The 58,408-nt window shown below is 43.8% G+C and overlaps 3 protein-coding genes across 6 annotated transcripts; 1 reads left to right on the top strand and 2 right to left on the bottom strand.

The window, feature by feature from the left end:
• Positions 1-7,734: 7,734 nt before the first annotated feature.
• Positions 7,735-10,926, bottom strand: LOC308577141 (olfactory receptor 1f45-like). 2 transcript variants are annotated; one of them, XM_081177158.1, is made up of 2 exons: positions 9,912-10,926; positions 7,735-7,989 (listed from the first exon to the last, which is right to left on the bottom strand). In XM_081177158.1, the coding sequence occupies exon 1, from the start codon at positions 10,858-10,860 to the stop codon at positions 9,925-9,927; it is 936 nt and encodes a 311-aa protein (XP_081033284.1). In that variant the 5' UTR covers positions 10,861-10,926; the 3' UTR covers positions 7,735-7,989; positions 9,912-9,924. The 2 variants fall into 2 exon arrangements, with proteins under 2 accessions (XP_081033284.1, XP_081033283.1); XM_081177157.1 differs by having other exon boundaries at positions 7,735-7,967.
• A 22,350-nt stretch (positions 10,927-33,276) lies between these two features.
• LOC308577140 (olfactory receptor 1K1-like) lies at positions 33,277-34,215 on the top strand (the record flags this gene model as incomplete). The annotated part of the gene is made up of 1 exon (XM_081177156.1): positions 33,277-34,215. One exon carries the CDS (start codon positions 33,277-33,279, stop codon positions 34,213-34,215), a length of 939 nt encoding a protein of 312 aa, XP_081033282.1.
• A 6,409-nt stretch (positions 34,216-40,624) lies between these two features.
• LOC308577331 (olfactory receptor 1B1-like) lies at positions 40,625-54,173 on the bottom strand. 3 transcript variants are annotated; one of them, XM_081177442.1, is made up of 2 exons: positions 54,014-54,173; positions 40,625-41,945 (listed from the first exon to the last, which is right to left on the bottom strand). In XM_081177442.1, exon 2 carries the CDS (start codon positions 41,938-41,940, stop codon positions 40,996-40,998), a length of 945 nt encoding a protein of 314 aa, XP_081033568.1. In that variant the 5' UTR covers positions 41,941-41,945; positions 54,014-54,173; the 3' UTR covers positions 40,625-40,995. The 3 variants fall into 3 exon arrangements, with proteins under 3 accessions (XP_081033568.1, XP_081033569.1, XP_081033570.1); XM_081177443.1 differs by lacking the exon at positions 54,014-54,173 and adding an exon at positions 45,785-45,873; XM_081177444.1 differs by lacking the exon at positions 54,014-54,173 and adding an exon at positions 42,153-42,336.
• Between the last annotated feature and the right edge of the window lie 4,235 nt (positions 54,174-58,408).

Below are 58,408 nucleotides of genomic sequence, written 5' to 3'. Positions count from 1 at the left end.
CAAGTTCTTGCAGGTTAACTCTGTGTCCAGGGTGGCTGTCTACCAGCTCCATCTGGTACACAGGCTGACACCCTACCTGCCTGTGCACTGTCTCACCAGAGTGGTTCTTGCTCTAGTTATTTCCCGCTTGGACCACTTCAATGAGCTCTATGTGGGGCTACCTTTGAAGGTGACTCAGAAACTACAACTAATTCAGAATGTGATAGCTGGGAGTGGCCACCGAAACCATATAACTCTGTTCCCAAATTTTGGTGCCAGGGCCATGCACACTGCCTGGCACCCATGGCCCCAGGCATCCACGGGTAGAGAGCCAAGCTGGCACTCCTGACTAGTCCTAAAGGATCCACACTGGCTCCTGGTACGTTTCTGAGCACAATTCAAAGTGTTGGTACTGGCCTTTAAAGCCATAAATGACCTTGGCCCAGTATAACTGAAGGAGCGTCTTTGCCCCCTCATCCAGCTCTGGTCCAGAGGTCCAGCTCTGAGGGCCTTCTGGCAGTTCCCTTGCTGCAGGAAGTGAGGGTACAGGGAACCAGGCAGAGGGCCTTCTTGGTAGTGGCACCTGCCCTGTGGAATGCTCTCCTACCAGATGTCAAGGAGACAAACAATTATACAACTGTAATTCTATTACAAAAATGGGAGGAGTTGTGGAAAAGAAACCCAAAATTCATGTTGTGTTATTTAATTAAAGAAAATTTCATGAAAATGCAGTTTTGATGGTATTTAACCCCTTCAAAATTGGCTAAAATAAAAGTTACAACCGCCTTCATGGATCACTGCCTTGCCATGGTGAAGGGGCTTGAATAACTCAGAGAAGCTATGAGCTATGCCGTGTAGGGCCACCCAAGATGGACATGTCATAGTGGAGAGTTTTGACCAAACGTGATCCTCCTGGAGCAGGAACTGGCTCCCTGCCAAGAAAACTCCATGGACCAAGACAACAGGCATATAAAAATTATGACGCTGGAAGATGAGCCCCTCAGGTCGGAAGGCGTCCAACATACTACTGAGGAAGAGCTGAGGACAAGTACAAGTAGATTCAGAGCTGATGAAGCGGCTGGGCCAAAGCCGAAAGGACACTCAGTTGCGGATATGCCTGGAAGCGAAAGGAATTAGAGAACTGGGCAAAAACAAACAAGATGAATTTTAACAGGGGGAAATGTAAAGTATTGCACTTGGGCAAAAAAAATGAGAGGCACAAATACAAGATGGGTGACACCTGGCTTGAGAGCAGTACATGTGAAAAGGATCTAGGAGTCTTGGTTGACCACAAACTTGACATGAGCCAACAGTGTGACGCGGCAGCTAAAAAAGCCAATGCAATTCTGGGCTGCATCAATAGGAGTATAGCATCTAGATCAAGGGAAGTAATGGTGCCACTGTATTCTGCTCTGGTCAGACCTCACCTGGAGTACTGTGTCCAGTTCTGGGCACCACAATTCAAGAAGGACACTGACAAACTGGAACGTGTCCAGAGGAGGGCAACCAAAATGGTCAAAGGCCTGGAAACGATGCCTTATGAGGAACGGCTAAGGGAGCTGGGCATGTTTAGCCTGGAGAAGAGGAGGTTAAGGCGTGATATGATAGCCATGTTCAAATATATAAAAGTATGTCACATAGAGGAGGGAGAAAGGTTGTTTTCTGCTGCTCCAGAGAAGCAGACACAGAGCAATGGATCCAAACTACAAGAAAGAAGATTCCACCTAAACATTAGGAAGAACTTCCTGACAGTAAGAGCTGTTTGACAGTGGAATTTGCTGCCAAGGAGTGTGGTGGAGTCTCCTACTTTGGAGGTCTTTAAGCAGAGGCTTGACAACCATATGTCAGGAGTGCTCTGATGGTGTTTCCTGCTTGGCAGGGGATTGGACTCGATGGCCCTTGTGGTCTCTTCCAACTCTATGATTCTATGATTCTATGAAAGTCCAATGCTGTAAAGAAAAATATTGCATAGGAACGTGGAATGTAAGAACTATGAACCTTGGTAAGTTGGATGTGGTAAAAAATGAGATGGCAAGAATAAATATTGACATCCTCGGCATCAGTGAACTAAAATGGACAGAAATGGGCGAATTCAGTTCGGATGACCATCATATCTACTACTGTGGGCAAGAATCCCATAAAAGAAATGGAGTGGCCCTCATAGTCAACAAAAGAGTGGCGGGAGCTGTACTGGGATGCAGTCTCAAAAATGATAGAATGATCTCGATACGAGTCCATGGCAGACCTTTTAACATCACAGTAATCCAAGTTTATGCACCAACTACTGGTGCTGAAGAAACTGAAATTGACCAATTCTATGAAGACTTACAACACCTTATAGAAATGACACCAAAGAAGGATGTTCTTCTCATTACAGGGGATTGGAATGCTAAAGTAGGGAATCAAGAGATAAAAGGAACAACTGGCAAGTTTGGCCTTGGAGTTCAAAATGAAGCAGGGCAAAGACTAATAGAGTTCTGCCAAGAGAACAAGCTGGTCATCACAAACACAAACATCCAACAACACAAGAGACGACTCTACATATGGACATCACCAGATGGGCAGCATCAAAATCAGTTTGATTATATTCTCTGCAGCCAAAGATGGAGAAGCTCTATACAGTCAGCAAAAACAAGACCTGGAGCTGACTGTGGCTCAGATCATCAGCTACTTATAGCAAAATTCCAGCTTAAACTGAAGAAAGTAGGAAAAACCACTGGACCGGTAAGATACAATCTAAGTCAAATCCCTTATGAATACACAGTGGTAGTGAGGAATAGGTTTAAGGATTTAGATTTGGTGGACAGAGTGCCTGAAGAACTATGGATGGAGGCTCGTAACATTATACAGGAGGCAGCAATGAAAACCATCCCAATGAAAAGGAAATACAAGAAAGCAAAGTGGCTGTCCAACAAGGCCTTACAAATAGCGGGGGAGAGAAGGCAAGCAAAATGCGAAGGAGATACAGGAAATTGAATGCAGATTTCCAAAAAATAGCAAGGTGAGACAAGAATGCCTTCTTAAATGAGCAATGCAAAGAAATAGAGGAAAACAACAGAATGGGGAGAACCAGAGATCTGTTCAAGAAAATTGGAGATATGAAAGGAACATTTCATACAAAGATTACCATAATAAAGGACAAAAGTGGTAAGGACCTAACAGAAGCAGAAGACATCAAGAAGAGGTGGCAAGAATACACAGAGGAATTATACCAGAAAGAGATGAATGTCTCGTACACCCCAGGTAGTGTGGTTGCTGACCTTGAGCCAGACATCCTGGAGAGTGAAGTCAAATGGGCCTTAGAAAGCACTGCAAATAACAAGGCCAGTGGAAGTGATGGTATTCCAGCTGAACTATTTAAAATTTTAAAAGATGATGCTGTTAAGGTGCTACACTCAATATGCCAGCAAGTTTGGAAAACTCAGCAGTGGCCAGAGGATTGGAGAAGATCAGTCTACATCCCAGTCCCAAAGAAGGGCAGTGCCAAAGAATGCTCCAACTACCACACAATTGCACTCATTTCACACGCTAGCAAGGTTATGTTTAAATTCTACAAGGTAGGCTCAAGCAGTATGTGGACCGACAACTCCCAGAAGTGCAAGCTGGATTTAGAAGAGGCAGAGGAACTAGAGACCAAATTGCAAACATGCGCTGGATTATAGAGAAAGCTAGAGAGTTCCAGAAAGACATCTACTTCTGCTTCATTGACTATGCAAAAGCCTTTGACTGTGTCGACCACAGCAAACTATGGCAAGTTCTTAAAGAAATGGGAGTGCCTGATCACTTCATCTGACTCCTGAGAAATCTCTATGTGGGACAAGTAGTTACAGTTAGAACTGGATATGGAACAACTGGTTGGTTCAAAATTGGGAAAGGAGTACGACAAGGCTGTATATTGTCTCTCTGCTTATTTAACTTATATGCAGAATTCATCATGCGAAAGGCTGGGCTGGATGAATCCCAAGCCGGAATTAAGATTGCCAGAAGAAATATCAACAACCTCAGATATGCAGATGACACAACCTTGATGTCAGAAAGTGAGGAGGAATTCAAGAACCTTTTAATGAGGGTGAAAGAGGAGAGTACAAAATATGGTCTGAAGCTCAACATCAAAAAAACAAAGATCATGGCCACTGGGCCCATCACCTCCTGGCAAATAGAAGGGGAAGAAATGGAGGCAGTGAAAGATTTTACTTTCTGGGGCTCCATCAACATTGCAGATGGTGACAGCAGTCACGAAATTAAAAGATGCCTGCTCCTTGGGAGAAAGGCGATGGCAAACCTAGACAGCATCTTAAAAAGCAGAGACATCACCTTGCCAACAAAGGTCTGTATAGTTAAAGCTATGGTTTTCCCAGTAGTGTTGTATGGAAGTGAGAGCTGGACCATAAAGAAGGCTGATTCCCGAAGAATTGATGCTTTTGAATTATGGTGCTGGAGGAGACTCTTGAGAGTCCCATGGACCTGCAAGAAGATCAAACCTCTCCATTCTTAAGGAAATCAGCCCTGAGTGCTCACTGGAAGGACAGATCCTGAAGCTGAGGCTCCAATACTTTGGCCACCTCATGAGAAGAGGAGACTCCCTGGAAAAGACCCTGATGTTGGGAAAGATTGAGGGCACAAGGAGAAGGGGACGACAGAGGGCAAGATGGTTGGATAGTGTTCTCGAAGCTACCAGCATGAGTTTGACCAAACTGCGGGAGGCAGTGGAAGACAGAAGTGCCTGGCGTGCTCTGGTCCATGGGGTCACAAAGAGTCGGACACGACTAAATGACTAAACAACAACAAAAAGTTACAACAATAAATGTTGGAGATGCAAATCTGATGAAGGAACTTTCTTCCACATGTGGTAGACGTGCCTAGAAATTAAAAAATCTGGGACACGGTCTTCGAAGAGTTAAAAAAATATTAAAATTAACATTCAATAAAAACTCGGAAGCATTCCTACTAGGGATTCTAACAAATAACATTCCATATGAAAGAAGAAGAATATTTCTCTATGCAGCAACCACAGCTAGAGTATTAGTGGCAAAGTACTGGAAGAGCGAGACTATCCTTTCAAGAGAGGAATGGCAACTAAAACTTTGCGAGTACTTGGGACTTGCAAAAATGACAGAATCAATAAGAAGTAAGTCAGCAGATAATCTTTAAAAAGAGTGTGAATGCTTCAGTAATTACTTAAGGAAACAAGGTTCCACCTCTGAGATTTGGTTGTTTTTGGAATAACTCCGTAAATAGGGATACATCGCTCCCTCATACCAAGGTGAGGAGAAAACATTAAATGCAGGGGAGGGATTAGTAAGATGAAAGTCCACCACATCAGAATAATTAAAATAGGTAAAGAGATTCAATCCATATGGAAAGGTATCATATATGAGAAATGCTATGATAGGACTGAATCGTATTGAATTGTATCTAACAAAAGATACTTATTGAATCTTTTTAATTTTTTTGTTATTGTCTTTGTTTTTTCTCGTTTCTTCTTTCTTTCTTTTTTATATATGTTGAGATGTAAGGTTTCAAAGTCTGATATTATTTGATTTATATAGAAGTTAGCAATGTATGTATTTGTTATCTATGTATTTACTTGTATATTTTAAAAAGCTGAACAAAAACAAACAAACAAAACCCAAAATTATACGACTGTTGACTTCCTGCTTGAGCCACCATGGTCAACAGCAGTTCCCATGATAGCAGAAGCTGGGCGTTCAGCCAATTAAGGATAATCTGAGAGTAATTATCCTTGCAAGCCCCCCTCCCCAGGTTGGGGGGCTAAGCTCACACTCGTAGATCGTCCGATACCTGCTTTTCACTTCTACAATGCGGGGGCAGAGGATGCCGAATGCATAGCACTGCACGTATCGGTAACTCTCCAACGCAGTCACTATGAGCAGCAGTTCCTCTGTTTTTTAAGATAGATATGAATTTGGACTTAAGAAACAGACATGTTCTGGAAGGAGATAAGATAACCTGCTAAATGAATCAGCCACTGAGTGCCAAGGTCTCGATCTGGAGAGGACTACCATTGCACAGTGGTACCACCCGTTACAAACGCTTTGGGTTACAAACGCTTCAGGTTACAGACTCCGCTAACCCGGAAGTAGTACCTCAGGTTAAGAACTCTGCTTCAGGATGAGAACAGATATCGTGCAGTGATGGCGCAGCGGCACCAGGAGGCCCCATTAGGTTAAGAACAGTTTCAGGTTAAGAACGGACCTCCAGAATGAATTAAGTTCTTAACCCGAGGTACCACTGTAACTGGATTGGAAGGTGGGTGGAGGGAAGCCTTTGTTTCATTCATGTGTTTTTATGATTTGGTAACCCTTCACAGAAGAAAGGAAAATAATTTCTAATGGAATATAATTGGATTGCAACTATTAATGGTATGCGAGAGGGAATCAACAAAAACATAATTTGTACGGACTAATTGAAAGAGTGGAACTGTGTGGAATATGGGATGTTTTGTATACCCCCCTAATGAGGACCCTGACTTTGATTTATTACGGCTCGGAAGAGATACCAGCTTGTTAAAGGACAGTAAGAGATAGAAGAGAAATGCTGGAAGTCTGCCTGGAGCAAAGGCTAGATGTCAAAGAAAGATGGCGGAGAAGATTGCACAGTAAGAAATAAGTTCTCGGAGAGGTGGTGGTGGTGGGATGCCAGCAACAGGAAAGGAAAGACAAACATTAAAATGTATTCCACACAGAAAGTTACAAGATATAAACCCCTCTGGCAAACTAACAGATATGGAACAGTTAAACATGAATGAAAGTCATTATGTCAATGGCTGCTAAGATAAAGGATTAACATTGGAACTGTATTACTTGGATTAAATAAGAATGGAAGCAGGAAAAAGGAATAACAACAGCATCTCCCCAAAATCAGAACACGGGAAGTCACCCAAAAATGTTTAATTTCATATGGAATAATTTGCTCTTTTAATTGTATTATGATTTGGTATTGTATTTGTGGCTCATAGCGAGATGAGCGCCGCAACCCCAGAGTCAGCCACGACTGGACCTAATGGTCAGGGGTCCCTTTACCTTTACCTTTATTGGATTATTATTAATGAAAAATTAATAAAAATTATTATAAAAAGCAAAACAATTATACAACCGTCTGTAGACACCTGAAGTCCGCCCTGTATTCAGGGGGTGTGGTAGGTGGGTGCGGTAGGTGCAGGCCGCCCTGGGTGTCACCACTGAGGGGGGTGACAAAATGACGGGTGGCACTCTCCACCTGCAGCCACGCATCTCTCCTGGAAGTGAGGCGGTGGCTTGGGCGCGTGCAGGCTCCATGCTGCCCAGATAGTCCGCCCACTGCCTCACCCCCCCCCAGCTGTAGGACGGCTGAGTGGGAGGAGGCAGGCAGACTCTGGAGGCCCCATGGTGTGCCCCGCCCCGTGGATGGCTTGTCCTGCCCTCACCCCAACCCTATGGGTGGCTCGCCCCACCCCCGCCCCGCCCCAGGCACTCAAGCGGCTTCCTCCACCAGTGCCTGTATTGGGAAGCTTTCAATGTCTGATGTATTGTGTGTTCTTTAATTCTCTGCTGGAAGCCACCCAGAGCCAAGTACTACTACTATTATTAGCAGTAGCAGTAGCAGTAGTAGTAGTAGTAGTAGTAGTAGTAGTAGTATTTTAGTACCCAGACAAACATTTGGAGGAAGTAGTACAGTGGTCACTCAAGGGTCGCGAAAAAAGAGGACACACACAGAGAGATTTGCATAAAAATTGTATATTCTGTATATGCAAATTTAGAAAAGATTACCATAATTTAAACAGAAGTACAGTGCATCTCACCCAAGTGGGGAAAATGTTGACAAATGAACTGTGTGCCTTCCCAATCAGTTGTTCAGGTTCTCATTGCTGAAGGACAACTTCAATACCTCTGTCCTCTTTTCTCAGTCTTTGTCTTCAAAGCAGACTTAAGGAAGACAGGGCTTCAAACAGGGAACACCTTCAGACTGATGGCTGTTTTCTTATAGCCCTTCAAAATAGAAGACTGTCCTCTGTAAAGTAAGATGCATGGTCACCATAGGAGGAAGTTAAGTTTTGCAAAAACCTGGCTTGGCATTCAGACATGCATCTTTTTATATATATTTAGATGGCAATCCAGTCAGATGGGCAGGGATAATAATAATAATAATAATAATAATAATAATAATAATAATAATAATAATAATAATAATAATAATAATAATAGGAATTAACTATGACTGACTGCTTGACTAGCTTCTCTGAATTGCCCAATGCCAGTTTCCACTCTGGCAAGGTGGAAGAAGCCTTTAATCACTGACAGCCTCTCATCTAAAGGGGAAAAAATAGAGGAAAGTAATTGAAACAACCCCCATTCAATGGAAAGAGAACCCAGCATTAGGGTGATTTAGAGAATTACGGTATCTGAGGGGCAAATTGGAGGCTATCCAGCACTCCCTGTACACACCAGCAGGAAACAACAGAACAGGCTTTCAAACTTGCAGACTTGCAAACAGAAGCCTTTCATCTGGTGTTAGAAACCTTTGCTGAATGAAATGTACTTGTGACCTTATTGAAGGATCCTGCCTATGGGGAAGCAGATCCCTTCATAATATTGCAGTTTAGTCTTGTGTGGAACCTATTTTGACTGTATGCAATGCTTCAGTGGTTCTGACCTTGAGTCAAATCTGTTTTATATGTAGGGTGGTTACTTAAACATTGCAAAAATGAAGATGCAATACAGCCTAGATTTGCATAAAATTTGCTGGCACATATTAAATTTGCATAATTCTTACAATTCAAATAAAAATGCAATACATTTCACCATACTGGGGAAGACAGTGTTTGTTTGTTTGTTTGTTTGTTTGTTTGTTTGTTTGTTATTATGGCAAAACAGCCAGCATATTAGAGGGAAGACAGTGAGCAGATACCCAGTGTGCCTCTTCAGTCTGCTGTCCTGATGTTCCTAAGTGCAGATAGACAAAGCTCTCCATTATTATGGTCTTGTAATATTAATATGGACTTGGACAGGACACCCCTTCAAATAGAGGACTGTGCTCTGCAAAGTAGGAGACATGGCCAGCCTCCTGATAGGAGAGCTTCATGTGTGAATGTGCCACTGCATTATTCTTACAATTATAATCAATATGCCATAGTTATGCACTGAATGCCTGGACAGTCAGCCATTCAGTATGTCAGCCTAAGAAGTGGCATCTCTTGGCATGGAAAATTCAAAAGACAACAAAGGGCTGACCCATAGAAGAGGGAGCAAGCTTGTTTTCTCCTGCTCCGGAGGGTAAGACATGAACCGATGGCTTCAAGGTACAAGAAAGGAGATTCCAACTAAACACCAGGAAGAACTTTCTGACAGTAAGAGCTGTTTGACAGTGGAATGGTCTCCCTTGGGAGATGGTGGACTCTCCTTCCTTGGAGGTTTCTAAGCAGAGGTTGGATGGTCTTCTGTCATGGATGCTTTAGAAAGAAGATTCCACCTAAACATTAGGAAGAACTTCCTGACAGTAAGAGCTGTTCGACAGTGGAATTTGCTGCCAAGGAGTGTGGTGGAGTCTCCTTCTTTGGAGGTCTTTAAGCAGAGGCTTGACAACCATATGTCAGGAGTGCTCTGATGGTGTTTCCTGCTTGGCAGGGGGTTGGACTCGATGGCCCTTGTGGTCTCTTCCAACTCTATGATTCTATGATTCTATGAGTTGAGATTCCTGCATTGCAGGGAGTCAGACTAGATGACCCTTGGGGGCCCTTCCAACTCTACGATTCTGTAATTCTGTGACATAGAAACCCTTGGATCAACATGAAAACCATTATCTCTCTTTTCACCAGTTATTCTCATCAACACTTCCTGTGTGAAATGCTGTGATCATAAGGATTCTACATTGATACCACACGAAGGAAGAAACCATCCCCATTCATCAGAGGCATTCACAAAATACAGGCTTACATCCTTTAGGAGTTTAGTTGACTTTGCTTCCAAAAAGCTTCCTCAGGGCTTCCTTCATCTTGTCATTTCTCAGAGTGTAGATGAAGGGGTTCAGCATGGGTGTAACCACAGTGTACATGATGGCAGCCAGTGTATCCTTCTCAGCTGAGAAGCTGGATGAGGGCTGGAAGTAGACCCAGATGACAGTGCCATAAAATAGGGTCACCACAGCCAGGTGGGACCCACAGGTAGAGAAAGCCTTCCACTTTCCCTCCTTAGATGGAACCCTCAACACAGCCATCAGGATGCGTGTATATGACAGGACAATGAATGCTAGAGCTCCATTAACAATCAGAGCTCCTTCTGTGTGCACTATCAGAGTGTTCAGATAGGTGTTGGAGCAAGAGATCTTCAGCAATGGGAAGACATCACAAAAGAAGTGAGGCACTTGATTGGAGGCACAGAAAGAGAGGTGGGATGTTAGGAGGGTGTGCAGGAGAGCATGGAGGTGAGAGGTCAGCCAGGAGGCAGCCACCATTAGTAGGCATGTCCTGTTGCTCATCACTGTGGCATAATGCAGAGGCCGACAGATGGCCACATAGCGGTCCAGTGCCATGGATGCCAAAAGAAAGCTGTCACTGATGCCAAAAGCAATGAAGAAGTACATCTGTGCCAGGCACCCACCATATGAGATCTTCCTCACTCCCGAGACTGTATTGGCCAACATCTGGGGCACGATGGTTGTTGTGAAGCAGATGTCCACAAAGGAGAGGTTGCTGAGGAAGAAGTACATGGGAGTATGGAGGAGGTGGCTATCCAACCTTATGGCCAGTACAATAGTCAGGTTTCCCAGCACTGTGATGATGTATATAATCAGGAAGGTAGTGAAGAACAGCATGTTCCAGTCTTGCTGGCTCGTGATGCCTAGGAGGATGAATTCAGAGACAGTGGTCCTGTTGTCTATCTCCATCCTGTTAGAAGACTCTATCCTGCACTGCAGAGGGCTGGACTAGATGACTCTTGGGGTCCTTTCCAACTCTGCAATTCTATGATCCTATGTAGGGAAGTAGAAGAGAAAGTGTAAGACAATGAACACAAGGCAAAGAATGCTGGAGATACACAGTCATTGCAGAAAAACCTATCAGAGATTAAAAAAAAAATTGTGAGTACCATTATTCTGCAAGAGAAACAGGAGATACAACATACTTTGAATCATGAATCTTTCCCATCCCTGCTATTTTTCAATCTCCCTTTGAAAAACAACCCAACCCCCCATAACCACAAAGAAAGTTTGTGAGACAGCTTGTAAAAAAGATCATGTTGGAGGAATTGCAAGCCCACATTAAAACAGTTGATTTAATTCAAAGAAGTATATAACTCTGGTAGGGGAACATCCCTCCAGCTGTAGGTTGTGGCGCCCCAGCCAAGCATGGGGAGGAAATAACTCCCTCCTCTCTAGGTGAATCTCGCGTATGAGCCCAGAAAATGCACTCAGCCCCACAGTCAAATGTTTACCTAAAATGTGCATCCCACTCCCAAAAGGCAGACCTCTCAGGCCCACCAGGCATGAGCACGAGCAAAGTCCTGAACCCAAAGTTGTCACATTTCCCCACCTCTTTTCTCACTCACATTTTCCTTCTTACCTGCTCATACTCAGTTCACACTATGGGCTATGAGACCATGCCACTCCCAGAGGGCTGAAATCTATAAACCACTTGATTGTAAACAAACAAACAAGATCCCTGAAGCAGTTAACAAAAACATAAAACTTTAAAATGGTCGATAAAAATATTTTAAAATATGCAAATGGTGCTTAAAATCAATGGTAGTGAAAAGGAAATCAAATACATTTACCGGTAACTTCTGAATAAAAATGTTTTAAGCAATTACTGAAAAGAGCACAGTGTGGAACAAGAATTACATGGCACTTTTAACTTCTTCGTGCTATCAGATCTGCTTGTTTTTTTTCTTCTAAACTGAAGGTGGAAATGGACATTGACTAAAAGAAGTAGTAAATGGGGATTTTCCTCCTATCTTTTTTCTTCTTTGGGCTGTATTTTTAAGGAGCCAGATCGTCGGGCTGCCAGAGAGGGAGACTGTGTCAAACTGCGGAAACAGTTGCAAAAACTTTGCTGGAACGTAACTGTTACATTTGAGCAGAAAAGACTGGATGGGATACTGTTGCAAGCACCTCATGTGAAACTTTGTTGAACTATAAAAGGTGCCTTGGGAAACTTTGAGTTTTTGAAGGGACTGTTGGACTATTGGATTTATTGACTTAAAATAATTTGGAACTTTAATGGCGGATTACTTCCTTCTTTGTCTTTGAAACCTGGTGGCACTCCCCCTACAGGGCTTTCGGATTATAAAATCCTGGGAACTGACTCTTGTTTTGAATTCCACTTCACTGGTTGTTTACTTCTGAATTTGTCTCTCCCATGGAACAACAGACAATCTGACCTTGAACACTGACAGATGTGTAATGAGTGGTGCAGGGAGAACAAGAGCATCTAAAGCTAAGGAATCTAAAGAGGCTAAGGAAAAAGAAAAAGAAAGAAAACCAACACAATTTGTACAAACAACACTGACCCAAGGACGCCGATCGTCGGTTCCAGCTGTACTGGTGTCTCAGAGGGAAGGGGAAATAACAGAGAAGTCCACTGAAGAAGTTATGGCAGCAGGTGGGTCAGATACATTATTAAAACAAATACTGGAGCAACTATCAAGTTTAAACCAGAAAGTGGACGACCAGTCTTTGAAAATAGATAAAGCGACCTCTTCGATTCAAAAATTGACTGAACAAGTTTCCCAGCACACGCAGGCTATAGAGAATTTGCAAGGAGCAACAGCGGAAAATCGGGAATTAGCTGGAGAAGCAATCCAGAAAGTGGGAGCTTTACAAAAAGAAGTTGAAGAAATTAAAGGAGAAGTCAAGCCCCTGCACAAACAGGTGGGTGAACAACAAATCTATCTGTCAATGGTGGAACTGAAAAATCGCGAGAGCAACATCAAATTGAGAGGCATCCCGGAACTCGAGCAAGGAGACCTGATTGGATACTTGACGCAGGAATTCACGAAGTTCTGGGGTTTAAAGGAGGACACAGACTTCAAGATTGTCTCGGCATATAGACTGGGAAGATTGGTAAGGAAAGACAGATCCAGGGACTGCTTGATAATTTTAAGATCAAAGGAAGAGAGAGATAAGATCCTAGGCCTTCACTTCAAAAAAGCAATCGAAATTCAAGATAAAAGGGTGGAAATTTACAGAGATATTCCGAGACAGTTGTTGGACCTTAGAGCCACCTATACAGAGCTAGCAAAATTGCTGAGACACAACGCAATTCCCTATAGGTGGGAGTTTCCACAAGGATTATCCTTCACCTACAAAGAAAGGAAGGTTAAAATTAGAACACCTGAAGATAACCAAAAGTTCCTTCACGACCACGGAGAAGATCTCCAAAAAGGAACAGATTGGCTTCCAACCTTACCAACACCAATACTGCCTGGAGGCGGGCTAACGCCTGCACCCTCGGGACCTGAGCAAAAGGAAGGCACCTCACCCTAAGAACATCTTAATTAGAACAGGATGTCTCTGCAGCTACTTAGTTGGAATATAAATGGCGGGAATTCTCCGGAAAAAAGAAGGAGGATATTTCATATCCTAAAAAAAGAACAATTGGACGTAATATGTCTCCAAGAAACACATGTGACTAGGCTCCACAGGAAAGTATTAATCAATAAAAGACTTGGCCAAGAATTTATTTCATCTGACAAAGTTAAAAAAAGAGGAATTGTAATTTATGCAAAGGAGAACCTGTCACCAAAATTTCTATTTAAAGATGATCATGGAAGAACTCTCGCAATTGAAATTCAAACACAAGGAGAGAAGATTTTGATATTAGGAATCTATGCGCCAAATGATGGAAAATCAGAATTCTACAAGAAGCTGCATGAGACAATGATGGACTATCTGGACTATTCTAACATTATTGTGATGGGAGATATGAATGGGGTGGTGTCAACAAATATGGACAAATCCCAAAATCAAAACTTAACAACAGACGGCAGACTTCCTAAAACTTTTTTTGAAATGACAGACAATATGGACTTGATTGACATTTGGAGGACAAAGAACCCCTTGGGTAAAGAAGGAACCTTCTTTTCTGAGGCCCATCTGTCATGGACACGAATCGACCAAATTTGGATATCTAGAGGGATGGCACCGAAAACAAGAAAAGTGGAAATCTGCCCAAAAACCTGCTCCGACCATAACGCCTTGAAAATGGAATTGAGACTTATCCCAACTGGATCCTTCAGATGGAGAATGAATGACACCTTGTTGAGAGATCAAGAGATTGTTAAGAAGGCCCAAAAAACCCTAAAGGACTATTTTGAAATAAATTTGAACACTACGGTGGAGAAAAGAACAATCTGGGACGCAAGTAAAGCTGTAATGAGAGGGTTTCTGATACAACAGAATACAATAAAGAGAAAATTTTGGAATGGAAAAAAGGAAAAAATTCTAGAGAAAATAAGTGAAGGAGAGAAAAAGCTGAGAACTAAACCAAAGTCAAAAGAGGTGCTAAGAGAGATCAGATTCCATCAAGCACAATATTCGAAATTGATCAATCAAGAGATCGAATGGAAAATTAAACAAATGAAGCAGAGATCGTTTGAATCAGCAAACAAATGTGGAAAGTTGTTAGCTTGGCAGTTGAAAAAAAGACAAAAGTTAAACACGGTTACAAACTTGGAGATTCAAGGAAAAATAGTTCAGAAACCAGAAGAAATAAGAAAGTGCTTCCACAGATACTTCAAAGAGCTTTATGCACAGGGGCCTCAGAAAGAATCGGAAATAGACCAATTTTTGAGGACAAATGGACTATCCAAAATAAGTCAAGATAAAAGATCAATTCTCAACAGCAAAATAACTCAACAGGAAATTGAAGGTGCCATTCAAAATATGCAACTTGGCAAATCTCCAGGCCCGGATGGGCTCACCTCCAAATATTATAAGACTTTGAAAGATTTCTTGATACAACCATTGTTGGAGGTTTGTAACCAGATTATGGAGGGGAGGAGGGCACCGGAAACGTGGAAAGAAGCATTCATCACATTGATACCCAAATCAGAAAGGGAAAAGACCCAGCTTAAGAATTACCGTCCCATCTCACTCCTGAATGTGGATTACAAAATATTTGCAGACATTTTAGCGAATAGACTTAAAAATGTATTAAATGAAGTAATTCATAAGGACCAAGCAGGCTTTCTCCCTGGTAGACACATGTCTGACAACACTAGGAACATTATTGATATATTGGAGTTGTTGCGAATTAGAAACACAAGGGCAGCCTTAATCTTCATTGATGCGGAGAAAGCATTTGACAACATTTCTTGGATGTTCATGAAGAAAAACTTGAAAGGGATGGGAGTGGGACGGGGGTTTGAAAATGGACTAGAAGCAATTTATTCAGAGCAAAAAGCTAAGCTGATAGTGAACAATGTGGTATCGGAGGAACTGCAAATTGAAAAAGGGACACGACAGGGGTGCCCTCTATCCCCTCTGCTATTTATTTCTGTTCTGGAGGTATTGCTGAATATGATCAGGGAGGACCAGTTGGTGCAGGGTATAGTGGTCGGAGCGAAACAATACAAACTGAAAGCTTTCGCAGATGACTTAGTCTTGACAGTACAGGAGCCAGAATCTAGTACAAAAAGAGTTCTGGAACTTATCTTGGAGTTTGGTCGGGTGGCGGGATTTAAGCTAAACAAACAAAAAACTAAGGTTTTGGTCAAAAATCTGACACCTACAGAGATAGAAGGGTACCAGAAAGAGACAGAGCTAAGTGTGGTTAAAAAAGTGAAATACCTGGGGGTATCCTTGTCCACTAAAAATCTAAACCTTTTTAAAGATAATTATGAAAAATGTTGGTTGGAAATTAAAAAAGACTTGGATATTTGGTCAAGATTGAAACTTACCTTGTCAGGCCGAATCGCAGCTATAAAGATGTGTGTTTTGCCAAAAATGTTATTCTTATTTCAAACCCTTCAGGTCGTGGACAGAATGGAATGTTTTGGAAAATGGCAGAAGGATATCTCTAAGTTTGTCTGGCAGGGCAAAAAGCCCCGAATAAAATTTAAAATACTAACTGACTCAAAAGAAAGAGGGGGGTTTGCCCTGCCGGATTTAAGGTTGTACTACGAAGCTGCAGCCTTCTGCTGGTTGAAGGATTGGTTTTTGTTGGAAAACACCGATGTCCTAGATCTGGAAGGGTTTGATAATGTGTATGGTTGGCATGCATACTTGTGGTATGACAAGGCGAAGGTTCACAAACTGTTTAGAAACCATATTGTCAGAAAATCAATTTTTGCCGTCTGGATGAAGTACAAGGACTTATTAGAAAGCAAGACCCCGAGGTGGTTATCACCAGTGGAAGCCAAGATTTCTAAAAAAAGGCCCAATATGGAGGCCTACTGGCCAAAATATTGGGAATTGATTGAAAGAGTTGGAGATAATTGGAAGCTCCAAAGCCAGGACAAACTAAAAAATAAGGTGCGAGATTGGTTACATTATGCTCAAATTCAAGAGGTATTTAAAATGGATAAAAAAGTGGGTTTTCAGTTGGAGAAATCGAAACTGGAGACGGAGTTACTAGAACCAAAGACTAAGGTACTTTCGAGGATGTATGACTTGCTGCTTAAATGGAACACACAGGATGAGACAGTTAAATCTGCTATGATAAAATGGGCACAGGATGTAGGACACAACATTATGTCTGAGGACTGGGAAAGGTTATGGAACACCGGTATGAAATTCACGGCATGTAGTGCCTTGAAAGAGAACATTATGAAAATGGTATACCGGTGGTACATGACCCCAGTCAAGTTGGCTAAAATATATCATCTTTCTGATAATAAGTGTTGGAAATGCAAGGAGGCAGAAGGGACATTCTTTCACCTCTGGTGGACCTGCCCGAAAGTAAAGGCCTTTTGGGAAATGATACATAATGAGCTGAAAAAGGTATTCAGATATACCTTTGCTAAGAAACCAGAGGCCTTTCTTCTGGGCATGGTGGACCGGAAGGTGCCAAAGAAGGATAGAACTTTGTTTATGTATGCAACTACAGCAGCAAGGATCCTTATTGCAAAGTTCTGGAAGACACCAGATTTACCCACACTGGAGGACTGGCAGACGCAGCTGATGGACTACATGGAGTTGGCAGAAATGACTGGCAGAATCCGAGATCTGAGCGAAGAAACAATGGAGGAAGACTGGAAAAAATTTAAGGACTATTTGCAAAAATACTATAAGTTGTTTGAATGTTAAGATTTGCACGATTAAGAAACGTCACGCTTCTGCAAATTATCTAAGTAAATGATAAAGTAAGTAATGATGAAAAAAAACCGAGACAAATTAGAAACAAAATATTATGTTTATTAAAAGTTTTGAAAACAAACTACAAACTTCTGAAATTGGTAACATAATAAACTCAAAGGTACAATAAGATGTGAAACAAGATAATAAATTGCTGAACTGGTTAGAATAATGAAAGCAACGTTGAGAGGATGCGAGGAGGTCCAAAAGGAAGTGAACTTGATGATATTTTTGTCTTCTTTTTTCTATTTTTCTTCATATATATAAAAAAAAAATGTTTCTTGTATGTTGCTATGTAAATTAATCTGTTAACCTATGGAAAGAAACGCAATAAAAAATTTTATAAAAAAAAAAAGAATTACATGGCACCTGGAACTGTGTCCGTTGCACAGATTGAAGTAGTTGGGGATGGGGATATAGGGGGTCAGGCCATCCTCCAAGTAAACTGGTCCCATGCTCTGAAGGCTTTTGAATGAGACGGTGTCTGGCTTTCTAATGATACTAGGTCCAACTAAATCCTCCACCCAAAGAAACTGAATGCCCACCCAGATGGGTGGTTTTGCAAGTGCACTGATGCAAAGGTAGTCCATTGTTGGTGGGTTTATACTGGACCATCCACACATCCATCCACTTCGTCAGGTGCTCCCCATGTTTCTGCGTTATTGCTGTCTGGAGGGGCACTCTTGCACTACAACACAACAACAGCAGAACAAATAAGGTGACATTTGCCTGATCCAACAGGCTCTTTTTACGTTCTTGTGTAAAAACCTACAGCTTTCCAAGAAACTGAGGAAGAGAGTAGGATCATCAACTCCTAACCAATAAATTAGCCCTGATCTGTTAATCCCCACATCCTTTTTCTTTCTATAAACCCAATGAGAATTGCAATGCGTCTTGGATTCTAGTCTTCCATTTTCCCAAACCTCATTGGAATGATGCTCTGTATTTCTAAATACAATAGACCATAAATCTCATCTTTCCCACAGCACGAATTGAGTCTTACCTGTGGTAATTTTGGAGGAGGCTGTTCTTGCTCTAGCCTTGCAGTGAACCGCAGGTGAATGAAAGGAGGTAAAAGCACAGTCAGTTGACATTGGTCTGTAGTCTGTGGCTGGTTTTTCACCCTGTGCAACAGGCAGGACGCACACCAAGCTGGAAAAAAAACATCCTAGATCCTTTCAGGGGTTTTTTAAGTACTTTCTCAAATCTGCTGGGAAGAATTCCCAAGAGTGCAAAGAGACAGAACTATTTAGAATATTTCCTGTGATTGCAACTCCTATGTTTATATGCAGTTTTGCCAAATCTATCCCTTTGTGTAAAGCAATTTCCCCATATACAATGCATTTTAATGTTATTTTAACAAATATGTGTATTTTATGCCCACTTTACCCTAGTACATGTATTTGTGTACACATTATTTGGCTGAAGAACTGTGTTACAAATTTCAAAGGATGGCTGTGTTTCACTTCACATTATTGATTTGAAAAGTGCAAATTAAGTAGGTTTGCCTTCAAAAGTGAACTGAATCTCTCCCCCATCCGTTGCCTCCTCCAATGGATAGAGTGGAGAGATGATGCTTCTGAACCAACTTCAAATCAGGATACTTGTTTTTTTTGGGTCCTGTGTTCCTGTGGGAGTTGGGTGAATTGTGAGAGAGCAAAAAAAAATTGTCTTTTGGTTTGGCACTCTGGCACAAACCAGCTGATTTGCACCAGAGCACTGAACCACAAAATGGGGCACTCTGAAATCCATTCAGAAGCCAGTCTGTAATTCCAGGGTGTCCTGCTCAAATCAGGACAGTTGATGGGTATGTGTTCTCAGGTCTGGCCTAAACGTAGAATCACAGAATTGTAGAACTAGAAGGGACTATGAGTGTCATCTAGTCGAGACCCCAATCTTTTGCCCAATGTGGGGCTTGAACCCATGACCCTGAGATTAAGTGTCTCATGTTCTATCAACTGGATGAACTCTAAATGGATTTTACTATGGAATGCTGAATATTCAAGGTCCTGTATATTCAAGGTCCTGTAACAGAATTGTCCAGCTTCTCCTCTGGTACATGCCCTGTGTGGTTTAACCCCACTCAATGTTGTTTTTGTTGTTGATGATGATGATTGAATTTATATACCGCCCTATACCCAGAGGCCTTGTTGACTCCATCTCTCTCGAGGTGCATGCTGGAGTGAATTAAAGGCCACATGAGCTGCTCTGCCTGAATCAAAGCTACCTGCATTTACATATCCCCACCTTCGTGTGGGGAGGACTGTTTCCTATAGATGTTGGGGACTTTGCCCTTTATTGACTCCTCCAACATTACAACTCCACCATTTCATAGAATCATAGAATCATAGAGTTGGAAGAGACCACAAGGGCCATCGAGTCCAACCCCCTGCCAAGCAGGAAACACCATCAGAGCACTCCTGACATATGGTTGTCAAGCCTCTGCTTAAAGACGTCCAAAGAAGGAGACTCCACCACACTCCTTGGCAGCAAATTCCACTATCGAACAGCTCTTACTGTCAGGAAGTTCTTCCTAATGTTTAGGTGGAATCTTCTTTCTTGTAGTTTGGATCCATTGCTCCGTGTCCGCTTCTCTGGAGCAGCAGAAAACTGTTAGGATATTTCCGTTCCACCTTAAAAGGGAGCAGGCTTTGTGAGTCACAGAGTCTGCGCATGTCCTTTTCTCCTAAGAAAGAGGAGATGAGTCAAGAAGACTTGCGTCTAGTACGCAGATCTGAGAGAGCCACGAAGGGCAGACCTCCAAAGAGGTATGCTGATGAGTTTGCTAAGACAGCAACTGCTGTTCTTAGTAGCTCAGAGAAGGTGTGGGAACCTTCAAGCTTCAAAGAGGCTCAGGAGTTAACCTCTAAAGATGCTGAGCCTTGGCTTAATGCCATGAAGGCTGAAGTTGATTCCTTGAACAGGAACCAAACTTGGGAACTGGTACCGGTAGTCCCAGGAATGAGACTGGTTGGCAGCAAATGGGTCTTCAAGGCCAAGACAGACCAGAATGGCAAGGTAGTCAGACACAAAGCCAGATTGGTTGCCAGAGGTTTTTCACAGGTACCAGGACAGGATTACCACGAGACCTACTCACCTACAGTCAAATATGAGAGCTGATGCTCAAGGTCGCTGCGGAGGAGAAACTGCATGTTACCCACCATGACATTAATACAGCTTTTTTGTACGGGATTTTGAACGAGGAGCTGTTCATGCTTCCACCTGATGGGATGGAGATACAGAAGGGAATGGTCTGTAAACTGCGGAAATCCTTATATGGTCTCAAGCAGAGTGCCAGGTGTTGGAACACAAAACTCACTGAGACATTGCTTTCTCTAGGTTTTCACCAGGGCAAAGCTGATCCATGTGTGTTTGTCAAGGAGGAGGGGCAAAACAAACTGTATTGTTTATGTTTTGTTGATGATCTTCTGATGTTTTGGAAGAATCAGGCTTTCTACCAAAGCACCCTATCTCAGCTGAAGGAGCACTTTGACATGAAGGATCTTGGTGAGGTATCCAACTATCTTTCTCTGCAGGTGGAGAGAGACCAAGCAGGTAATTTTCTGGTACACCAAACACAGAAAATTGCTGATGTTTTAACCAGGTTGAATTTGGTTGATGCAAACCCAGCAGACACACCGATGGTGACAGGTTACCAGGTAGACAGTACTGCTGAAGCGTTTTCTGACACAACGCTGTACAGATGCATTCTAGGCAAGATGAATTTCATTGCTAGATGCTCAAGACCTGACATAGCTGTAAGCTGTAACCTGCTTAGCAGACATGCCAACAATCCTACGGTTCAGGATTGGAAAGCTCTGAAGCGCATAGCCCGCTATTTGAAAGGGACTATGCACTACAGGCTGAGGTTCACCAGTCAGAAGACTGGAGGTCTTGAAATCTTTGCAGATGCAAGTTTTGGAAGTGACACCACGGATGGTACGAGCACTTCTGGAGTATGCTACATGTACAACCACTGCCTGTTTGACTGGTTGTGCAAGAAGCAGACAACAGTGAGCCTAAGTTCCTGTGAAGCAGAACTCAATGCTCTGTCATTTTCACTCATGGATTGTGAATGGTTGATGCAACTGTTTAAGGACATCAGAGTCTCTGTGAAATGTCCTGTACAAGTGTATCAAGACAATAGATCGTGTTTGGCTTTGCTGAACTCGGAAAGTTGCAAGCAAAGAACCAAGTACTTGCAGATTAAGCTACATCGTGCAAGGGAGTGTATTCAGAAAGGACTTATTCAGGTGTCCTACATGCCAGGAAATGAAATTCCTGCTGATCTGTTGTCGAAGGTTGTTAACAAAGAACAACTTAAGGTTTATGTACAAAGGTTGCAATTGGGTTGAACCACAGGTAGTACAGGTTACACGGAAAGGGGGAGGATGTTAGGATATTTCCGTTCCACCTTAAAAGGGAGCAGGCTTTGTGAGTCACAGAGTCTGCGCATGTCCTGTTCACAGGATGTTTATGTTTGCTGTTCCTTTCGATTTCGCAGTCGGTCGGAGACACTGACTCAGAACGGTCATGTTTTTCTTTGTTCTGTTCAACGCTAAATAAAGTCTGTAAATATGCTCTTCTGCGGTGCAGCTTTCTGGCTGTGTTTCTGCTGATAAAGAGTGTGCACGAGCCCTGGAATGTGGCAGTCTATTTCTGAGGCTTCGTGTTGCTAATTGCTGGATCTGCGTGACTACGGGAGATCGATGGACGTCCGGCAGCCGGCTTGGGGCCATGATGGACTATATCTCCCTGGCAGTGTTCCCAACAAAAACAACCTTTCTCCCTCCTCTATATGATATCATGGAACTTTATGCTAAAAAATTTAGAATATATGGAAGTGGGTAAGGAATTTTATAATGGGATAAAGGCAATATATACAGAACAGAAAGCGAAGTTGATAGTAAACAACTATACTACAGAAGATATTAAAATAACCAAGGGTACAAGGCAGGGATGCCTATTGTCGCCATTATTATTCATTATGGTGCTGGACGTTTTGTTAAAATCATTAAGAAAAAATGAAGATATAAAAGGGGTGTCTATAGGGAAAAATGAATACAAAGTTAAAGCATTTGCGGATGACCTGGTAATGACGGTAGAAGAACCAGTGGAAAGTGTCAAAAGAATCTTAGAAGAAATAGAGCAATTTGGTCGAGTTGCAGGATTCTATCTCAACAAAAAAAAAGACAAAAATTATTGCTAAAAACATGAATCAAGAATTAATTGAGGAAATACAACAAAGGACAGAGATAGAAGTGGTGAACAAAGTGAAGTATTTAGGAATATGGTTAACCCCCAAGAACATTGATTTGATTCAAAACAACTATTTACCTGTGTCGAACCAAATAAAAAGGGATTTGGAGGTGTGGGGAAGACTGAAACTGTCCTTTTGGGGGAGAATATCTACGATAAAAATGAGTGTGCTGCCAAAGATGTTATTCCTTTTCCAATCATTGCCGATAATCAAGGGGGCATCAATTTTTAAAGAATGGCAAAAAATAATTTCAAGATATATCTGGCAGGGCAAGAAGCCAAGGATTGAGTTTAAGTTATTAACAGATGCGAAAGAAAGAGGTGGCCTCGCCCTGCCAGACTTGAAATTATATTACGAAGCATCATGCCTCTGTTGGATAAAGGAATGGATTAAATTAGAGAATGGAGAGTTGTTAGATTTAGAAGGATTTGATAACAGATTTGGTTGGCATGCATATCTATGGTATGAAAATAAAAAAATTCACAAAGGTTTCGAAAACCACATCTTTCGAAGATCATTGATAGAGGTGTGGGAGAGGTACAAAAATTTGTTGGAACCTAGACTGGATTTCGCCATTAGAAGTGATGAGCGTGAAAAAAATCAATATGAGGGGGAGGTGGATAACATATGGAGAACTGGTAATAAGAGAGGGGGGGAAATGGAAAATGAAAACTTATGAAGAGGTGAAAGAATCTGTTTATGACTGGTTACATTACTATCAGTTTAATGAAATGTTTAAAAAGGATTGTAAAATGTGTGGGTATGAAGGCAAAGAATCAAAATTTCAAGCGGAGGTATTGAATAATGAGTATAAAAATCTGTCCAAAATGTATAAAATGTTGCTGGAGTGGCATACAAAAGATGAAGAGGTAAAATCAGTAATGATACATTGGGCAAGAGATTTTGGTTATAATATACAATATGACGACTGGATGAAATTATGGAATGAAATGTTAAAATTTATGGCATGTACTGCGTTGAAAGAAAATGTAATGAAAATGGTTTACAGATGGTATATAACGCCAGTTAAACTGGCTAAAATGTACAAAACATGCAATAAGTGTTGGAAATGTAATGAAAAAGAAGGTACTTTCTATCATATGTGGTGGGAGTGTAAAAGGGTGAAAGGCTTCTGGGAAATGATATACAATGTATTGAAAAAGATGTTAAAATATACGTTTGTGAAAAAACCAGAGGCCTTTCTATTAGGAATGGTAGGAAATGAAATTACAGTGGTGCCCCGCAAGACGAATGCCTCGCAAGACAGAAAACTTGCTAGACGAAAGAGTTTTCCGTTTTGGAGGTGCTTCGCAAAACGAATTTCCTATGGGCTTGCTTCGCAAGACGACAATGTCTTCCGAGTTCCTGCTGGTTTTTTCCCCCTTCCCCCCCTTTTTTCTAAGCCGCTAAGCCGCTTATCAGCTGATCCGATCAGCAGATAAGCCGCTAAAAGCCGCTAATAGCGCTAATCCACTAATCCACTAATGGGCTTGCTTCTCAAGACGAAAAAACCGCTAGACGAAGAGAATCACAGAACGGATTATTTTCGTCTTGCAAGGCACCACTGTAATAAGAGAGACTGTAAACTGTTTCAATACACAGTGACTGCTGCAAGGATACTTCTGGCCCAAAGATGGAAGCAGGAAGAAATTCCAACAGTGGAAGAATGGAGAAGGAAATTGACTGAATATGCAGAATTGGATAAATTGACTGGGAAGATTCGATATCAGAAAGACCAAAAGTTTATCGAGGACTGGGGGAGATTTACAGAATATCTGAAAAACATATGTGATGTACAGACAACGCTTGTTGGTTTTGAAGAGACTCTGTGAGTTAGTAAGAAATATTGCAAAAAAGAGAGTAAGAGGAAAAGGAGTTCTAAAAGGCAATATTATGTTTAGAAATGCGTTAACAAATAGAAATTTTTACAAAAGATTGACAGAGAAACTGAGGGAAGTCGAAAACTGAAGAATGAGTGTTAAATAATGTGTTGACTGTATAAAATTGTTTGGAAAATGAATAAAAATTATTTTTTTAAAAAAAGCAAATACTGGAATACATCTGTAAAGCAGAAGCTTTGAGATGCACAGCAAAAAAATGGGCAGCTAGGCTCAAACTGCTAAGTTAAAATGCTGTGTGCTTTCTTCACACAATTTAGACAAAAATGGATCATGCGTTTTCCCAATTGGCTTCATTAATATCCATACCTCTGTCAGTTCCACATTGTCAGGGACTAGGTGGATGACGATGGGGGGTGAGATGCTTCAGAGGAAGAAGGCTCAGAGCCCAGGGATAGGTGGTGGGACACTGAGGAGAGATCAGAGAGAGAATGGGGGGTGGAATGGTTGGATGCTGAAGAGGCAACAGGCTTTAGTGAGCAAGGAAAGCCTCTTGCAGGGAGCAGTTCAGACTCAGACACTGAAGCAGAGGAGGCAGGACCAGAAGCTGCAGAATCATGGAATCATGGAGCTGTGGAGTTGCAGGGCACCCTCAGGATCATCTAGTCCAACCCCTGCAATGCAGGAATAGGCAGCTGTCCCAGATGAGGATCAAACGTTTAACCTTGGCATTATCAGCCAACTCTAACCAGCTGCTCTGGTGTAGTGATCAGATGGGATTACTTTGAGGAATTATAAAATATACATCAAGCCATTGTGTCCACAATGAAAGCATTGCGTTGACTGGGTTTGATTCATTGACAGTAATTTCTGATCAAATCCCACAAGGCTCTGCATCTCTGGCCATTTTCTCTACTGTCCTATTTCTCTGCCTGACAGGCACATATCAGCATTCCAGAACACAGGGCAGTTGTTCATCAGGCATCCTCAGTACATAAAGAGAGTAGGTTACTTTGATCTTTAGATAGATCTTTGGGCCAGGAAGAGAGTTCACAAAGAGATGGTAAATACTACCCATCCTTCCTTCCTTTACTGCTTGTTTCTGACCTCCGGGTTTGCTGGATGCATTCCTCCTTTCTAGTCCTGTTTTATTTACTCCCAGATATGTAAGCATGCTCAGAGCAGTCTTTGTAGTTAACAGAATTTCTTCTAATCTGATCTGACTTTGTCCCATGTGGGGGTTTTGAAATGCTCAGAGGAAATCTGATTGGTTCTTACAAACACTGTGTAAAAAGTTATTTTGTGAATAAAATGACCTGGGCCGAGGGGTGGACAGGAATTATTATTATTGGCACCCCTCCCAGAGTCTTGCTGGTCCAGCCTCGTGTGTATTCTATTAATCAGAGTCCAATCCTTCCTTGCTTTGGGAACGCTGCATCTGGTGTGACCTTTTTATGATAGTTGGGCACTTTCCTGGAAGGTGCTTTGGCAATTGTTAAAAGGTCCTCCGGGAAGCAGAGGAGGAGGCGGAGAATGAAGCAGGGTGGGAAGTGCGATGGGGGAAGGAGTGGGTGGGTGGGTGAGTGAGCAACAGCAGCTGCGGGATGGTGGTGGGGAGAAAAAGAGGTGGCAGTATGGCATACCAGCGCAGGCCGTCTCAAAAAAAGCACTGCTCCTACCTCTGTCACCTGTCTTAATAATGTTTGGAAATGCTCCAACAGGCAAGAAGGGAAGATTCATTATATTGGCCCTAATGCAGATATTAGAAGAAATATGCCCAGGTTAGAGGCCCCAAACTCCTATCCTGTTAGCAATCTATTTTCCAGAAACCAAAGAGATTCTCCATTAACAAATGCTCAAGATAACCCAGGGTCTAGGGGTAATTCAAATCATGATAACTTTAGCTCTCCTTTAAGATACAATACCTGACTAGAAAACATCTGGAAAGGTCTTAACTTTCTTTCCTGAAAGCTGGGATTTTGGGATAATAAGAAAGCAGATAAGGATTTTATTTGTATGCTCCAGCAAATTGTCATGGGACTGAAACTGCCTTGGTCGCACTGGTTGATGATCTCCGGCGGGCTAGGGACAAAGGTGAGAGCTGTTTCCTAGTTCTGCTGGATCTCTCAGCGGCGTTTGATACCATCGACCATAGCATCCTTCTGGACCGTCTTGAGGGGCTGGGAGCTGGGGGCACTGTTATACAGTGGTTCCGCTCCTTCCTCCTGGGCCGTGTTCAGAAAGTGGTGGTGGGGGGTGAGTGTTCAGACCCTTGGGCCCTCACTTGTGGGGTGCCTCAGGGTTCTGTCCTCTCCCCCATGCTTTTTAACATCTATATGAAGCCGCTGGGAGAGATCATCAGGAGGTTTGGGCTGGGTGTTCATCAGTATGCGGATGACACCCAGCTCTACCTCTCTTTTAAATCAGAACCAGTGAAGGCGGTGAAGGTCCTGTGTGAGTGTCTGGAGGCGGTTGGAGGATGGATGGCGGCTAACAGATTGAGGTTGAATCCTGACAAGACAGAAGTACTGTTTTTGGGGGACAGGAGGCGGGCAGGTGTGGAGGATTCCCTGGTCCTGAATGGGGTAACTGTGCCCCTGAAGGACCAGGTGCGCAGCCTGGGAGTCATTTTGGACTCACAGCTGTCCATGGAGGCACAGGTCAAATCTGTGTCCAGGGCAGCTGTTTACCAGCTCCATCTGGTACGTAGGCTGAGACCCTATCTGCCTGCGGACTGTCTCGCCAGAGTGGTGCATGCTCTGGTTATCTCCCGCTTGGACTACTGCAATGCGCTCTACGTGGGGCTACCTTTGAAGGTGACGCGGAAACTACAACTAATCCAGAATGCGGCAGCTAGACTGGTGACTGGGAGCGGCCGCCGAGACCATATAACACCGGTCTTGAAAGACCTGCATTGGCTCCCAGTACGTTTCCGAGCACAATTCAAAGTGTTGGTGCTGACCTTTAAAGCCCTAAACGGCCTCGGTCCAGTATACCTGAAGGAGCGTCTCCACCCCCATCAGTCTGCCCGGACGCTGAGGTCCAGCGCCGAGGGCCTTCTGGCGGTTCCCTCACTGTGAGAAGCAAAGCTACAGGGAACCAGGCAGAGGGCCTTCTCGGTAGTGGCGCCCGCCCTGTGGAACGCCCTTCCAGCAGATGTCAAAGCGATAAACAACTATCTGACATTCAGGAGACATCTTAAGGCAGCCCTGTTCAGGGAAGTTTTTAACGTGTGACATTTTACTGTATTTTTGGTTTTTATGGAAGCCGCCCAGAGTGGCTGGGGAGGCCCAGCCAGATGGGCGGGGTATAAATAATAAATTATTATTATTATTATTATTATTATTATTATTATTATTATTATTATTATTGTAAATTTGCAAGCAGAGTTTCTTTGCTCAAGCTGCTATCACTTTGGATTTGGCACACAGAAAGAACTGTCAATTAATAGGCAATCAGGGGTAAGAAACATGCGGCCCTCCAGATGTTGCTAGACCACAACTTCCATCATTTTAAAAAATTACTTTATTTGGTGGAAATTCTCAGTAAGAATAATAATAATAACAACAATAATAATAGGAGAGCACAAATGGAGGCATGATAGACAGATATAAGCTGCAATATTCGCTAACTAACTTGGTTCCTGAACAAACTTCTAATGAGCTCCATTCCCTTCTATGATTAACCACATGGGGTTTTTCTTAAAGACAGTAGAAATCCTTGGAGAGTTGAGCCCCGAAGCATCTGGGGACGCAGATGAACACAGCAAAGAAGGGAGGGAATTATCTGGGTATCTTGGGTGCACTTTCCTAGACAGGGTTATCTAGTCTGGTTCTTCTGGAGCCATCAGGTCCAGATTTGCCAACTGGTGTAAATCTGCATTGAGCAAAATGAACTGGATTTGCAGCTATTGTACCTTTGGATCAAAGGGGATGGCTAATTGGCTGGCCTTACTGCACCAAAGCAACTTGGCCAAATTCTCACCTAGCATAAATAGACTTTGTCAAAAACTTTGGGGCAATAGCCCTTGCATCTGTTTAGAATGGCAACTTTTGAAATTATCTCCAGGAGGAAATGTAAATGTATGAATAACATTGGAAGAATAAACACAGAACATAGCATTGCCTTAGCAATTAAGCTCCAATCCTATAACATGTTTACCCGAAGTCCCCTTGATCTCAGTGAGGCATTTGCACTGTTAAGTTATCTAAACCCAGCAAAACAAACACTGCTTTGGGCAGATCCACTCCATACACTTTCATTCAACACTTGGCTACACCCAAAAAAGTCTGTGGTTTGTAGTTTGTTAAGGGTGCTGGAAACTGTAGCTGTGTGAGGGGTAAACTACAGTTCCCATGAGTCTTCAGGGGACATAATGTGCTTTAAATGTGATCACCTTACTCTGTGGCTCTTGCCCTCAGGCAAGCAAGGAGAGGTGTTTGTGCCTGGAGAGAGGGGATGGAGAACTCCCACTAGCTGACCCAGCTGCTGCAAATTCCCCCAGTCTACCAACTTTCCCTCTCCACATGGTATCATCTAGCAGTTTAAGGTGGCAATCCAAATCCCTAGCTGGCAGCACAGGGTTGAATGGGATGGTGCAGCTGCCACCACACCCACAGCTCATGCCAGACAAGGCAGAAAGGGGCAGGCAGAGGACAGCATGTCCCTTTGCTGGGCTGCAGCGGCAGAGAGACCCAGATTGGTCCTGCTACTGTCTTGGATGGATGGCAGCAGGGCTGACTCAGGATCCAGCCCGCCCTGTGTTGGCCCATTTCCCACTGCCAGTGCAGATGGGAATACCACTGCAGTAGCTTCCCTCTGGCTGCTTCTTGGATGGCTGCACTGGGGCAGGGGCATAGCTCTGGCACTTGGAGCAGTGGGGGCAGGGCGATGCATCCATGGGGGCGCTGTGGCGATCTGCCCAGGGGAGCAGCGTGGCAATCCGCCCAGGGGGGCAGTGTGGCGAGCTGCCCACGGAGTCCGCCTGGTGGACGCAAGCCCCATGCTGCTGTTTCAGGCAGCGCGGGGCCCAGAGCCACCGCGTCACTCCCAGGAGAGATGCGTGGCTTGGGCGTGCTGTAGGCCAGGCCCCACGGTAAGTGCCGACCCCCACAGTGTGCCATTTTGTCACCCCCCTCAAGGACGACACCCGGGGTGGACCGCACCCACCACACACCCCTTCCCACGCCCCTGCACTGGGGTGCTCCTTGATGGTGAGGCTCACACATCAGGCAAGAGAGGCTTTTCTGAACTATTGAGCTGGGTCTCTGCTTGGTGTCACCTCAGGGAACCTCCAGGTTTTTAAAGAAGACTAAATAAATGTTTGTTCTCTTTCTCCCCCATGTGTTGGCCCCCAAGTGATCCGTGTCTCTGTCTGCTACAGAATAATAGCTCATGGGGATGCTGCTTTAGTGAGCTTTATGGTAGCTATAAATATAACCCCCCTTAATTTGTGCTTCTCATTGCTGCATATTAGAACACAACTTTGTTATTTGGCTTTTTATCCAGGTCTTTGTTGCTTTCTGCTGCTCCCAACTCCCTCTATGATGAAGCCATCTTTGGACAGCTGAGCACAGCTGGGCAAGTAACCTCCATGGAACATGGTCAGGGGTTTAAATATCCAGCTTTTGAGTTACTATACTTGGAATTCCTGCTGTACCTTTGTGTGTGAGAAACGGGATCTTTGGAAACAGGTTGAAGAAAGAATGGCAGCGCCATTCTTTTTCCCTTGGCCAGCATGAGATCCTTCTCAATTTACAATGAAATAAACTTAGAATCATAGAATCATAGAATCATAGAATCATAGAGTTGGAAGAGACCACAAGGGCCATCGAGTCCAACCCCCTGCCAAGCAGGAAACACCATCAGAGCACTCCTGACATATGGTTGTCAAGCCTCTGCTTAAAGACCTCCAAAGTAGGAGACTCCACCACACTCCTTGGCAGCAAATTCCACTGTCAAACAGCTCTTACTGTCAGGAAGTTCTTCCTAATGTTTAGGTGGAATCTTCTTTCTTGTAGTTTGGATCCATTGCTCCGTGTCCGCTTCTCTGGAGCAGCAGAAACTTCCACAACTCCCATGAAGCTACCTCTTGCTTTGAGCTGGCATGGAGCAGGAAAATTATGATTCAGGCAGCCAGGAAGGGTTGGAGAGAGGATGGAGGGATTTCTTTCATTTTTCTCCCTCCTTACTCTGTCGTCTACTGATCAACCTGTCTGCAGGCTTATCCACCCTTACCTTTCTTCTGCTCTTTCCAGGCACAGTCTGTGCTTTAAAGCTCTGCATCTGAGCCCCTTTGTTTTGCTCCAGAAAGCCTAAATTAAGGTTTGCTCTGATTGAGCACTAAAGAGTGAGTTTTCAATGGGAAAACTCTGGAGCAAAAAAAGCTGGGTGCTTGGACACAAGAGTTTTAAAGTGCAGGTCTGTGCCTGGGAAGAGCAGGCCAATAGCTAAGTGTGGATAAGCCCTACCTTTAGGGTCCAGGGAGAAGGGGGTGGATACACAGATATATAAGCACCATTGATGTACTTGGGGCTTTAAGGAATAATAGGTAAAAGAGCAAGGAAAAACAGCAACAGGTGCCTGTTTCAAGGGAGAGAGGAAGCAGGGAAGTTAACATAGATGCAAATGTGGAAGAGGAAGAATATAGGTGATGGTTACATGTATCTGGGTTCAGGGTAGATCTGGGTAATATGACACCCTGAGCAAAGAACACATTTGGAGTGCCCCACCCATATTTCTCATTTTCACAATCATTCCTTTTGGTGCAGTTCTTCTTCTGGCTGTTGCTGCTGCTGCTGCTTTGTGCCTCCTCAGCTTGGCGCCTGCACCACCCTAAACCCGGCACAGCTGAGTTTAGTTCCTGTAGAGCAGGTGTGGCAAATCTTTCCAGGGGTTGTATGCATGCCAGTGGTGGGTTGCCCACCCCACACCCTCACACACACACCCTTCCATGCACCAGCATGCAGGTCACACACAGGCACACACAGAGCCCAGCTCCTCCAGGTGAGCTGGACAGAGCCATAAGGAGGAGGCGTGATCATTCCTTGTCCAGTCCTCAAATGATCTTTTTTTCCTTTGCTGCTGCCAGCAGACTTGATGGGGGGAGCAGAAATATTTGCTTGGGTGGCCAGATTAGACTCCCAAACTGAGGGCTAGCCACCACTGCTCTGCTTTAATGGTGTTCCCCAAACTTGGGTCTCCAGCTGTTTTTGGACTGCAACTCCCATCATTCCTAGCTAGCAGGACCAGTGGTCAGAGAAGATGGGAATTGTAGTTCAAAAACAGCTGGAGGCCCAAGTTTTGGAAACACTGCTCTTGAGGGTTACATCAACACCTTCCCTGAAACAGGAGAGATTTAAGAAGATCGGAAGGGAGAAAGAGAGGAAAGGTGTCAGAGTAAGTCTTAGTGGCTGGTGGGTCCTGATCTATGTTAACATCTCCAAATGTCACCTCTCCCTCCATTGAATAGTATTGAGCCTGAGCATGTCACACTCCAAGTGGCCCTGCCACCAAATTTAGGAAATAAAAAGACCAGGTGAAGTGGAGGGAAAAGACAGAGGAGGGGATCTGTTCTTTAAGGCCAGAATAAAGCATGAAGCTATAAACAAGCTTGTATGTCCAGGGTGGCGCTGTGGGTTAAACCACAGAGCCTAGGACTTGCCGATCAGAAGGTTGGCAGTTCGAATCCCCACGACGGGGTGAGCTCCTGTTGCTCGGTCCCTGCTCCTGCCAACCTAGCAGTTCAAAAGCACGTCAAGTGCAAGTAGATAAATAGGTACCGCTCTGGTGGGAAGGTAAATGGTGTTTCCGTGCACTGCTCTGGTTCACCAGAAGCGGCTTAGTCATGCTGGCCACATGACCTGGAAGCTGTATGCCGGCTCCCTCAGCCAATAAAGCGAGATGAGCGCTGCAACCCCAGAGTCGTCCACGACTGGACCTAACGGTCAGGGGTCCCTTTACCTTTACCTATGTCCAGCTGAGGCCAGGCTGAACTTCCCTTACTGGCATAGGAGCCAGCTCCCAGAGGCCAAGGTCCTTCCCCCTCCATAAAATATTTGAGGGGTCCAAGCCCGTCTGCCCGCCATTGATGGGCATTGTCATTCAAATGGTGTGTGATTGATTAAGCTGGTTGGTGCTTAAGTCCCACCTCCCATATTTTATTCAAGTTGGCACCCCTGCTTACTGAGGTTGTTGCTTGAATAGTAATTGATGGTTTTCACTTCTTTGGCCAATGGATGTGGGACAGAGTGTCCTCCCCCCCCTTGTAATTATGGTCCTAGGGAAAGTGACAATTGAAGTATGTGAAATCATAGATATTGCAACATACTTTTAAAAAGCAAGATTCTACCCCTATATAATGCAGATATAGGAGGCAAAATTTACATGCCACAATCTGCAATAGTTTTATGAAATAATGAGCCTGCTCCTGATTCCCGTTGCTCATAACCAATGCGATGGAATCACAGCTGTGATTTACATATAGGGAAGCAGGATATTCACAGACAGGGTTGGCACTAGCAGTTGGCATTCTGGGGTACCTGTCACGGCCCACATCACAGCAGACGGCCTGCTTTTGATCTTCTGAGCCCCCTGACCCCACTGCTTTATCTCCATGATGCAACTGCCTGCTCACCTGTCCTCTCTGACCCTGCAGGCTGTCAGCAGAGTGATGAGATGGAGTAGCCTCCTTTGCTTCCCTTGTGCTTTACGCTCTGGATAGTTGCACGGATTGAGCTGTGCAGGGAGAGGGCAGATTTGTTTTTCATGCTTTCAAAAGTATGCATGGCATAGGAAACCCTTTTTGTAGAGAATGTGCCTAATAAGGCTTTAAATACATCAAATGCGCTGGGTGAACTGCTTGCAGAGACTTCATGAATTTTAATCTAGTTCCCTTTCAGGCTCCTCAGAGACATGGCCAGTGCAAACCATTCCACTCACTCTGACTTCATTCTCATCGGTCTGTCCTCCCAACCAGGACAGCAGAAGTTCCTCTTTGCCATCTTCCTGGTGATGTATATAGTGGGCATCCTAGGGAACCTCCTGATCATCCTGTTGATCCTTTGTCATGCTCATCTGCACACCCCCATGTACTTCTTTGTGGGGCACCTTTCCCTGGTGGATGCCTGTTTCACCTCCGTCACCGTGCCCAAGATGTTAGTCAACCTGGTGTCAGAAGCCAAGAGCATCTCTTATGCTGCCTGCCTGACTCAAATGTATTTCTTCTTTGCCTTTGGGGTCACCGACAGCTTTCTTCTGGCTTCCATGGCTTATGATCGCTATGTGGCCATCCGTAACCCCCTGCAGTACACCATCATGATGAGTCAAAGCCTGTGTGTGGGGTTTGTGGCCGGCTCCTGGATAGTCTCCCACCTCCATTCTTTGTTGCACATAATCCTGATGTCCCGCCTCTCGTTCTGCGCTTCCCATGAGATTCCCCACTTCTTCTGTGATCACCAGCCTGTGCTGGCTCTGTCCTGCACTGATACCAGCTTAATTGAGATGTTGATCTTCACTGAGGGGGCCTTAGTGGTGCTGAGCCCCTTTGTCTTCATTGTGATCTCCTATGCCCTAATCCTGGTCACAGTCCTGAGGCTGCCTGCGGGTTCTGGGTGGCGCAAGGCATTCTCTACCTGTGGGGCTCACCTGCTGGTGGTCACCCTCTTTTACGGCACAGTAATTGGGGTCTATTTCCAGCCCACTGCTCGCTACTCAGCAGAAAAGGGAAGGGTCGCCACCATCATGTATACCATTGTCATACCTATGCTCAACCCTTTTATATACAGCCTGAGGAATGACGATGTCAAAGGAGCATTTCGCAAAACTCTATGCAGGGAGGTGGGAACACATTGAGTGCCTTTCTTCCAAGACACCTTGCTGAACAACACCAATGTTTGAACCACACCATCCACTGTAACTGAGTTTTCTGGGATTCATGGAACAGTCTCCACAGTTTACAACCACATTTACATGATGTTAAAAGGTGAAATTCCCTCTGGATTCCAATAGCCATTTTACACAGGAAAATTGTTAGATAAATGCTTGTCAGTGTGCCAAAGGTAGCCATGTTGTCATGGAGTCTACCACAGGGTCACTTTCCAATCATTCCTTTTTGACTGTGGTTTGAGTGACCAGGAAAAAAGTTGGATATGGGAGTATGGTTGGGTGGTTCAGAGCAAGGGCACCATCTGGGGGCCAGGGGCCAAACACCCTCAAAAATTCAAGGGGGCCCAGGCACCCCTCAATATTTCACACACGCCGCCTAGCCCCCAAAGTGGGGGGAACCCAGCACAAGTGGTTGAGAGCAAGCTAAAGACCTGGGGGAGGAGGAGCTGGCTGGAGCATAAAAAGCAGGGAGCTGGGAGGGAAATATATGGTATTTTGTTAAAGAATAAAATATTGTATAATAAAAAGGAGAATTCCCTGGATGTCAAGATCCAGGTTTGGGGCAAGTACTCTTTGGTGAGAGAGCCCCAGCAGAGATCTAAAATCACAAAACATGCAGGGAAGTAAAGTGTGGACATATATAGTCTTCTAGACCTTTATTGGAAGCTGCCCCTCCCTGCACTGAATATTGTTACCTGCCTGTCTGAGGTGGGAAATATATGTAGGAGCCACAATAAAATGAAAATGTTACCTCACCATTGCCTAGATTTTCCTATTTTCTTTTGCCCCGGGCTAGACGGGCACATCAAACACATACAAAAACAAGGGGGTGGAGGAGCAGATCTAGTCCATCTTCAAAAAGCAGCAATTTCACATTTGGAGCTACAGGTGGTCCTTAATGAAGGGGTTGTTTATGTGTGAGCCCCCATATTTTAAATAAGCATAAGAGACACAGACAAAAAGGTGATCCATTTGGGGTCCTTCATACTGGTGGCTTTTAGTGGGCATATTCTGCAGAATGCCATCGACACAATAGGATATGCAGGTCTCACTTACCAAACACAATGCATTCTCTGGAAATCATTTGTTGGGCAAACTCCAGCTGTTTTGTTTTGTTTTTGAACATATTTATTGGTTTTTCAATTGATTTACAGCCATCCTTTTCATACACGACAGCATTTACAATAAATATTTGAGATCTCTCGACATTACACCATTGAATATGTATGCATAAACAAAAAAATGTTTCAGCAGGAAGTTAAGGACCTGCACCAACTGAAAACACAGTAGCCTGTCTGTCCCTGAACATCTGCAAGTGCAACCAGTTACCTTCATGATCACAAATCATCATGAATGCTGAATTCAAAAAACATCTGGAAGGGCCCTATATAAGGGGGGGGATTCATGTTGATATTTATTATCATATACATTTATTTATCTCCAAGGCACCTGATGTTGCCTCAGGCACCATACAAACACCTCTGGGATCATATCCAGGTCACAAAAGGAACAAGTAATGTGAAAAGAAAGCTTAAAGAAAAACGCTAGATATATTACGAACAATACAGATGTAGATACATTTGCCAGACGAAAAAGGAGTTGTCAAGAGGGGAAAGGGAGAGAAAAGAGTTTCAAGCAGATTTAGAGACTACCATAGTAGACAGTAGCAAATTGACTATTATGTAGCTTTTTATATTATAATTATGAGATCATGCATTTGGATATCTGGCCCCAGAACCAAGCTGGATGCAACAGTGGAAGACTCTCAGTGTTTGTTCTCAGGGAAATTCCTCAGAGAAAAAGGATTCTTTCCCTGGAAAATGGTATATAGAGAGATCTATATATAGATCTCTAATGGTATATAGAGAGATGATCCTGTTCCAATTTGGAGGGCCCCCCCCATCCCACATCTGCTATCCATTTTTTAAAACAACAACAACAACAACAACTGTGAGAGATCTTATTCACTGAACTCCTACCATCTAGTTGTACCATTTGTCACCATTAGGGATGAGAGAGAAATTCAGGGACCTTCAAAGCCTCAGGGACTTCAAGCCTCTTTAAGCAGAGGCTTGACAACCATATGTCAGGAGTGCTCTGATGGTGTTTCCTGCTTGGCAGGGGGTTGGACTCGATGGCCCTCGTGGTCTCTTCCATGATTCTATGATTCTATGAAATCCAAAATTTCTGAAACAGTATGAGAACCAATACATGGCCATCTTTTGAAATTTCTACTTATCTGACTTTTGCAATGTAATTCTCCAACAAAACAGCATTTACAAAAATGCATATATTAGTGGAAAGTATTAAAAAAAGATATTTAAAGAAATAACATTATTATATTAGGAGAAGTAGTTTGCAAAAATGTATGACTTGTTCAAAACTGCATGTGAAAATGTGCTTTCTTAAAAAAAAACGCACACAAAAATGCTGACAAATCTTCATTAAGACTCTTTTTAAAATGTGATTAGAAGGGACCAGTTGGTTAAAGGTATACAAGTCGGAGCTAAACAGTACAAGTTGAGAGCATTTGCAGATGACTTAGTATTGACGTTACAGGAGCCAGAATCTAGTACTAAAAGGGTTTTGGAACTGATTCAAGAATTTGGTCAGGTTGCAGGATTTAAACTGAATAAGTTAAAAACAAAGGTTTTAGAGAAAAATTTAACTGTGATGGAGAAAGAGAGGTTTCAGAATGAGACAGGTTTAACAGTGGTTAAGAAAGTGAAATACTTGGGGATTAACATGACAGCTAAAAATGGGAATTTATTTAAAGACAATTATGAAAAATGTTGGACTGAAGTGAAAAAAAGACTTAGAAATCTGGTCAAATTTAAAGCTTTCACTGCTAGGCCGTATTAAAAATGAATGTATTGCTTAGAATGTTGTTTTTGTTTCAAACATTGCAAATTTTGGACAAAATGGACTGTTTTAAGAAGTGGCAGAGAGATATCTCTAGATTTGTCTGGCAGGGCAAGAAGCCTAGAATAAAATTTAAAATACTAACAGATGTAAAGGAAGGAGGTGGATTTACCCTGCCAGACCTTAAACTCTATTATGAATCAGCAGCTTTTTGCTGGTTGAAAGAATGGCTACTTCTGGAAAACGCAGACATTTTGGACTTAGAAGGTTTTAATAATGTATTTGGATGGCATGCATACTTGTGGTATGATAAGGTCAAAGCACATAAAGCATTTAAAAACCATATTGTCAGGAAAGCATTGTTTAATGTTTGGATAAGATATAAGGACCTATTGGAAAATAAAACCCCAAGGTGGCTGTCACTGATGGAAGCGAAGGCTCAGAAAAAGCTCAATATGGAGGTCAAATGGCCGAAATATTGGGAAATTTTGGAACAAGAGGGAGATAGACTGAAATTGCAGAGTTTTGAGAAATTAAAAAACAAAGTGCGAGACTGGCTTCATTATTATCAGATAATGGAGGCATACAATTTGAACAAGAAAATTGGCTTCCAGGTGGAAAAATCAAAATTAGAAACAGAACTGTTAGAACCCAAAACTAAGATTTTGTCAAAGATGTATAACTTGCTGTTGAAATGTAATACACAGGATGAAACGGTGAAATCTGCTATGATTAAATGGGCACAAGACGTTGGACATAACATAATGATGGCTGACTGGGAACAGTTATGGACCACAGGTATGAAGTTTACGGCATGCAATGCCTTAAGAGAGAATATTATGAAAATGATATACAGGTGGTACATGACACCAGTCAAGCTTGCAAAAATCTATCATTTGCCCGATAATAAATGTTGGAAATGTAAAGAGACTGAAGGTACATTCTTTCACCTTTGGTGGACGTGCCCAAGGATTAAGGCTTTCTGGGAGATGATTTATAATGAAATGAAAAGGGTATTTAAATATACCTTTCTGAAGAAACCAGAGGCCTTTCTCCTGGGCATGGTCGGCCAAATGGTGTCAAAGAAGGACAGAACTTTCTTTATGTATGCCACAACAGCAGCAAGAATACTTATTGCAAAATATTGGAAGACACAAGATCTACCTACTCTGGAAGAATGGCAGATGAAGGTGATAGACTACATGGAATTGGCGGAAATGACTGGCAGAATCCGAGGCCAGGGTGAAGAGTCAGTGGAAGAAGATTGGAAGAAATTTAAAGACTATTTACAGAAATATTGTAAAATTAATGAATGTTAGAATGATGTTAGAATGAAATTAAGTGGTTCTAGCAGCAATGTCATAAAGGTGTATGAAAAAATGGCCGGTTAATAGGTGAGAATCTAAAGCTATAAAATATTAGGTTAAAGGACTAAGACAAAAACAAAGAGGGAAAGGAATTGCTGAATTAACCAATTGAACTGGAATACAAAAAAGGGAGGTGAGAGGAGGTCAGGGAAGCAAGGAAATGAAATGTAAGATACGGAAGGATTAATTTGTTTTTAAGTGTTTTTTCTAACTTTTTTTCTATATTTTGTATTTTGTATGTTTTTTTTCTTCTATATTTTCCCTTGTCTCTTTTATTTTTAACTATGTAATTTCTTGTTTCTGAAATTTTAATAAATATCATTTTTTTAAAAAAGACTCTTTTTAAAATGTCACACATTGTTGCAGAACATTGTGGAGAACTGAATTCAACACTGGAAAAATGAGAAATGGAGAGAACCCCAACTGACAGATCCTTCCACCCATGAGTCTTCACCATGAGTCTTGGGGCCCCTTTTCCATAAGGGGAAGGAAGAAATAATGGCCAAGTGGAAGAGAAATCATTGGCTTCACTTAGGGCTGGAGACCCTGTGGCCCTCCAGATGCTGCTGGACTTCAGTTCGCTCCATCCCAACCACACCTGAAGGGCCACAATATGGAATCTGACTAGAGTGGGTTACTGGGGAAACAGTAAAGAAAGACAGATAGAGGTGAAATGATTTTCAAAGAGAGAAAAAGCATCATATTACCAGCTGGTACTTCAATCACCTATGTCAGAGGTTTTCAACCTTTTTGAGCCCATGGCTCCCTTGACCAACTACACTCTTTCTGTGGCACCCCTGTGGCGCTCAGGAGCCCAGTTATGTCACCCCTTGCCTACAGAGGCAGCAGCCCCTCAACACTTTTTGAACACCCTCCCATGTGGTGTGTTCCCTCAGCCTCCTCTCCTTGAGAGTCCTCCGGGCAGCTGCAGCTGCTGCCTCTGGTCTCTGAGCTGCCCATCCTGCCCCAAAGAGAGATGTCTCCTCACACTGCCCCATAGGGGCTTGGGACTTGTCTGTCTATTCCCAATAGCAAGGGCTGGCAGACTGACTGGCTGGCTGGCCTCCCTCGCCTGCCTGCCTGCCTGCCTGCCTGCCTGCCTGCTTGCTTACTTTGAGACCAGCCTGAGAGGCACCATTTGCTTGTAGCCAGGGCTGCTGCAACAAACAGCTGTGCAAGCTTTTGGGAGGCAGAGACAAGAGAGGGCATCAGAGGAGGGAGGGAAGGAAAGAGGGAAAGAGGCCAGTGTTCCCCACGGCACCCCTGATCATCATTCAAGGCACCCCAGGGTGCCACAGCACACTGGTTGAAAACCACTGATCTAGTGGAAGTTCATTGCATGGCTTGTTGAAAACCATTGACTTATGTGATTGAAAGGGGTGGTGTTGATGTGCCCAGATACACAGCTGCCTTCATTTTCATGGTGAGTTGAATACAGATGACCCCTGTGGCAAATTACCAGAGTACCCAAATCACAACACCATGGAGAGCCAGTGTGCCAAGTAATGAGGAGTAATTTTACCATCACCATCCTTTTCATTTGGGAAGCAAAGAGCTGCTCTTTCATCTAAGGCAACAGTTTGGGGTGAAACTGAAGGTTTCCAGCTTGGGCAAAATGCCAGAGGAATCCTGAGGTTAGTAAATTCCCCTTCCTCTGAAGTAAATGCCATTGGACTATTTCAAGGTTATCTAACCCAAGGGGAAAGGCAATAGCTTACTTCTTTAAGCTATCTACTTCGGAATCAGATGCAGTATCTTATGGTTAAGGAAGGCAACATTTTCCATTCCACCCTGTCAGCATTTCTCTCACTGTCTGCTGTGCTGAAATTACAAAACATATAATTTTGTCACAATGGACAGCGAGCCAAATTATGAAGCTTACATAATTTGCACAATTCATTATGTAAAATGTGTATGTATTGTTGTCATCATATACCATTCCATTCGTTTAAATGCGAATGAAATGAAATGCAAATGGGGGGGGGGGACACACACGCAACATCACCAGTTATCTATTATCTGAGGACTGAAAGCAACAACAATAGCAAATAACTACTGAATTTGCTGCACTGATTTCCATTCCAGACAGGAGAAGAATAGGGCAACACCAGTAATTTTCCAACATCCCTATTCATAGTGCACTTAGGCTGAGGACAGGTTCCAACACGGCACACAAAGCCATTTCCCCTCAAACCATGCCCACCTGTACCACAGCTGAAGTCATGTATGATGTCATACATGATGGGGCAGGTAAGGATGCAGCTCCAAAGGAAAAAATGGGGTCATAAAGTGAGCTCCCACCTGTTCATTTGCAAGTGGGGCTCACTGCCAGCACCCATCAGTTGACTGGTCTTGACAGTGAGTTCCACTAGGATCAGCTGCGATAGGGACAGTGCACCTTCAAAAGGGCCTGCAGACTGGTGGTGACAGAATGACATAATCTGTAGGGGGTGGGGGGATCCACTTTCCCACCTCCATAGTAGTGGACCCAGTGGGAATGGAAGGAACATGTTAACTCTCACCGTTGCTGTTGAGAAAAGACTCTCTTTCCCAGGAGGTGCCTAAGGGCCCCTTTCACATCTTTATTCCTTAGGCTGTAGACGTAAGGGTTGGACATTGGGGTGATTACAGTGTACATGATAGCAAAGACCGCTCCTCTTTGAGCTGAGTAACTGGAGGCAGGTTGGAAGTAGACACCAATGATGGCCCCATAGAGGAGCACCACCATAGTGAGATGGGAGCCACAGGTGGAGAAAGCTTTGCGCCTCCCCGAGGAAGACAACCTCATGACAGCCACCACAATGCGGACATAAGTGAGGATAATGAAGACAAAGGGTCCAAGGATGATAAGTCCACCTTCAAAGAAGATGGCTGTTTCATTGATGCTGGTGTCTGAGCAGGACAGCTGCAGCAAAGGGTCATGGTCACAGAAGAAGTGGGCCAAGTGGTTGTCTCCACGGTAACTGAGACGCAGGAGGAGGCCAGCATGGAGCATGGAGTGGAGGGTAGAAATAATCCAGCAGCCGGCTACCAAGTGTCCACAGACCTTCTGGTTCATCACTGTAGTGTAGTGCAGTGGATTGCAAATTGCAACATAGCGATCCAGAGCCATGACACTCACCATTAGAAGGTCAGTCACACCAAAAACATAGAAGAAGAAGAACTGAGCCATACAGGAGTAGAAAGGGATAGTCTTGGAAGTGGAGATGATGTGAGCCAGCATCTGGGGCACTGTGACTGAGATGAAGCCCATGTCCACCATGGAGAGGCTACGCAGCAGGAAGTACATGGGAGTCTGGAGTCGGGCATCCAGAGAGATGAGAATGATCATCATGATGTTGCCCAGAAGCCCTGCCCCATACATCAGCAGAAAGAGTAGGAAGTAGAAGGGCTGCTCTTCAGGCTGGGAGGAAAAACCCAGAAGGACAAACTCAGCAACATCTGTGCCATTCTCACAGTCCATGGGATCTGCAGAGAGAACCAATCATCAAGTCAGAATGAACAAGAAGATCTCAAAGCCAGTGGTGGCTGATCCCCATTGGGACTGATGAAGAGAGAGGAAAGCAGGGAGGCCAACAGGTGGATCAAGAGACAATGAATCCAACTTTTGTCCCCACCTTCCTCTCTGCAATGTTTTTCAAGGGCAAAACTGAGATTGAGAAGAAGGAAGCTGACCATCAGGGCCACCCCTGGACTGGTTGTAGGTGGAAATGGGGGTTGTCTGGGGGTAGGCTGAGGCTCGTAGGGCAGTGACTTATTTGCCCTAATGGGCCAGATTCCACTTCTCATCATAACATCACCTATGGCCACAAGGCAAGGCCATCTAGAGGTGGAAGAAAATGCTGAATTAGTTGACATAGAAAATTTCAAGGTTTGGATTTTGAATTTGAAAGCTGATCACAACAGCTGAAATTTTAATGCTTTCTAAAGTGCTGTAGTGTTGTTTGATCTTAAAAACTATCAGCTCACAGATGCTGTCAGATACTAGGTACCATTGCGCTAGCTGTGAAAACATAGTCCATCACTGAATACTGTTGTGTAACAATTATCAGTGCAGCAGAACAATGAAAAGCTTTAGGGTGAGATCCATACATGACTTCCTTTTGCAGAAATGGAACTTCCCCTTCCTCTTTCTCCTCTGTGCATTGCCAGCAGTGGAGGTTGGAGAACAATTGCTTAGCTGAACAGCTACTATTAATATCCCCCTGAAGAAAGCCTGTATCTCCAAATATTAGGATTTGGATATTAGTCATTTCAAATGCAATAAACTGTAAGTGCATTTATTATACAGTGGTACCTCGGGTTAAGTACTTAATTCGTTCTTAACCTGAAACTGTTCTTAACCTGAAGCGCCACTTTAGCTAATGGGGCCTTCCGCTGCTGCCGTGCCGCCGGAGCACGATTTCTGTTCTCATCCTGAAGCAAAGTTCTTAACCTGAAGCACCATATCTGGGTTAGCAGAGTCTGTAACCTGAAGCGTATGTAACCTGAAGTGTATGTAACCTGAGGTACCACTGTATTCTTATTATTTTGCATGGCAACAGTCAAATAATCCCAGATACTAAAGTATTGTTACTTATCAACTGTCAAATATGAACAGCCAAGCATCAAATACTGTATTTTTTTCATGTATAACACGCCCCCATCTATAAGACGCCCCCTATTTTGGGGAACTCCAAATTAAGAAAATGGGGGGAGATTGCCCATTGTATAAGACGAGCCCCAATTTTTAACCTAATTTTTAAATAAAAAACCTAGACTTATAGACGGAAAAGTACAGTAAAATATTTTCTATAGATTTATATATATATAATGAATGTATATGCTGCTGTTATATGCTACTATCTTCTCTCAGTAGCTTAAAACATATAACAACAATTTAAAACCATATTAAATATGAAACAATGCACTAGGCAGAATAGTAGCAGTGTGGCTGTAATAATAATGATTTTATTATTCATATCCTGCCCAGCCACTCTGTGCAGTTCTAACAGAAGCCATTCTGCATATTATACTTCATATATTCCAGAGCTCATGTTTCTAACATGGATTTAGGTTCTGGGATTTTGTACTTGGCTGAGAATAGTTCCTGCTTCCAGGAAAGGTTGTTACATGAATAAGAAGGGTAAGAGGTATCTGTGGATATTATTATTATTATTATTATTATTATTATTATTATTATTATTATTATCATCATCATCATCATCATCATCATCATCATCATCGTCAACAACAATTATATCTCTGCTTCCCTCCAAGGACCTCAAGATAGTGTACATGATTTTCAACCCCTCAGCCTCCATTTGACCTTCACACCAACCCTCTGAGATAGGTTAGACTGAGAGATGAGTTCAAGATCATTCACTAAGCCTCATGGCTAAATTGAAATTTGAACCTTGATCTCCCCAATCCTAGTCCAACATTCTAATCTCTAATCTCTGCATTTTAACAGCAGTGTTTGAAATTCCCATTGTTCTAGGCAAATTTTGCGACAGGGAATTTCATTAGCACCAGCAGTTTCTGAGCTCTGGGTGCAGTACTGCACCTAAGATTTCAGATTAAAACTGCAGAGTGGAAGGAAAGGAGGACCTTTTTCTGCCTCCCCCCCCCCCTTCCAGCTACTCTCTGAAGACTGGAGAAGAGACCCTCTTAAGAATATTAGGGGGGTGGGCAGGGGAAGGACTAAACCATATGAAAAATGAACATAGTATTTTAGCTTCAGTTGATTCATTTTCAGCTTTGTATTCTTGTTATAAAAAAGCGTGCCTAGACATTCCATTGTTGGGCCATAGCCAAGGTTTAAGGTGCTGTTTAGCTTCTAGCTTTCAAATCTCAGTTTCTAACATGGCTCTCTGTAAACCCCAAGCAGAACTGATTATTATTACTTAAAATACTTAATAGAGGACAATGAACCAGAGATTACCTTAAAAGTGGCTAAATTCTGTGCTGCTGCTATAAAATTAAGGAGACAAGCTTTGAATGACTCTAAAGGCCCAATGTCTTAATATATTTTAAATTAGTAATTAAGGTTTTAACATATGTTTTAGCTGTTTTATATCTGAATTCTTTATTGTGTATCACTCATAGAGCTTAATTTTAATCTATTTATTTTTGTATGCTCTCTGTTGTTGTACATGTTGCACTCTGATCAGTGACTGAAATAAATCAATTCATTCATTCATTCAACATGGCTCTGCAGAAGGAAGATGAATACACTGGAAGATGCGGAGGCAGGGACTGTGGAGAAGAAAATGTTGAGTTCAAAAGGAAAAGAAAAGCTAGAGGTTGGGATCTAAGAAAGCTGTGTAAAAGATGGAGAAACCCTGGGAAGGGAGAGAGAGAGGAGGAAGCAGCCAGGTCCCTCCCTGCCTCTGCTGCCAACGCATCTCTAGTCTCCACTCTGGCACTGGGAACAAGGCTGTCCAAGGTAGAATAGCAAATCTCTCTTCTCTCAGTCAGAGTGCACAGCTTCCAAGGAGATGTCAAGTTATTTTGGCACCTGAGGTAGCCTGGGATTGAACCTGGAACCCACTGATCTGTGGCCCTTCCCCTGTGGTCTACTGCCAACTGCTGTTAAAAACAATATAAAAATATTTATTCACCCTAGCCATATAGCCTTTTTGTACTCCCACTGGTCATGTTCCCATATAAAGTGTGGAAGGAGACACTAACAGGCTCTGTGGATGAGGAAAAGCTGACCCGCCCTGGACCCCACCACCCAAGCGGTTTTCTTCCAACCTCACTTTCATAGTGACAGTGAGCCTTGCTGGTGAAAAAAATGCTCAGGGAGATGCAGCCTGAGGAGACAAGAGAGAGTAAAGCTCAGCTGTCAGGTCCTCTCACCTGCATGTGTGTGTGTCAGATCTCTACAACTTAGCAGTTTGATCCAGTGATTTTCATGCACAACACTGTGATACACAACACTGTGTGTCTGAGAAACCCCACATGCTTAACTTGCCAAACAAACGGTTGTTGGTGGCATTGGGGCATCCCCAAAAGTAGAATCAGTTTTAAAGTGGGGAATGAGGCAACTAATTTAGAAGTGCGAAACTTAACTGATATATATTCTGACCTTCCTTTCCCACTGACCTGCACACATACATTGCTCACGGGTACACAATAGCATTTCTGCCCCCCAGCATCAGAGGATTTCCATGCTTCTTTTGGACCTGAGCTAAGAAATTCAACTTCTTACCTCGCATCCACCTGGACAGACAATGCTTTCCAGAGCTTGTTGTTGCTACTGTATGAATGTTAAGTAGCAGTAAAGGAGGCACCACAGAAACATCGTGGCACTCCCTGCTTACCTGTATCCTGATGCTCCTAACTTCACACCAAAAATCAATCTTCTGGCACAAAATCAAAGCACCAAGCACAATGGAACAATGTCAAAGTCAGACACAGCTGATCTGTTTGGAAGAGCCAACAAGAAGCCAGGAGGCATCCATTTAAAAATCAGCACTGAAGGTCCCTGGGGATGTTTCACATGACGTATGAATAGCTCTTGGGATGCTGCTGTCTAACTCCAGAACAAACTCAAACTTAAAGGGTCCGTCACATGGGCAGTCTCCTGCCACTGTAGTAAATAGTTTTAATGCAGGCCATCCAAGTTCCACTCTTTATAATCTTGTTAGAGAACTGAGGAGACTTCATCGCATGCAAGCCTCAGGAAAATCCAGACCCTGCAGAGAAAGAGCTGGAAGCGTACATCAGTGATTTAACAGAACTGATCAAGAGGCGCCTGGAGAGCGTGGCAAGCACAGGAAGCTCTGCAAGCTCAGGATTCATTGAAGACAAGAGTTCCACTCTTTATCATCTTGTTAGAGATCTGTGGGTGCTGGATGCTTGGGTTTAATTAGAACTGGGATGTGAAAATGGGTCTTAGTAACCACAGCATCCTTCTCTAAGTACTCACAGACTGACTGTTGAATCACTGGGTAACAATTTTTTACTTTTTGAATGTTGTCTAGATTTCTACAACTGATTTAGGGTATTTTTGCACTGCTGAATCAGGAAATGGCATCTGTTTCTCTCTATCAGGTCAGGTTTTCGTGTTATGTTGATTTGAAAAAAAATCAGATCTTGTGACAAAATCGATTACATTTTTGTGCCATTATCAGCTGACATATCATCAACACATATCATATCATCAACACATATCATCAACACATATCATCCTAAATATGTTTTTAAGAGAGAAAAAATGTTTTTCCAACAACATATATTGATTACCTGATAGAAACATCGATTACCGTAAACTGAATGGTGGACATTGATAAAGGTGTTGTTTAGTCGTTTAGTCATGTCCGACTCTTCGTGACCCCATGGACCAGAGCATGCCAGGCACTCTTGTCTTCCACTGTCTCCCGCAGTTTGGTCAGACTCATGTTTGTAGCTTCAAGAACACTATCCAACCATCCCGTCCTCTGTCGTCCCCTTCTCCTTGTGCCCTCCATCTTTCCCAACATCAGGGTCTTTTCCAGGGAGTCTTCTCTTCTCATGAGGTGGCCAAAGTATTGGAGCCTCAGCTTCACGATCTTTCCTTCCAGTGAGCATTCATGCCTGATTTCCTTAAGAATGGATGTGTTTGATCTTCTTGCAGTCCATGGGACTCTCAAGAGTCTCCTCCAGCACCATAATTCAAAAGCATAAATTCTTCGGCGATCAGCCTTCTTTATGGTCCAGCTCTCACTTCCATACATCACTACTGAGAAAACCATAGCTTTAACTATATGGACCTTTGTTGGCAAGGTGATGTCTCTGCTTTTTAAGATGCTGTCTAGGTTTGTCATTGCTTTTCTCACAAGAAGCAGGCGTCTTTTAATTTTGTGACTGCTGTCACCATCTGCAGTGATCATGGAGCCCAAGAAAGTAAAATCTCTCACTGCCTCCATTTCTTCCCCTTCTATTTGCCAGGAGGTGATGGGCCCAGTGGCCATGATCTTTGTTTTTTTGATGTTGAGCTTCAGACCATATTTTGCGCTCTCCTCTTTCACCCTCATTAAAAGGTTATTTAATTCCTCCTCACTTTCTGCCATCAAGGTTGTGTCATCTGCATATCTGAGGTTGTTGATATTTCTTCCGGCGATCTTAATTCCGGCTTGGGATTCATCCAGCCCAGCCTTTCGCATGATGAATTCTGCATATAAGTTAAATAAGCAGGGAGACAATATACAGCCTTGTCGTATTCCTTTCCCAATTTTGAACCAATCAGTTGTTCCATATCCAGTTCTAACTGTAGCTTCTTGTCCCACATAGAGATTTCTCAGGAGATAGATGAGGTGATCAGGCACTCCCATTTCTTTGAGAACTTGCCATAGTTTGCTGTGATCGACACAGTCAAAGGCTTTTGCATAGTCAATGAAGCAGAAGTAGATGTCTTTCTGGAACTCTCTAGCTTTCTCCATAATCCAGCGCATGTTTGCAATTTGGTCTCTGGTTCCTCTGCCTCTTCTAAATCCAGCTTGCACTTCTGGGAGTTCTCGGTCCATACACTGCTTGAGCCTTCCTTGTAGAATTTTAAGCATAACCTTGCTAGTGTGTGAAATGAGTGAAATTGTGTGGTAGTTGGAGCATTCTTTGGCACTGCCCTTCTTTGGGACTGGATGTAGACTGATCTTCTCCAATCCTCTGGCCACTGCTGAGTTTTCCAAACTTGCTGGCATATTGAGTGTAGCACCTTAACAGCATCATCTTTTAAAATTTTAAGTAGTTCAGCTGGAATACCATCACTTCCACTGGCCTTGTTATTTGCAATACTTTCTAAGGCCCATTTGACTTCACTCTCCAGGATGTCTGGCTCAAGGTCAGCAACCACACTACCTGGGGTGTACGAGCCATCCATATTTTTCTGGTATAATTCCTCTGTGTATTCTTGCCACCTCTTCTTGATGTCTTCTGCTTCTGTTAGGTCCTTACCACTTTTGTCCTTTATTATGGTAATCTTTGTACGAAATGTCCCTTTCATATCTCCAATTTTCTTGAACAGATCTCTGGTTCTTCCCATTCTGTTGTTTTCCTCTATTTCTTTGCATTGCTCATTTAAGAAGGCATTCTTGTCTCTCCTTGCTATTTTTTGGAAGTCTGCATTCAATTTCCTGTATCTTTCACAATCTCCCTCGCATTTTGCTTGCCTTCTCTCCTCCGCTAATTGTAAGGCCTCGTTGGACAGCCACTTTGCTTTCTTGCATTTCCTTTTCATTGGGATGGTTTTCGTTGCTGCCTCCTGTATAATGTTACGAGCCTCCATCCATAGTTCTTCAGGCACTCTGTCCACCAAATCTAAATCCTTAAACCTGTTCCTCACTTCCACTGTGTATTCATAAGGGCTTTGACTTAGATTGTATCTTACCGGCCCAGTGGTTTTTCCTACTTTCTTCAGTTTAAGCTTGAATTTTGCTATAAGAAGCTGATGATCTGAGCCACAGTCCGCTCCAGGTCTTGTTTTTTGCTGACTGTCTAGAGATTCTCCATCTTTGGCTGCAGAGAATATAATCAATCTGATTTCGATGCTGCCCATCTGGTGATGTCCATGTGTAGAGTCGTCTCTTGTGTTGTTGGAAAAGAGTGTTTGTTATGACCAGCTTGTTCTCTTGGCAGAACTCTATTAGCCTTTGCCCTGCTTCGTTTTGAACTCCAAGGCCAAACTTGCCAGTTGTTCCTTTTATCTCTTGACTCCCTACTTTAGCATTCCAATCCCCTATAATGAGAAGAACATCCTTCTTTGGTGTCAATTCTATAAGGTGTTGTAAGTCTTCATAGAATTGGTCAATTTCAGCGGATCATAGAATCATAGAATCATAGAATCATAGAGTTGGAAGAGACCACAAGGGCCATCGAGTCCAACCCCCTGCCAAGCAGGAAACACCATCAGAGCACTCCTGACATATGGTTGTCAAGCCTCTGCTTAAAGACCTCCAAAGTAGGAGACTCCACCACACTCCTTGGCAGCAAATTCCACTGTCGAACAGCTCTTACTGTCAGGAAGTTCTTCCTAATGTTTAGGTGGAATCTTCTTTCTTGTAGTTTGGATCCATTGCTCCGTGTCCGCTTCTCTGGAGCAGCAGAAAACAACCTTTCTCCCTCCTCTATGTGACATCCTTTTATATATTTCAACATGGCTATCATATCACCCCTTAACCTCCTCTTCTCCAGGCTAAACATGCCCAGCTCCCTTAGCCGTTCCTCATAAGGCATCGTTTCCAGGCCTTTGACCATTTTGGTTGCCCTCCTCTGGACACGTTCCAGTTTGTCAGTGTCCTTCTTGAACTGTGGTGCCCAGAACTGGACACAGTACTCCAGGTGAGGTCTGACCAGAGCAGAATACAGTGGCACTATTACTTCCCTTGATCTAGATGCTATACTCCTATTGATGCAGCCCAGAATTGCATTGGCTTTTTTAGCTGCCGCATCACACTGTTGGCTCATGTCAAGTTTGTGGTCAACCAAGACTCCTAGATCCTTTTCACATGTACTGCTCTCAAGCCAGGTGTCCCCCATCTTGTATTTGTGCCTCTCATTTTTTTTGCCCAAGTGCAATACTTTACATTTCTCCCTGTTAAAATTCATCTTGTTTGTTTTGGCCCAGTTCTCTAATCTGTCAAGGTCGTTTTGAAGTGTGATCCTGTCCTCTGGGGTGTTAGCCACCCCTCCCAGTTTGGTGTCATCTGCAAATTTGATCAGGATGCCCTTGAGTCCATCATCCAAGTCGTTGATAAAGATGTTGAAGAAGACCGGGCCCAAGACAGAACCCTGTGGCACCCCACTAGTCACTCTTCTCCAGGATGAAGAGGAACCATTGATGAGCACCCTTTGGGTTCGGTCAGTCAGCCAGTTACAAATCCACTGAGTGGTAGCAGAGTCAAGACCGCATTTTACCAGCTTCTTTACAAGAATATCCATCTCTTTCATGTCCTGATGGAATCTCTCCCCCTGCTCGTCACTCATTGAACCCAGGTTCTCAGGAAACTGGTCCAGATGTGAAAATAGGTAGTGCATTTTGACGCTCATGTTACAGCCCAGGTTTCTGAAAGCAGTCAGCATGTTGTTGACAAGTTCTGCGTAGTTTCTGGCCTTATTGTTGCCCAGAAAGTTCTTCACTACCAGAGCAAATGCCTTCCACGCTTCCAGTTCCACTTTGTTCATTGAGTTTCCAAACTCTGGATCTCTGATGAGCTGACGGATCTGAGGACCATCAAAGATGCCAGCTTTCAACTTCTCCATGGTCAATCCTGGAAAAGCCTGGCACAAGTAAATGAAGCAGTCACAGTTAAGCTGAGCTTGATGTGCAGCGGTGGGAAGAGTATTCTGTCTCTGTTCACCAGAGGGTCGTTGATGACGTTCCTTTCTTTGCAAGGCACCAATTCCTCCCACACAGGTCAGTCCTTCTTCATGTAATACTGAGCACGGTCCCTACTATCCCACATGCACAGAAAACATGGGTACTTGGTGAAGCCAGACTGTTGTCCCAACAAAAAGTTCACCATCTTCAGGTCAACACAAGTAAACCACTTACGCTGATCATAAGCAATTTTCTCCAGCACATACTTCACCGCTTCATAGTTCTCCTTCAGTGTAGTCGAGTGAGCCAGGGGTATAGAGGCAAACTGGTTGCCGTTGTATAGCAGAACACATTTCAGTGATCGCTTGCTGCTGTCAATGAACAGTCTCCAATCTTTGGGTTCGTACTGTGGCACTCCAAGCTTGAGCAGAAGCTGCACAATATCTGCACAGTACACCAAGTCCTTCTCTTCTGAGAAAAAACGGAGGTACTCTTGATGCCTGTTGCGGAAGAAGCTGATGCGAGCACTGTCAGAGAGGAGGTTTTTTCCCTTCAATCTGGATGCCAACAGTTCGGCAGAGTCCTTTGACAAGCTGAGGTCATAAACTAGATCATTCAACTCCTTTTGGGAAAATGGATGTGGAGCATCATCTTCAAGAACCACTTCTTCTTCTTCATGTCCTTCAACACTGGAGGCACCTTCGTCACTAATGTCAGGAAGTTCTCTGAAGATAGGCACTGGAATTCCATCACAATGAGCTACAGGACGACGTGCTGATTGAAGATCAGGATACTTGAGGCTGCTACGGTTCTTTCTGTTGATCCCAGTCACATAAACAGCGCAGAAGTAGCAGTCAGTAACATGGTTTGTCGGCTCCCTCCAAACCATGGGAATTCCAAAGTTCAGACTCCTCTTGCCATTGGTCCACCCACATAGAGTCTCGGTGCATGCCTTGCACACCATGTGTGGCGCCCAAGCTTTATCCTGGTCACCAAGTTTAATACCAAAATAACTTTATGCTTTGCCACACCAATTTATGGAAGATTTTGAGGTTTTATGACTTCAAACTGATCCCTTTTCGACATGATCACCCAGAACTATTGAACCTGAATACTTCTTGTCATTAAAATAATAATTTCCAATCAAAACAATTATTCAACATGGCATTTTACCCCCACCAACTTCTTCTAAAATGCTCCACACAAGCGTACATGTGAACAAAAACGTAAAAAAACGACATGTGGCCATAGCTCAAAAACTTGACCTGATTGAGCAAAACCAATGTGATTTTTGGATTCAGCGCATCAGATTCGTCCTAAATCAACTGAAAAAACGCAGACAACAAAATTTAGATCTGTTCTAGGACCTTTCCTGGTATCAATGTCAAGCTCATCGGTCGGTAGTTACGTCAGTCCTCTCCCCCCCCCCCTTTTTGAGATGGGGACATTTACCTGTCTCCAGTCTGCAGGGACCTCACCTGTTCTCCAAGAATTCTCAAAGATCATAGACAAGGGCTCTGAGATTACATCCGCAAGCTCCTTTAGAACCCTTGGATGCAGCTCATCAGGCCCTGGATGTCAGAGAACTGGACCTTCTGACAAGCAGCAAAACCGAGCTGAGCAGAAGCAGATTGGTCATCCCTAGAGGAGCAGGAGGAGAAGTAAAGGCCTTCATTTTTGGACTCATCTATCCATCCTCCTGCCCAACCCAGTAGGGAACCTTCCCTAGGGAGCAAGGCCCTGGGGTAGGAAACGTCCCCATGAGCAGGGTCTCCAGATGGGACCAAACAGGAGGAAGAGCTGGGCCATGGGGTGGGGAGTCGGCTTCATTCTGCAGATGCCCACGCTGTTGCGAAGGGTGGGGCACATGTAAGCAGGATCGCAGGTGGGCCCAGGGAGCCTGACCACTCGGAGAGTCTGGGAGACCCTTCCGCAGGAAAGCGGGGCGGGGGGGGGGATGCATGTGTGAATATTGTGGCATGGGAGGGAGGAACAGTGTTGCACCCACAAATGCATCTCCTTGAGAAAGCATGCCTCCAGAGGAAGGAGGAGAAGGATTCCCACAGGAGGGGGGAGAAGCAGTTAGTACACAGAGAGAGAGACAGAGAGTCACAGAGAGCGGGAATTCAGCGCCAAGGCTCAGATAGTGACACAGGCACAGAAATAGAGAGAGGGGAATCACCCCGATCGCATAGACTCACGAGATTAGCCGAGAAGCGCGAAAAGTACAGGAAGAGGAGGTGGGGGTTTTCCTGTTGGGGGAGAAGGGAGCGGATATGTGGTTTATGCACTTATGTGTATGCACTCTATTATAACAACGCTTTCATTCTACAAATCACTTCACCAGTGCACTCTACAAGCCTTCTGAGTTTCCTTCCATGGGACTTTTCACATCACGAAATTCAGGCAGCCAAGGGAGCCTGTACAGCGCTAGAGAAACATCATCACAATCATCATTAAACTTTATATGCCCCCCTTCACCCCACGATCTCAAGGTGGTTCAGTTAATGGAAAGAAACACGGGCCAATGATAAGATGTGCTCAAAGCACTGCAGCACCCACCAGAATTCTGAAGTACTCTGAGAATGAGACAGAAAAATGGGAGGCTCTTTCACAGAGGAATAACATTTCCAGAAATTGGAGGACAGAATGTGGCCAGCACTAGCTTGAAAGCTATTCACATTCCGTGAAACACATCTATGAGCTCAGCGAAACCTCACTCCAGTTTCAGGAAAACATTTAAATAAATACACATTTAAAATTCACCCACCCAGTGGAGCCTCATAATCAGATGCTTTCTGTTTTTGCCATCAAAATGAGCTGTTTTATTTAAGTCTCTCAATACCATTTTATCAGCAGCTGGATTTATTATGGTCTACTCATCTGCTAGGGGGATGCGGGTGGTGCTGTGGTTTAAACCACAGAGCCTAGGGCTTGCCGATCGGAGGGTTGGCGGTTCGAATCCCCGCAACAGGGTGAGCTCCCATTGTTCGGTCCCAGCTCTTGCCAACCTAGCAGTTCGAAATCACGTCAAAGTGCAAGTAGATAAATAGGTACCACTCCGGCGGGAAGGTAAACAGCGTTTCCGTGCACTGCTCTGGTTTCATCAGAAGTGGCTTAGTCATGCTGGCCACATGACCCGGAAAAACCGTTTGTGGACAAAAGTCTGCTGCCTCAGCCAGTAAAGGAAGATGAGCGCTGCAACCCCAGAGTGGTTTGTGACTGGACTTAACTGTCAGGGGTCCTTTACCCTTACCTTTTACTCATCTGATATTGTGTCCCTCCTAATGGGCCATCATGGCCATTCAGGAAGAAATGTTGGCAGCTTTCAAGTGCTCAGTAATAATAATCTTGCATTGGTTGAACAGGATCAAACACCATTCACGCTCACTGTATTGTTGCTACTGTTTGTAAGATTTTTCTAGTAAAAAAATTAATGAGGGAAATGATATTGGTTATGAAAGCACCTGGATCCGGATTATGACAGGTTCATTAGTTTTAGAGCCAGATGTAGCCAGTATCGGTGTGCAAAACATGTCCCTTCATTTCCGTAGTTTCTCATTTTTCCACTCCATGGTGCACAGACTGAGTCTGCTCACACTATGACTTAAATTGCACATCTGAAGCACCTTCCCCCCGAAAGAGTTTCGGGTACTGTGGTTTGTTAAGAGAGGTGGGGAATTGTAACTCTGTAAACTATAATTCCAGAATTCTTTGGGGGGGGGGGAAGACTAGTGACAGGACATCCTCCATGACACCTGAGGGCAGCAGGCTAGTTTAGGGAATGCAGGCCAGGTTGCAAGGAGTGCCTAGCTCTGTCCACCAACAGAGGGCAGAAAGTCCTTGGCTGCTGCCACTTCCATGCCGCAAAATATCTGCCACCTGAGGCAGCTGCCTCACTCTGCCAGATGGTGGGGTGGCCCTGAGCCCAATATATTTTGCTGCTTGAGGCAAGCCAACATACATAGCAGAATATTCAAGGATGGCCAAATTATAATTAGGTGGTTTGCAATTTAACAGAGCCACCTGCGCCATCGGGGCCTTATAAGGCCCCCCAGATCTCCTGCAATGATTTTGCAAAGTTTTTTGCAGATAAAGTTGCTCAGATTCGGAAAGAGGTAGACTCCACCGTGGGAGCAGGGCCAGGGCAGGAGAGTGCAAGAGTCTTGTCTTGTCCAGTTGCATGGGATCAATTCCAATCTGTTACCATCGAGGATGTGAACAGGCTTCTTGGACAAGTGAAACCAACCACCTGTCTCCTTGATCCTTGCCCATCCTGGCTCATAAAAGTAAGCCGGGAAGGACTGGGTGATGGGCTCTGCATAGTGGTGAATGCTTCCCTCTGTGAGGGAGTCTACCCAGCCCTCCTGAAAGAGGCAGTCATTAAACCACTTCTTTAAAAAACATCTTTGGGCCTGGCCAATATAGCCAACTATTGCCCAGTCTTGGGCAAGGTGACTGAGTGGGTGGTTGCTGAACAACTCCACGCACACCTGGAGGATGCGGACCATTTGGATCCCTTCCAATTGGGATTCAGGCCTCATCATGGGACTGAAACCACCTTGGTCGTGCTGGTCGATGATCTCCGATGGGTTAGGGACAAAGGTGAGAGCTGTTTCCTAGTTCTGCTGGATCTCTCAACGGCCTTAACATCGTTCTGGACCGTCTAGAGGAGTGGGAGCTGGGGGCACTGTTATACAGAAAGTTGTGTTGGGGGATGAGTGTTCAGACCCCTAGGCTCTCACCTGTGGGGTGCCTCAGGGTTCCGTCCTCTCCCCCATGCTTTTTAATAATCTATATGAAGCCGCTGGGAGAGATCATCAGGGGGTTTGGGCTGGGTGTTCATCAATATGCAGATGATACCCAGCTCTACCTCTCTTTTAAATCAGAACCAGTGAAGGCGGTGAAGGTCCTGTGTGAGTGTCTGGAGGCGGTTGGAGGATGGATGGTGGCTAACAGATTGAGGTTGAATCCTGACAAGACAAAAGTACTGTTTTGGGGGGACAGGGTGCGGGTGGATGTGGGGAACTCCCTGGTCTGAATGGGGTAACTGTGCCCCTAAAGGCCCAGGTGCGCAGCCTGGGAGTCATTTTGGACTCACAGCTGTCCATGGAGGCGCAGGTCAATTCTGTGTCCAGGGCATCTGTCTACCAGCTCCATCTGGTACGTAGGCTGAGACCCTATCTGCCTGCGGACTGTCTCGGCAGAGTGGTACAGGCTCTAGTTATCTCCTGCTTGGACTACTGCAATGCGCTCTATGGTGTGCTACCTTTGAAAGTGACCCGGAAACTGCAACTAATGCAGAATGAGGCAGCCAGACTGGTGACTGGGAGCGGCTGCCAAGACCATATAACACCAGTCTGAAAGACCTACATTGGCTCCCAGTACGTTTCGGAGCACAATTCAAAGTGTTGGTGCTGACCTTTAAAGTCCTAAATGGCCTTGGTCCAGTATACCTGAAGGAGTGTCTCCACCCCCATCATTCAACCCAGACACTGAGGTCCAGCACTGAGAGCCTTCTGGCGGTTCCCTCACTGTGAGAAGCCAAGTTACAGGGAACCAGGCAGAGGGCTTTCTCAGTAGTGGCGCCCACCCTGTGGAAGGAAATAAACAACTATCCAACTTTTAGAAGACATCTTTAGGGAAGTTTTTAATGTTTGAAGTTTTATTCTGTTTTTAATGTTTTGTTGAAAGCCACCCAGAGCAGCTGGGAAAACCCAGCCAAGTGGGCGGAGTAGAATGTATGTATGTATGTATGTATGTATGTATGTATGTATGTATGTTACCATTGGGAAAGGCACCTGACTGAGCAAGCAGGGAGGCAGTAAGTATAGCAGATGTGTGACTAAAAAAGCATTTATTTATTTATTAAATTTGTATACTGCCCTATCCCCGGAGGTCTCAGGGCGGGTCACAGAATAAAATCACAATATAAAAGCACAAAATACATAATCCAAAGAAAAACAAGAACAACCCTATAGCCATGACACCTGCCATCATGCATAGTTTGATCTTTAAATGGAAGCACCCTGAGGAAGGTCTCTTTTTCAAACTTCCAGGCAGATTTCTCAACAGAAACTCAGCTATAAGCGTCTCTTACACCCTGAAACCCCACCTTTCTTCTGGGGAGCTCAAAGTGGGCTTCCTTGGGGCTCTCCCATCCCTGAGCTTCGGGCTTCAGTCTTTCAAATTTCAGCAGTGCCATGTGACTCCCTCAAGGTGGGAGACTCTCCTTCCTTGGAGGTTTCTAAACAGCGGTGGGATGGCCATCTGTCCTGGATGCTTGAGCTGAGAATCCTGCCTTGCAGGGGGTGGACCAGATGACCCTCAGGGTCCCTTCCAACTCTACAATGCTATGATTTTATTTTATTTCATCATACTTAGGTCCAGTAGGTGGGGAAAGGTTCAGCTTTTGAATCTACATATGCCGATCAATTAAACTATCTTAATGAAAGGCATGGATTTAAATGGGAATCATTTGATTCGGCTGGATTTCCTCATATTGTTTTTCAGAAAATAATGGATTTTACTTTAGTATAATTAAAATAGCATGATGGTTATGATACAATGGAACAATGTTAATCCAGATTAAGCACATTTTCATGGTATTTTAATCTAGTTTGACTCAGTCTCTGGGTAACCAATGATTTATAAGTGCATTTGTTCACTGTCCTTTCAGGTTCCTCACCTTCAGAGTACAGTGGTACCTCAGGTTACATATGCTTCAGGTTACATACACTTCAGGTTACAGACTCCACTAACCCAGAAATAGTACCTCGGGTTAAGAACTTTGCTTCAGGATGAGAACAGAAATCATGCTCCGGCAGCGCGGCAGCAGCAGCAGCAGGCCCCCATTAGTTAAAGTGGTGCTTCAGGTTAAGAACAGTTTCAGCTTAAGAACAGACCTCCGGAACGAATTAAGTACTTAACCCGAGGTACCACTGTATGTTTCTTTCTTTCTTTTTTTAAAAAATGGCGCTCTTCATCTTGTCGTAGAAATGATGAAGTCCTGCTCCACATGCAAGAATGTGTGATCCAAAGCTGCTATTTCCCATTTAGCAAGGTCCCAGTCAACTGCAACCTCCCAGAGTGAAGCAGAATGATGCTTAAATCATTTGAAGTATTGCTAACAGGTATAAACAGACCACAAATCAGAATGGCAGTGGCCATTGACCATTTTGAAGGGACAATGCAGTTCCATATTTCCAGCAGCAGGAGCAACAGAGAATCTGGGAGGAGGAAGATGGATAAACCCATGTAGGAGAGTGCCATGCAAAATGTCTGGCTGGCACCCTAACCATGGGGCACAAAAACTGGCTCTCCACCCTGACAACCCTCAATGGTGTCTCTCTCAGTGGGCTGTTCAGCAACTCCACAGTGAAGCAGAGCTCTGTATAATCCAGTGTATGACGCCTTCCTTCAGAGACAGAGATGGTGATAGAAGTCTGGTGGTTGTACAGGAAAGGTGTCTTTTACCGATCCCTCTCTGGCTGTGTCTCAGCAGGAAAGGCCTGAGGTACCTGTCCAGAGACTGGGGAAGTCTCAAGGGAATCAAGGGAAGTAATAGTGCCACTGTATTCTGCTCTGGTCAGACCTCACCTGGAGTACTGTGTCCAGTTCTGGGCACCACAGTTCAAGAAGGACACTGACA

The sequence above is a fragment of the Podarcis bocagei genome (assembly GCF_964188305.1).
Source record: "Podarcis bocagei genome assembly, chromosome: 17".
Classification (NCBI taxonomy): domain Eukaryota; kingdom Metazoa; phylum Chordata; class Lepidosauria; order Squamata; family Lacertidae; genus Podarcis; species Podarcis bocagei.
The sequence above is the reverse complement of the archived record's forward strand: the minus strand, read 5'-3'. Positions and strand labels throughout refer to the sequence as shown.

What these genes read in the sequence shown, in the direction of transcription:
- LOC308577141 (XM_081177158.1), bottom strand. Translation starts at nt 10,860, where the DNA reads ATGGAGATAGACAACAGGACCACTGTCTCTGAATTCATCCTCCTAGGC.
- LOC308577331 (XM_081177442.1), bottom strand. Translation starts at nt 41,940, where the DNA reads ATGGACTGTGAGAATGGCACAGATGTTGCTGAGTTTGTCCTTCTGGGT.